This window comes from Protopterus annectens, chromosome 2.part0 (genome assembly GCF_019279795.1).
Source record: "Protopterus annectens isolate FY-2018-M chromosome 2.part0, PAN1.0, whole genome shotgun sequence".
NCBI lineage: Eukaryota > Metazoa > Chordata > Ceratodontiformes > Protopteridae > Protopterus > Protopterus annectens.
In genome coordinates this window covers 890,939,888-891,011,976 of record NC_056728.1, presented here as the reverse complement: position 1 = coordinate 891,011,976, position 72,089 = coordinate 890,939,888, and positions in this window count along the sequence as shown.

Sequence of the window (72,089 nt, the reverse complement as noted above, 5' to 3'; positions counted from 1 at the left end):
CAGCTGGGCATCTGCCCATTTTCAGTGGAGGCCTGGGGAGAAAAGCTCCAAGTAATACATTGACATATACAGAAATCAACAATTCAGACAAGTATTCAATGTGAATCAACAATTCAGACAAGTATTCAATGTGAATTATATCAATAATACATTTTGTGGTGTTACAGCAGTAAAAAAGCTGCATATGTTCATAGATTAGTACTAAGCTAACTGCCCTTGCGAGTGATTTTAAGCCTAACCAATTATCCCTTGTTAGACTCAAACCCTGTACCTTGTGTTTGAAAGGCAAACACCTTAACCATTAGGCCACCCTCCCAATCCCAAAAGCAAAAATAAACAGCCTCTGCAAGGCTACAACCAAGGACTTTGTACACCATAGCCAAAGTGATTTACCACTAAGCCATATCAGAAATACAAGTTGCATTTGCAATACATAATTACATACAGAGAATTTGTTAATTTTTGTTGGCCTGGAGGTACATTTTATTTAATGGCAGTTTAGAGAAAGGCCATATTTAGATATACAGAGGGTTTAGAAAGTGAGTTAGTGTTTAGGGTGAGGTTTATCCTGGGGGAATGCAGGGGCAGAGCCAGGAGTTTGCTAGTTGATTTTTCAGGAATGATTTGAATTGTTTTGATGAGGAAATGGAGACGAGAGTAGTAGGTAGGGTGCTCCATAGGTTGGAGGTGTAGTTGGAGAAAAGGCCTTCTCCAGCCGAGTTTTTTGCTCTAGTAACTTGTAGCAAGTGTTTATTGTCAGAGCGGAGGGATCGAGGAGCAGAGTATGGCTGGATTAGATGACTGAGGGATGGGGTTTTGTTTGGGTGGTGTAGAATTTGGTGGGCTAGGCTTAAATGGTTAAAGTGTAGGAGTTGTGGGACAAATCTGTTTGAGGGATTGTCAGCAATGTGACCTGTATGGTAATTTAGTGGCAAATTTAGCTATTTTATTATAACAGGCTTCTAATTTAAGGTGGATTTACATAGGTTGATAAGGCTAGGGGATGCATATAGAAGTGTAGATAGCAGGTGGGTTCTGGCCATGGTGATTCTTGTAGTAGTTGTTAGAAATTGGGCATTTCTCTATAGGAGGCCTAGCTTCTTGTGGACTTTTTTGATGGTTTGATCTATATGGAGGTCAAATATTAGATTGTTGTCAATTACTATCCCAAGTAGTTTGGTATGGGTAGTTGGAGTTATAATGGTGTTATTTTTAGAGTAAATGTTGAAGGTTGGGGGGGGGGGTGCAGTCCTACTGGGACAGAAAAGTAAGAGGTTAGTTTTATTGGGATTTAGTATCAGGTGGGAGTTGGTTAGCCAGTTTTCCACTGATAAGAAGGCATCTTGGGTAAGGGTTTTGGATGATTGTAAGGGATGGGGCTGCACAGATCAGGGTTGAGTCATCAGCATATTGAATTATGCTGGCATGGGGGGTAGCAGAGTATAGCTGGTTGGTAAAGAGTGAGTATAGGAGGGGTCCAAGGATGGAGCCTTGTGGGACCCCTATAGTGACTGGGAGCGTATGAGAGAAGATTTGTTGCCAACAAACGGCTTGTTGCCTATCTGCTAGGTAGCTCTCTGGAACCAGTTAAGAATTGTGATATTAATGTTGAGGGAGGAAAGGACATTAATGAGTTTGTTGTGGTTGACCATGTCAAAGGTTTTTGACAGGTCGAGGAATAAGGCTGATACAAATTGGGAGTTGTTTTTATGTTGGTTAACTTTGTTGGTAAAGGTCAGTAGGGCAGTTGTTGTACAATGTGCAGGACAAAAGCCATGCTGGGTACTAGATAGCAGGTTTTGTGAGGTAAGGTATTTCATGAGCTGTGTGTGTACTATTCTTTCTAGGATCTTGGATAAGGGTGAAAGAATGGTAATAAGGCAGTAGTTAGTAAGTTCTTATGAGGTCCCACCTTTGTGGAGAAGTAGTATGTGTGATATTTTCCAGATAGAGGGTACATGTGCTTCAGCTATTGATCTGTTAATGAGTATGGCTATAGGATAAGAGATGGCTTCTGCTGCAATTTTAAGATAGTCAGTCGGAAGGTTGTTGGTGGCTAACGTTGTAGGTTTTAGTTTTTTCAGATGCTTATTGATGTAACTGGAGGATACGGGGTGTAATTTAAATTGGGTGGAGGTGTCTTGTGAGGGTGTACTACTGATTGATTCTGGGGGGGTATTGGTGTTAGATTGTTTGTTGGCTAGAATTAGAATGGATTATTTTAAGAAGTTATTGAATTGGGTAGCTATGCCTTCATTGCTGTTAGTTGTTTTTGGAATGGGAGTAGCAATATTACCTGGTTGTAATAGGTTTTTAACTGCGGCCTAGAACTTTTGTGGATTTCTTTGGTGCTTGTTTTGGATATTTAGGTAGTACTTGGATTTGTCTATTTTAATTTGTTGCTTGGCTTTATTTCAAAGTTCATGGAAGTTTTGTTTAGTGGTATTGGATTTGTCGTTATGGTACAGTGACCAGGCTTTATCTTTGGCTTTAAGTAGGGATCTGGTTTCTTTGGTTAGCCAGGGGGCATAGTTGGCTTTGACTCTAACATGTCTTGGTGGTGCATGAATGTTGAGAATATCAAGAAAGGTGTTGCTGAAAGAGTGTACCACTTCATCTAGTGGTATTTGTTTGAGGTGTTCCCAGTGACAGTTTTTTAGGGCAGAGATAAAGTTGTCAGGATAAAAATATTTTTTATTCCTTATTGTACGGTAGGTGGTTTGGTGTGCTGGGTGGATACGATCTCAAAGGAGAAATGTGGGGCTGTGGTCACTCAGGTTATCAGGGAAATGGCCTGAGTGGGATACTAGGTGGGGTGAGTTTACTAGAATCCAATCTAGTATAGACTTTCGTTTGGAGGCCTTGTCAGTTCGAGTGGGAGCTGTGATGGTTTGGGTGAACCCGTAAAGGTTCATGTGAATAGCTGGACTTTGTGAGGAGCATAGGAGCCAATCAAGATTGAAATCTTCTATGATGATGATCTCTTGGGGGAGGTGAATGGAGCATAACTGTAATAGATTTTCAACACTAGACCTGTTGTTACCAGGTTGTATGTATCCTCCTATAATGTTAAGGTTTTTGCTTGAGTTAATATTTAATTTTGCTATGATAATCTTTGCATTATCTATGTCTGGGATAGAGGAGTTGTGAAGTTGTAGTGAGAGGTGATCTTTGTATAAGATTGCTATGCCACTCCTTTTTTGTTTGTTCTGTCTTTATGTAGGATGTTGTAGCCTGGGCGTGTGATCTCATTACTATCAGTGTGGGGTTTCAGCCAGGTTTCTGTTATTGTTACTATATCTGGGGAGTAGTGGGATAGTAAAGCATGTAGATTATGAGTTTTTTTGCAATACTTCTTACATTAATGTTGAGCAGGAGTAGGGATGATTTGTTTATTTGGTGGATGATAGCTAGGTTTGGTTGAGGTGGAAGGGGTAGTGTAGGCTGAGTGTTGGTGGGAAGGTGTAGTGTAGGCTGAGTGTTGGTGGGACCGGGGTTGGGGTGTATGTCTCCTGCTAGACTTAGTTGTTTATATAGGTAATGACAGAGTTTGGAGAGCTTAAATAGGAGCTTGGTGGGATAGTGAATATTACAGGTGACACACTGTTGTGGAGTGTTACACATATGGAGCATGATCTTATAAGTTACTCAACAGACTGTGATGAATAATTTGAACTTGAACCCAAACAATTGTCATATTGGTGTGAACTCTATAAAATACAAGGACATATACTCACAGATCATGGAACACAGCCTGATTTAGACAAATTCACAGCTGCAGTTAAAACCTAACATCAACAAAACAAGTCTATCTTGCAAATGTTCTTAGGAATGGCTCAATAACTTCCAAAATTCTTATCTAATTTGACCAAAGTGTAAATGCTGTTGCAAATATTGTTTTAAAAATGTTGAGTAACCTTGTGTATTTGAAAGAGAACTTGCTTTAGACTCTTGTAAACATTGTTTGCTGGAGATCCTACCTTGAAATAATATGATATTAGAAATAAACACCTGCCCATCTGGTATAGGGGCAGTACTATTGCAGGAGGGACTTCCCATAGAAAATAGGGCTGGAGCATTCAGTGATGCACAAACAGAATGTGCAAACTGAAAAAGGATTACTGATCATTATGTGAAAGTTTGTTTTGGTAGAATCTGATCACAAGCCGCTACTGAGCATCTATAGTAACGATATATGAGGTAATACTAGGGATAAAGAGAATTTACTGAATCTCCAGATGGTTGTTATATCTGATTTATCTGGAAACCGGATGCACAATACTGATGTTCTGCTCTAGACATAACTGAAAGAAACCCTGAAGGCTTATGTAACAGTGAACTGGAAGTGATAATAACAACCGTGCATTCGAAAACATCTGACTGCAAAGAAAACAAAATTCAGAAAACAGGTTGAAACTGATGCTGACATGCAGCAGTTAACCAGAACATACCTAAAAGAATGACCTGAGGAGACGACTCCCTTTAGTTATACAGAGATATTTTCTTCCTTGTAATGAACCTTATTAATAATAAACTAGCCTTCAAAAGTAGCACAATAAATTGTGCCTCCATATCTAAGAAAATAAATGCTGACCATGATTTATGAGCACATTTGTGTATTATAAAATGCAAGGAGTGAGCTTGAGATACCAGATTTTGCCAGAGATGGCTGTTCAGTTAAGAAAGCAGATGGATGAGTGTAGTTGTTTAGAACTGCTTTTGCTCTGCTTTTACATTAAGAAATTTAAAGATCATGCAACTTGTGATAGAACCTAACAAAACAAAAAGTAAAAGAAATACCACTGAAGCAGTCTCAAATGCTGTGTCGAAAAAAGACAAAAATGAATAAATCCAATAAGAAACAGACACAGTTATGACCGCAGTATCCAGTACTAAAAGAATTTACTACAAGTGCACAGAACACAAGTGCTTTCACTACAATAGCTTCATCAGGTGCTTAAAATGCACAGTAAAACACATCTCCTATAAAGCACTAGGGTAACAATCACATAATACATTCCAATCACTATTTAAAAGTATATTACATACAAATATCAGCACATGATTTAATACTACATAAAACATAAATAAAAATATAAATAAAACAAATACATTAGTGAAAGCTTCACTATCTCCTCAAAGGTCTATTTTTAAGTCGGGGTTTCAGGGGCACAGATTCATTAAGACCATGCAGCGAGTTCCCCCTTAACCTAACAATCCATGTAGACTCTAAGTCTTCAGTCTTATTAGCTATATCACCTAACCTGGAATTTTCTGGTATTCTCCCAATGACCAAGAACTTGAATACATTGGTGTCATCTGTGTTCATAACATGTCTAGACAGTGCATTAACCTTATTGCGTTTATTTATATTGTAAACATGTTCTCTTATACATTCTTTAAACGTTCTATTGGTCTTCCCTATATAGAATCCCATATATTTTACACAATAAGCAAGATAAACCACATGTTTAGTAAAACATGTGGCATGTACTTTAAAAGTGTACATTTTCTTCTGGTCAGGATGACATTATTAGGAAGCATTGGAAAGTTCTAGTTACTGATCCCAATGTAGCAAAACTCATAGATGTTGAACCTAGGTTTCAGTTTAGGAATAGTAAGTCCTTAAAAAGGAGACTATAGGAGGTCCTTACAAATGCCTTCTATGAACACCTCCAGGACTGCATGGATCAGGCAATCCCAAATAAAACCAAGACTCTTTCCACAAAGGGCAAACGTCCAGTCTGGTGGACCCCAGCCATTAACAAACTTTACAATAAGAGGAGAAAGCTATTACATGATAGAACAAAATCCATAAAAGGGAAGTCACCCCTGATCATTATTAGTAAAAAAATACGAGCACTCATAAAATCAACTAAGGCCAATTTTGAGAGAAAAATTGCCATGGATTCAAAGGACAATCATAAGGCCTTTTTCAGCTATGTTAGGAACCTGGGTGGAAACTCCCAGATATGCTCAGAATTAGTCCAAAATGATACACAAATCACTGAACCCACAGACATTGCCAACATACTGGCAGACAGGTTCAGTGCAAACTTCACCCCCCTCTCCCCCCCTAAAGGAGAGATAACTATCCCAGCAGAGTGTAGCCTCCCAGACATCTCAAATGCACAGGTGAAAGCTGCTCTCTCTAAAGCTAAAAACACAGCATCAATGGGACCGGATGGTGTCCCCGGCTGTGTGCTACACGAGCTAAATGAGGAATTAAACCCGCACATAAGTCAGCTGTTTAATCTCAGCCTTACCACAGGATACGTGCCCAAGGAGTGGCGTATGGCAACTGTGGTCCCACTCCACAAAGGCGGTGCCTCTACGGACCCTGGTAATTACCACCCCATAAGCTTAACAAGTCTAGTCTGCAAAGCTATGGAGAGGATCATAATGGAGCTCATAAACAAAGATATTGGGGACTTGCAGACAATGGACCCGACCCAGTTTGGCTTCGTCAAGGGCAGATCATGCCTTTTGAACTTGGTCGACTTCTTCAAAACAGTCACCAAGGCCATTGATGAGGGAAAGACAGTCCATACAGCCTACCTTGACCTTGCAAAGGCCTTCGACACAATACCCCACTCGGGCATTGTAGAATAACTTACCAGCTTAAATGTAAACCCATATGTCACAAGATGGGTTGCAAACTGGCTTAAGGACAGAACCCACAGGGTTAGAGTTGCTGGCACTATGTCAGACTCCAAGCCGGTCACAAGTGGTGTCCCACAGGGCTCGGTCCTTGGTCCCCTATTGTTCGGCATCTACTTCTCAGAAGTACAGGCCAACATGGGAGGACTTTGGCTGACAAAGTTTGCAGACGACTGCAAACTGGGCGCCATAGTGGAAAGTGCATCGGACACGGATATTCTTCAGAAGGGACTCACGGAAACAGATAGCTGGTGCCAGAGCCATGGCCTGAAGTTAAACGCCAAAAAATGTATAGTCATACCCTTCGGGAAAAACAAGGTAACCCCAAGCTACCATATAGGTGGCAATCCACTGAGCACAGAAGAGGTTATCAAGGACCTGGGGACCCAGGTTGACAGTGGCCTTTCTTTTGACACTCACGTTGCTAAAGTGGTTAGAAAGACCTTCTACATTGCCCACCTGATCATGAAGGGATTCACATCCAGATCTAGTGAGGTCATTGTTCCCCTGTACTCTTCACTTATCAGACCAATGATCGAGTACAATGCCCCATTCGGGATGTATCGCACCCGACATCTGCAGCAATTGGAGAGACCCCAAAAGTTCCTCACCAAAAGGATAAAGGGACTCCAAAATCTGTCATATGCTGCCAGATTGAAGAAACTCCAGCTCTATTCAGTTGCATACCGTCTGCTCAGAGGTGACATGTGCCTGACATACAAGGCCATGTCCAACCTGGAATTAATGGACATGCTCCACCTCAAAAATCCAAATCCACAAAAACCACTAGTGCAAGCGACTTAAACCTTAGCACGGATATAAATAGGACGTGCTGGAGGGATAGATTTATCACTCAGAGACTCCCTATGCTGTGGAATAAAATCCTGGTCCATGTGAGGCAGAGCACCTTGCTGGCTCTGTTCAAGAGAAATCTTGACCTGTGGATGGGAGATCGTAGGTTTATCCCGGGAATCATCTCTGTGTCACTGCTGGACAGAGGCACAACAAACTAATGGGCACAGTATATTTTCATATAAGGGGTGGCGTAAGCCACAAAAATTTGGGCTAGGCTTATAAATGCCTTAGGGCAGATAGCCTAGTATAAACCTATGAACCCATGAACCTATGAACCTATGTTATCCCAAGGGAACCCCTGCTGAAGACTGTGAATATGGCACCAAGCCATGTGGGCGGTGCAATTTTTGTTCTTATATTGACACCAGTGCTAAATGTTATCATCCCGACCAGAGGAAAATGTACACTTTTAAAGTACATGCCACATGTTTTACTAAACATGTGGTTTATCTTGCTTATTGTGTAAAATGTATGGGATTCTATAAAGAGAAGATCAATAGAATGTTTACAGAACGTATAAGAGAACATGTTTACAATATAAATACACACAATAAGGTTAATGCACTGGCTAGACATGTATGAACACAGATGACACCCATGTATTCAAGTTCTTGGTCATTGGGAGAATATCAGAGAGTTCCAGGTTAGGTGATATAGCTAATAATACTGAAGACTTAGAGTCTACATGGTTTGTTAGGTTGAGGGGGGACTTGGGACATGGTCTTAATGAATCTGTGCCCCTGAGACCCCGACTTAAAAATAGATCTTTGAAGAGATAGTGCAGTTTTCACTAATGTATTTATGTTTTATTTATATTTTTATTTATGTTTTTATGTGGCATTAAATCATGTGCTGATATTTTGTATGAACTATGCTTTTAAATATTGATTGGAATGCATCATGTGATTGTTAGCCTAGTGCTTTATAGGAGATGTGTTTTACTGTGTATTTTAAACACCTGATGAAGCTATTGTAGTGAAAGAGCTTGTGTTGTGTGCATTTGTAGTAAAATCTTTTAGTACTGGGTACTGCGGTCGTAACTGTGTCCATTTCTTATTGTGATAGAACTTGTTTACCTGGGCATTCTGAGTTGGGAGACATTCCAGGGAGCTGAAAATGTGGTTATTTGTTGGCTATAGGGCATTGGAGTTGTTTTTTAAGCTTTTTTTGTCTGCTATAAATCAGGCAAGTTTATGCAGAGCTGCCAGTGAGCAGCAGGAGTTAGCAGTGCCCTGTATAAAAAAAACTGCTAGGCAATAACATTTCCCTGTAAAGTTAGGATTAGGTCTGAAACCTGTTAAATGGTGTGGTATTGCACAGAGTTAAGCTTAGAGCAGCTAGCTTGCACATGGAGTAGAAGTAACATACCCAAATGTTGTATAATACCTTGCTGTTAAGCCCCAAAACTAGTTTGCATATCAAATAGTACTACCATATCTTAGCACTATATGATATCTTGCTCTTAACCTTAGGAACTACCCTAAGAGACCCTTTTTAAAACCCAATCTGACCCTAACCAGCCTAACCTGTTACAGGACTAGACAACATGGATATGCAATTTCCTATTGTCTCTGTGTCCAGCTTGGTAGATTTTGGCATCTTAAGGCAAAGAAACAATTGGCCCATGTTCTTAGACAACCAGTTAATCATTAAAGAAAATAACACAGCATGTGAGAGATGTAAATATACAACTTCCTTGGAGGCAAAAATCTCTGAGACAAATGAGGTTCTCAGAATACCTACACTACATCCCTCACACACACCACTCACCACACACACACACACACACACACACACACACACACACACACACACACACACACACACACACACACACACACTGTAAAGAAACCTTCCTAATACTTGAAGACCTCCAAAGCCACATAGTGGCAACACTGCTCCTCAGCAATTACTAAAATAGATCAAAACAACACCACAAATCTCATATAAGCCTACACCCAATAGTCCCCAAGAGAAAAGCTAATAAGGCAAGCATATTCTTTACCTGATACTTTTATCACTGGGGATTCCATTGTGCAAGACACAGATGTCCTATTTAAAAGGTTAGACAAGAAGAATATAACAGTTAGTTGTCTATCTGGAGTAAGGCTATGTGATATCATGCACACACTTGAATCACTGCACCCCAGTTACCAATATGATTCTATCAAAATCCATGTGGGTGTAAATGATGTGAGATATACATCACTGGACTATATGAAAAGAGACATACTGAATCTCTTACAATGTGTGTTACAGATAGGTACTAGCCTTGCATTAAGCAACATTCTACCTTCATATTAAGGATGTTGTCACAGTATGAACATAAAATGATTGATTTTAATAATTGGCCTAGTTTCTTGTGTCACTCCAGGGGGATCCAATGTCTGTCAGTATGAGAAGACATGATCAACATAACACATTCTTTTGCCAAGGATGGGCTGCACCTTTCCCCCTAGGCTTTTGGATACTGACTAAAATGTTATCTAGTCCCTTAGAGCCTTTTTAGGCAATGCCAAAAATCCAAAACTACAAGCATAGTGAAAAAGTCTCCAAGCAACCTAAGCTTTTACTGCTCAATGCTAGGAGCCTAAACAAAAGCTCCACAACTTTCAAGCCCTTCCCACTCTCTGGAGAAAGTAGATGTGTGTGCTATGACCAAGACATGGTTTAAAGCAATAGAAAGTATTCTGGCAGTGCAAGGCTCCATAGCCATCCACACATTTAGGCAAGCAACAACACAGACTGGGACCAAAGTTGAAGGTGTTTTGATCTATGTAAACAACCAAAATACCTCCAAGTTGGTTAAACAGGATGATACCATGGAGTTCTTCCATGTACAAGGCTAGCTACAGGTCTCTAGCTATGCTTCTAGAGTGTCACTACTTTACCTAAACCTACTAGAGGTGTTCACTATCCAGCAAAATGTATCTGTATGGGTGACCTTAATTACTCCTCTATAGACTGATAAATTTACATAGTCTCAAACTCAGTGGCACAATGCTTCATGGACTTTATTATTAACATAAATATCCTGGAACAGATACTGAATGCTCCAGTAAGTGGATCAAGCATGCTGGATCTTGTATGCACCAACATGGGAGATTGTTGCACCACCCCACTGCTGTATCATGTCCTCACTAATGAGGTCAGACCACAAACTTGTTTCTTTTTATGTAAAAATCAACTTGGAAGACCTAACTAAACCAGAAATGGTTAGGAACTAGTCTAAGGCAAACTACATTTTATTAAGATACAGTTATGTCAAAACTTCAAGGTTCCCCCTATACCAGAGACCACAGCTCTGACACAGAATTATTTGAGTTCAAGGCACCTAGAGAGTGAGACATTTCTCTGTGGTATTTTTGGTTGGGGACACATGACTGAAGGGACATTCAACTGCAAAGAATTATGGCTGTGGCTCATTTCCTGTGGGCAAACAGAAGACTGTTGTATCATGCCCACAACTTCAATAGCTAAATGCACAAGGGGAGAATAATGTCCATTGCTCCCAAGGCAACATGAGACAGCAGGCAGTATGGCAGGCATCAGCAGCAGGCTTGCCACTTGGCATGTCAGTGCACCAAAATGTGGTGCACAACAGGCAGTGTCTTGATAATTGGTGTGTGTGCACCACTACCCCCTTCACAGTGTATAGGGAACATTACCTAAAATGCATATTGGAGCATAGATGTGACTGCAGTAGCATGCAAGATTTCCTCCATGCTGTAGCACACCTCTGCATGTTGTAGTTACATAAGCATGCACTGTACACTGAACACAGCACTCGTTACTTCTTCCAGCCCCCATGCACTTTATTATTAAAGATGTGGGCATGATAGTGTGTGCTTCTCTTTGCCCACAGGGAATTTTCAGCAGCCATATTTTTCTGCAGCTGAATATCATTTCAGCCATGTGTCCCCAATCAAATGTACCACAGGGAAATGTCTCACTGCCTAGGTGCCTGAACCCAGACTGAAGTTCAAACAGTCAAAAAATATTTTCAACATGAAAACCAACTATAGTATGACTTACTTTATTATTTACATAATAATCTAGTAAGATCAACATTTTTTTCATATTATAGGTTCATAGTTGTGTACTAGGCTAATGGCCTTAGGGCCTTTACAAGCCTAGCCATAGGATTACCCTGGCATAGTGCCACCCGACCTTAGTTCCCAGTGCCTCTGTCAAATAGAGCCACTGGTGTTATCCTCAGGGTGAATTTTCTGTTTCCCATCCACTCATCAAGATTTCTCTTGAAGAGGGTCAGCGAGGTGCTCTGCTTGACATATATGGGAAGTCTGTTCCATAGCATGGGCAGTCTCTGGGTTATGAACCTGTCCCTCCAGCATGTTCTGTTAATTGTGGTAATGAGGTTGAGGTCTCTGGAACATGTGGTGTGGAGGGATTGGGATTTCTTTAGATGTAGCATTTCTAACAGAGCTGGATCATTCATGGCTTTGTAAGTGAAGCAGAGATCACCTCTAACTGGGCGATATGAGACAGAGAATAGTTGGAGTTTTTTGAGTCTGTCCATATAGGACACGTGTTTAAGGCCTAGGATCCTCTTTGTGAGATACTTTTGTGGCCTCTCCAGTTGTTGCAGGTGTCTAGTGAGGTACATGTCAAATGGGGCATTGTACTCAATGATTGGCCTAATGAGGGAAGAGTAGAGGGAGACAATGACCTCTTTCTTCCTGGATGCAAAACCCTTAGTAATGAGATGTGCCACATAGAAGGACTTTCTAACCACAGTGGCAATGTGGTGATCAAAAGAGGGGTTGCTGTCAAACTGTGTTCCCAGATCATTTATAACATCTTCTGTATTCAGTGGACTACCATCAATGTGGTAATTCATGGGAACTGTTTTTTTCCCATAGGGAATGACAACACATTTTTCGGCACTGAGCTTAAGGCCATGGTTCTGACACCAGTCGTTGGTCACAGTTAGGCCATTCAGTTGGATGTCAACATCACTTAGGGAGTTAATAATAGCTCCCAACTTGCAATCATCTGTGAACTTTGTCAGCCAAAGTCCCTTTGTGTTGGCCTAGACTTTAGAGAAGTAGATACCAAACAGGAGTGGACCCAGGACCAAACCCTGTGGGACTCCACTCGTGACTAATTGGCAGTCTGATTTGGAGTCAGCTACTTTCACACTGTGGGTTCTATCTGTGACCCAGTTTGCAACCCGTCTAGTGATATAGGGATTGATGCCAAGCTTAGTGAGTTTTTCTATGATTCCTGAGCGGGGAATGGTATCAAAAGCCTTGGTCAGATCAAGGTAGGCTGTATAAACCACATTGCCTTCATCCACAGCTCTGGTGAATGACTCAAAGAAGTCGACCAAGTTGAGCAGGCATGATCTACCCTTCACAAAACTAAACTGTGTGGGATCCAAAGTTTGGAGATTCCCTATATCCTTGTTTATTAGGTCCATGATGATGTATTCCATAGCTTTGCATATCAGACTCGTCAGGCTAATGGGGTGATAGTTCCTAGAATCTGTAGTCACTCCTTTGTGTAGAGGGATAACTGTAGCAGTGCCCCATTCAGCAGGGACAAAGCCAGAAGTGAGGCTGTGATTGAACAGAGCACAAAGGTGAGGTGCCAGGTCACTCTGTAGTTCATGTAGAACACGACTAGTGACGTTGTCAGGTCCCATAGAAGCTGTATTCTTGGCCTTGCACAGTGCTGTTTTAACCTGTGCAGCAGTAATACTGGGTGCCTGGCAATCTACTGGTATTGTGATTGGTCCTTTGGGGGTGGAGGGGTGTAAAGTTGGCACTGAATCTGTTGGCCAGTATACTGGCAATATCTGTTGGCTCAGTATAGGAGGTACCATTGTGCAGTAGCTCAAAGCAAATCTGGGTATTGACGTGGAGATTCTTTACATAACTATAGAAGGCCTTGTAGTTGTCTTTACTATCTGCTGCAATTCTGTTTTCATACCTAGGTTAGGAGGATTTGATGAGGGATCTCAACTTTTTGTTGAGGCAGATAAGGGAGTTTTTTCCATTCTTGGGACTTCACCTTATTCCGCATCAGTTTCCTCCTTCTGTTGTAGAGTTTTTTTATGGCAGGGGACCACCAGATTGGCTTCCTTTTTTTGGAGGAGAGTGTTTTGGTTCTATTGGGTATGGTGAGATCCATGCATTTGTGTACGTGTTCTTGCAGTGCATTGGTGTATGATTCTGCAGTCATGCAGCTATTCTCCATTTGCATGGGTGCTGTGAAGTTAGCCACCTCTGTTTTTAGGATCCCAAAGTTAGCTTTGGAGAAGATTTTCATGGTGGTTACCTTTGCTGAGGGGGTGGGAGAGATGTGGATTTCCAAGGTGATTAGCTTGTGGTCAGATCTAACCAGGGAGGAGTTGACTATTGGTATAAAGCAATGGTCGCCCATGTTAGTAATGACCAGGTCAAGGATGTTGCTACCTCTAGTGGGGGTAAGAACAAGCTGGTCCAGGCATTGGAATTAATGAACTTCAGGAAATATTGGGCAGGTGTATTGGTACATGAGTAGTTTACCCAGTTTATGCAGGGGTAGTTGAAGTCACCCAGTATGAGAGTGTTAGGTTGAACCCTAATATTCTTCAGGGTGCTTTTTTCCACTAAAAATTCTAAGTGACATTAGGAATAACTACTGTACATGTATTGTCTAGAATGAGCATAGAGATTTTGTGATGAATATTTATTAAAATAATGGACTAAGAAGTTTGGACAAAGTAATTGGCTGTTTAATTTTGCGGGTGTTGAAGAGGGATGAAGCCTTGACTATGGCCGGAGCCACCAGAGTTCTATTATTTGCTGAGGTACTTGTCAGCACAGGAAGAGAAAGGAAGGGTTGATACTTCTACCATACTAGAGGATTAAATGTTATTGTGATAGAGGGAATTTCTCTTTGCCTGGCAGAGATCAGGGCATGATGAAATGACTGCTATGCTAGAGGGGACAGGATGGCCTTAGGGTGTGTTTGTCCAAGGAGCCGAGAGCAAATATGTTTCCTAGGCTATGCCTCATTGCTGTGCAGCCTAATCAGATATCACTATGCAAAGGAAATGAGTAGGGATGTAGCTAAAAATAAGCCAACTCATCATGAGCAGCAGTGGAAGCTCTCCTGTTCATTCTACTATCATGTACCAGCACTGACCATGAGCAGGATCAGACATGGTTTTGTAGGGTATAGAAATTCCAGACTAACCAATCTTAGAAAACATGGATAGAGCAGAGGGGCACTTTGGGGGATGACCTGTTGCAATGCCAAACATCCTACATCATCAGAAGTACCTGTAGACAAAAAAAATAATTTCTACTTTGTTTTAAATTAGAAGCACTTCAGATATATTTTCAAGAAACTGGCATAATTTGAGCCTTTAAAATAACATTACGATTCTTAAGTATTAATGAGATTATGTATTAGAAATGTGTATACTTTTGAAAGTATACCATCTATACTAGATGCCTTATGACTATTTACTTTTTAATTGCATCTATGACTCCTATATCAAAACATCTTTAGTTAGACTTCTATATACCTTCCATTAAGATTATTTTTAATATTTTTAAAGGAAGATGCAAGATCCATATTAAGTGATAACCTGTCAAAATTTTAAGCCCCTCCAAACTCAGATAAAACAGCAGGATGCATGGAATTATTCACAAAAGCACTCTGCAACCTTGCCAGTGATTGCATAGAAGCTGTTGTGCCTACCAGAAGTAAACCCAAAACAAACTCATAAAACAAATCACCCTGGTGAAATATAAAATAGGTTGTTCAACAAAAGAAAAAAAGTCATAGCGAAAATTAGAAAGAGTAACACCAAAAATGATAAAAACTCTCTCATGAAACTGAATAGATAACTAAGAGGACAAATTAAGTCCAATAAAGCAAATTTTGTGGTAAAGATAACTCCATAGGCCAAGGACAACCATAAGGCATTCTTTTGCTATGTTCTAAACCTCAAAGGTAGCATACAACAGTGTACCACAGTGTTTCTAAATGGAGCCACAATCTTGGAACCGGGAAATAAATTAAATCTTCTGACTGATAAATTTAGCTCCAACTTTACCCTCTCTCATCCTCAGCTGCCTTCCCAGAAAATACCATCTAACATAACCCCCTCCAATTATCAGTAGGGAGCAGGTTTTAGATGCAGATTTGATGGGTGCCAATAATATCCCAGGATTCCTTTTAAACAACCCCTATCAGAGCCACTGTCATCACTATTCCACCATAGTGTCTGCAAAGGCTTCATGTCATGTAAAATGGAAGACTGCAACAGCCATCCCTCTGCACAAAGGTGGACCCATTTGTCTGACTAGTCTCATATGCAAAGCCATGGAAAGATTTATCATGGAAATGAGTAACAATGATATTGGAAACCTTAAGGCTCTGGAACCAACCCTGCTTGGTTTCACTAAAAGCAGGTCATGCCTACTGAACATGGTGGACTTTCTTGAGAGGGTCACTGAGGCACTGGATGAGGGCAAAATGGTGCATATTGCCTACCTTGACCTAGCTAAGGGATTTAATGCAATATCCTACTCAGGCATTTTCAACAAATTTATGGAATTAGGCATAAACCCCTATGTAACTTGATGAATAGCCAGCAAGCTCATAGACAGGACCCAGGAAGGTAGGATTGCTGAGACCAGCTCTACAAAGGGGATGGTCACCAGTGGAGTCTACAAAATTTGCTTTTATTGCTGACCCACATCTATTTAAATATAATGTCTGAATATCAACCAGATAATGTCCATTCATGGGAAATTAAACTTTCTTCCCATGTCCCTTCGAGCAAGTTTGTGATGGTGATGTGGAGTAAACCATGTTATCTTATCTCTCTGTCGTGAATAATAGAGTACTCTTGTCCATGTCAGCCGTGCAGTCTAACTGACAAATCCTTAGCTTCTTCTGAAGAGTGCATTGCTTACAGAAATTCACATTTGTAAAATAAACTGGTGGAAATCACAAAAGAATGTGATATCTAGCTTTCTAAAAATCCTTAATGTTGGCAGTATCACCTTTCATCAGTTTAGAAAAACTGCACAAGTAATTTGGAATTATTCATATCCATTGCAGAAGTGATCATTGTTTTGCACTACCAGAACCAGAATAAACGCTTTATCCTAATAATCACCTCTTTATATATCAGGTGTCTTGCTTATGCTTCCTTGTTTAGAGTCAGTGTGTATGTTACTGCCCCAAATCACAACAAATGGTGTTACCCACCAAGTCATGAATGAGCTGCTGCAGAAGATTAAATCCAGTCAATAATTTATAACTCACTGTTATCCTGTGGTTGTCCTCTTTATCAAATTTGCCCTCTCAAGATTCAATGTTTCTCGGCATACTCAGAAACCAGTCTCCTTATTTTTTAGAATCTGGTCATCCAGGGACAGTACAAAGGAGTGTACCTGACTCAAAGCTGTGTGTAACTCCATTTTCTTCTTACTTTGAGATGCAGTGACAGGATTTGGCTGTACCAACACTTCTAGACTGGTTAATGCAGATATTACTTCCCTTTCAAAAATGTGCTGTAGTTAATCACCTTCTTCTGCACAAGAAATGAAATAGGACCAACTCTTCCAAAGAAATGGAGCCTTTGAAGTTTTTATGTAATGGCACTTTAATTTATGCCACACATGTCAATACTTATAAAATGGTTCATGCACTCTATAGTATAGCATAACAAAGACTGTGTTTACAATCCCTTTATACCCCATGGTTATTACATATGACTTACACCGTTGCTATATCAAGCAGGAGTGGTGCATTAAGAGACCATGTTGATACACTATCCTCTAGTCACTTCCCCACCCATCACTATACATTTGAATTTCTTAGGTTCATAGGTCCATAGGTAAGTACCAGGCTAGCTGCCCTTGTGGGCCTTTTTAAACATAGACACTTCCCTTTTCAAAGGCAGGAATCAAACCATGCACCTTGCGTCTGTGAAGTAAACACCTTAACCATTGTATCAAACCCCCAAATGTCTTGCAAAGACCATGGTCACCTTACCTAACTCAACACCAAACAGTGATCAGCTGATAGCTCAGTCATTCTCTTAAAGTATCAACAACATGTTGCCTCAGATATGATAACCTGATTACAAAAGTGCATTCTTTTCATTCAGACCAAGGTGCAGCAGTACTATGTACAGTTAATAGCAGCTTTGTATTCAGACATGAGGCATATTAAGGACAAACTATGACTAGCATAATAGGCCAACCGCAGATCACCATTTAGGTTCATGTAAGACAAGCCATTCCTTCGAGGCATGTCTCTGAAGGTATCTACTTCATTTCCAAATCTGAGCTTTGTAATTTCTCGACAAAGCTACGGAGTTGTTTAGCATTATCTTACCAAGCACTGCTCTCATTACCATTAAGAAGGCTGAGTATTCCCAAGCACTGCTCCCATTATCTTTAAGAAGGCTGAGTATTCCCAAGCACTGCTCCCATTACCTTTAAGAAGGCTGAGTATTCCCCAAGCATTGCTCCCATTACCTTTAAGAAGGCTGAGTATTCCCCAAGCACTGCTCCCATTATCTTTAAGAGGGCTGAGTATTCCCCAGGCATTGCTCCTATTACCTTTAAGAAGGCTGAGTATTCCCCAAGCACTGCTCCCATTATCTTTAAGAGGGCTGAATATTCCCCAAGCATTGCTCCCATTACCTTTAAGAAGGCTGAGTATTCCCCAAGCACTGCTCCCATTATCTTTAAGAAGGCGGAGTATTCCCCAAGCATTGCTCCCATTACCTTTAAGAAGGCTGAGTATTCCCCAGGCATTGCTCCCATTACCTTTAAGAAGGCTGAGTATTCCCCAAGCATTGCTCCCATTACCTTTAAGAAGGCTGAGTATTCCCCAGGCATTGCTCCCATTACCTTTAAGAAGGCTGAGTATTCCCCAAGCACTGCTCCCATTATCTTTAAGAGGGCTGGGTATTCCCCAAGCATTGCTCCCATTACCTTTAAGAAGGCAGAGTATTCCCCAGGCATTGCTCCCATTACCTTTAAGAAGGCTGAGTATTCCCCAAGCATTGATCCCATTACCTTTAAGAAGGCAGAGTATTCCCCAGGCATTGCTCCCATTACCTTTAAGAAGGCTGAGTATTCCCCAAGCATTGCTCCCATTATCTTTAAGAAGGCTGAGTATTCCCCAAGCATTGCTCCCATTATCTTTAAGAAGGCTGAATATTCCCCAAGCACTGCTCCCATTATATGTAAGAAGGCTGAGTATTCCCCAAGCACTGCTCCCATTATCTTTAAGAAGGCTGAGTATTCCCCAAGCATTGCTCCCGTTATCTTTAAGAAGGCTGAGTATTCCCCAAGCACTGTTTCCATTATCTTTAAGAAGGCTGAGTATTCCCCAAGCATTGCTCCCATTACCTTTAAGAAGGCTGAATATTCCCCAAGCACTGCTCCCATTATCTTTAAGAAGGCTGAGTATTCCCCAAGCATTGCTCCCATTACCTTTAAGAAGGCTGAATATTCCCCAAGCACTGCTCCCATTATCTTTAAGAAGGCTGGGTATTCTCCAAGCATTGCTCCCATTACCTTTAAGAAGGCTGAGTATTCTCCAAGCACTGATCCCATTATCTTTAAGAAGGCTGGGTATTCCCCAAGCATTGCTCCCATTATCTTTAAGAAGGCTGCATATTCCATGTAGCAGTTAGGTACAGGTAGAAGGGTGGGTCTGTTGGAAGTAGTCCTGCAGGTGGACAGCAGATCATCCTTGATATTATAGAAATGTGGTCCAGTGTCAGGAAGAAGGAATCTAAGCTTGTAATAAGTTGTTTAGGAATGGCAGAAGAGGGAAACGTGTGGGTGAGGTAACATTCTGCTTAAAAATGAGGACCAAATGCAAAGTCACAGTGGAGGAAGAATATTACATCGAGAAAGATGTTCATCTAAGATTAGTATTTAGCTGAGATGACATGGCAATTAATGTGTGGGAAGGAGACTGAGCAGGTGGAAAGATGCAAATGAATCAGCCACCAGACACAACAAGAGATGAAGATGAGAGATTGAAGGAGGTTATAAAAGAGTAGGAGGCAGGAAAATCTGCTAGAAACAGAGATTCCAAGCTTCAGTGCAGACAGATATCAGTATTCACCTGAGGCCTTAGTGTATGAAGAGTTTCAGTAAACTGATGCAGAATGCTAGCAGAAAGGATTCAGTTCTGGACATGCAGGGGCTGTCATCGATGTCCAGGTTAAGGTGCTATTAGCCAAAAATGATCATGCCATTGGTTTACAGTAGGGGAAAGGGTAAGTATAAACTGACAAAAGACATTTATGTGTGGCTTTAGAAAAACATCTTATGCTGTGCTAGCTAGAGGACTAAGAACAAATTGAGTAAACAAGGAGGGGAACAGGTCAGGTGTTGTAATCAAGGCTGTGGCCAAGAGTGTAAGGAAGACACAAAAAGGTAAAAAAAAAATAAGGCTGACATAGCTGCATAGTGATTTGAGACTGGTGATTATGGCAAAACAGAGGGCCTACAATAGATGGAAAATGGTAGGGAGGTGAAGAGTACACTTCAAAAAGGCTAGCCAAAAGGTAACAAAAATTTTAAAAGCAGCAAAGACTAATTTTAGAAGGAAGTCTGCAGAATGGCTCAAGAAAGGTAACAAGAGCTTTTTAGGTACCTGTCAGAAAGGTTTAAGAGAAGGATAACATATTCGAGACTGAGCAAAAATTGAAGTGAAATGACAGAAGAGTGAGAAAAAACATACATCCTTTATGAATGCTTTGTCTTAGCTTCTTAAAGTAAAACAAGGGAAAGGTGCCATACTAGGAAGAAAGCATGACATAATGGGGAACACTGGACAGACAACAGAACAGAGTAAGAGGAGGTTCATAGGGAACTTGTTGCCCTAAGGGAAGATAAAGCAAAGAGATCTAGGTGGTCTGCCTAATGAAGTCTTCAGAAATCTGATGAGTGCGTTGCAGAACCATGATAGAAGTTTTCAACAGTTCCCTGGCTAGTACAGAAGGACTACATGACCAGAAGACAACATATTCATTACCCCTATATAAAATGATAACAGGAAAAAAAGGCTGCTAGCTTATCAAGAATGGCAGAAACATTTGTGGAGATTATTCTGAGGGGAAAGTTGGCAGCATTTATAGAGGACAATCATTTCCAAGACAACGCTGGTTCGCGGGCATAAGGAAAAGTCAGGCAAACCTAATCCAGTTGCTTATCTCTGTAGGGCAAATAGATAAAGCCATCACTATGCCATGGAAGACTGAATTTATATGAAAAGGCAGTCAAGAGAAGGTGGCAGTGAGCAGATTATGTGGATCGCCTGTACTGGGAGAATAGGATTTATGGCCCAGCTCAACTGATTTCTTCCATGTAAGTGGAGGCTTGCATGAAACCAATGGCCACCAGACTAGGGGATATGGACTTGTAGATCACAAGCCACTTACAATAGCCATCATCAGGCATGTATGTGGGAGTACACCCAAGCAATTGGGAGGACATAGGGCACTCATGAAGTGATATGATTGCCTACATCAGACTGCAGTGGTGTGGTTAGGGTCATATTGCAAAGAACCCTCATCGATGCCTGTGTGGCAGCCATGCCACAGATTGCTGTCACTTTGGTGATGGGGAATTAATGATGAGTACCATCTCATAGGCCTTATTCATAGGCCCTTGTGGCCTAATGGATAAGGCATTAGCCTCCTAAGTCATGGATTGTGGGTTTGATTCCCATCTGGGATGATATAATCGTGATATAAGTGGAAATCCCCCCCAGCTAAGATCAAACAAACAAAAAAAAAAACTTCTTCAGAGTTAATTGCAACCTCCTAATGGGAGGTATAAACAGTTTAACAGCCCCCTCTCACTCCATTGGAACTGGCACATATGTCCAAACCTACACCAAAGTACTATACAAACATGTATATAGCTGCATGAAATCAGGAATACCCGACAGGACAAAATCCTCCTCCTCAAGGAAGAGTAAACCAGTCTGGTGGATATCTGCAATAAATAAACTCTGAGTCCAAACTATCCACATCTACTAAAGACAAAAATAAGGCCTTCTTCACATATGTCCACAATATCAAAGGAAGCACTCAGATCTGCTCAGAACTGGTGGACAAGGACACCACATACACAAACACTGTAGATATAGCCAACCTGCTGGCAGACAGGTTCAGTGAAAACTTCATCCCTGTGTCCCCCATCAATAAAGCAGGACATCCCCAGCACCTGAACCCCCCTTACCTCTAGGGAGCTGGTCATCACCGTCCTCTCAAAGGCAAAAAAATACAGCCTCCATGGGACCCGATAACATCCCAGGCAGCATCCTACATGAATTCAGGCAGGAATTTGCAGCACCATTAGGCACCATATGCAGCCAAAGCCTGAGTACCAGCTTCGTCCCAGCTGAGTGGAGGACAGCCATTGTCGTCCCTTTGCACAAAGGTGGAGCGTCCACTGATTCTGGAAATTATAGACCCATCAGCCTAACTAGCCTGATCTGCAAGGCCATGGAATGGATTATCATGGACCTCATTAACAAGGACATTGGCAACCTCCAAACACTCGATCCTACACAGTTTGGTTTTGTCAAGGGGAGGTCATGCCTGTTTCTTTGAGACAGTTACCAAAGCCATGGATGCGGGGAACACAGTGCACACCACCTACATTGACCTGGCTAAAGCCTTTAATACTATTCCCCACTCAGGTATAATAGATAAACTCTCTCAACTAGGCATCAATCCATATGTTACCAGATGGGTAGCAAACTGGCTTACTGATAGGACCCACCTAGTCAAAATAGGGGAAGCCACCTCAAGCAGTAGACCCATAATGAGTGGTGTAACCCAGGGATCAGGCTTGGGGTCTCTGCTGTTTGGGAGATACTTTTTTGAGGTACAGGCCAAAACCAGTGGGCTATGGCTGACCAAGTTTGCAGAAGACTGCAAGCTGGGAGCTGTCACCAATTCCCCCTAGTGATGTGGGCATCCTCAAAGAGGATCTCACCCGAACAAATGACTGGTACCAGAAACATGGCCTCGAATTGAATGCCAAAAACAATACATCATCATCCCCTTTGAGGAGAGTGATAACCCTACAAATTATCACATTAATAACAAGGTTCTAAGCACACAAACAATTATGAGGGACTTGCGCACCCAGGTTGATAACAAACTTACTTTTGACCACCATGTTGCCTCCATTGTATGTAAAGCTTTCTACATGGCCCACCTCATTTATAAGGGTATTTCATCCAAGGACATGGAGGTCATAACATCCCTGTATTCTTCCCTTATAAGACCCATTATTGAGTACAATGCTCTTTTCAGTATGTACCTCATAAAGCACATGCAGCAGCTGGAGAGACCACAGAGGTTCTTCATCAAGAACATACAGGGCCTCAAACATCTACCCTACACAGACAGGCTAAAAACCCTCTCCCTCTACTCAGTGTCATACAGACTCCTCAGAGGTGACTTCTGTCTGGCATACAAAGCAATCTTAGACCCCAACCTTGATGGGACTTCTCATATAAACAAGTCAAGCTTCACTCAAGTAACCTGCACACACAACCATAACCTGATCTGCAACATTAATAGGACCTGTTGGTGAGACAGATTTGTGTCCCAGAGACTCCCCCTTCTGTGGAATAGACTCCCTCTCCACATCAAGCAGAGTACCTCATTAACCCTTTTTAAATGCAACCTGGATAACTGGATGGGGAACAGAAAATACACCCCAGGGATTCCACCTGTGTCCCTTATGGACAGGGGCTTTGGGTACTGACTTGTCGGAACATGGGCTTCTTGGCTAGGCTTGTAAGGGCCTCAGAGCCAATAGCCTAGTAACTTCCTATGATCCTATGATCTCAATGGTCAGCAGACTCAGTGGTAGGACAATGGCCTGTGAAAATGTAATGCTCTTTTTATTCCTGGGTCACTGGTGAACTTAAGAGGGGAGTATAATAGCTAGGCTAAATGGACTTAATTGAAGCAGCTTATGTGAAAACTAGAGGAGCTTGGTTTACAACCAACACTGAGTAACTGGATAACTGCAGCACTGAATGTTGGACACAGAAGTTATTGTGTGAGGAACAATGTCTGAAATAAGGAATGTCAAATAACACCATCCAAGCCAGCACAAGGGTATGGCAAGCTAAAAACTATTTATTGTGGCATGTTACAACAAAAAACAACTGCAAACCGGTTTCGGCTTGGAATCTAGCCTTCTTCAGTGCAGAAAAAAACCCTTTGAAATGGTGCATCCTGGTACTCCTTATATACAAAAAATTTTTAAAGTTGTATACACCTAAAACAAATACAAAAATTACTCAGGAATGAGACCTATATTACAATTGCTTGTATATAAAGAAAAAAAAGAAGAAAAAGAAAAAAGAGAGATAAAGAACCATCTAGTTTAGATATAAGGCTAAAAAATGAAAAACAAAAAACAAAAATACCCAACCCCCCCCCATAAAGTTCGATCATTCAGAATATATAAATTACAAAATCATAAAGTCAAAAGTCAGAAGCCAGCAATGAATAGCTAATTATTTTCATTTAATCCAGGTTTGAATAAAGCACCCAACCTGGTGATCTATAAGGATTCCATATTATTTAATTTATCATGCCAGCCTGCTTTAGATATCCTTGGCATTTGAATCTTATCAATAATGGTAAATTTAAATTGTGCTGTTTTATGGGTAAGGGTATGTTTATACAAAGCATTGGTGTTTTTCTTGGTTCTTATCGCACTAAGATGCTCACTAATTCGATATCTCAGTGGTCTAGAAGTTTGGCCCACATAAAAGGAAAAGCATGTACAGGTGGCTAAATAAGGTTCTTAATTTTGTGCCGACATCTTTTGTTTCTGAACAGACACTTGTCAATGAACTTAATGATTTTTGTCGATTAATTAATCTGAAAATATTTTTTGCAGATTCTGACAACTCTCAAAGATCTTTTGGATTTCAATTTGGGAAGTCCAGTTTTCAACCACCTATGGATAAACATGTGGCCATATTCAAGGAATGTGTGATGAAAGATTTACATTTCTCTCCTGGATATCAACCTATCAAGTATAATCTTACTCCTTCTGAACAACAAGGGCTAATGGAACTTAGTTCTAATCATAATATTGCCATCATACCAGCTGATAAGGGGGGGATGTATTGTAATTATGGATCGGGTCATGTACATATCTGAAGCTAACAAACAATTATCAGATGCAAGGTTTTACATGCACATGGCTGTAGACCCGACACCTAACTTTAAAACACATATTGACTCTTTCTTGGATATGGCCACAGAAGAAGGGATTATAGATCTACTTACTTGTAAACAACTTAAGGTTTCTGATCCTATTCCACAATATCTTTATTTACTTCCTAAAATGCATAAACATCTGACTTGTCCTCCTGGCCGACCAATTGTTTCAGGTAGAGGTTCTCTTACAGAGCCTTTATCTGCATTTCTTACCTACCATCTGAAACCTTTACTTCCAATGGTCAGGTCCAGGTTAAAAGACACCACGGAATTTCTGAACATTATTCAGGATACACAGTTGGAAGCAGATTGGTGGTTATGTACTTTGGATGTTACTTCCCTTTATACCAGTATACCACATGAAGCTGGTATTTCAGCTATAGCATTTTGGTTAGAACAATCCCAACTCTACACCATAGGATTTAACAATTTTCTTATCAACCTGACTCAATATGTGTTGACAAAAAATATCTTTTTCTTTGAAGGTCAGATATATTGGCAAGTAAGAGTTACGGCAATGGGAGCATCTTTTGCTCCAATATATGCGGACCTTTTCATGGGATTTTTTGAACAACTATATATATATGATTCTTAGAATAACATCTTCATGGCAGAATTGGAAATTTGGAGAAGATATTTAGATGATTGTTGGATGGTGTGGCAGGGTGACTCGGTTTTGGCCCAGGAGTTTGTCAAATATCTGAATAATAACGAATGGGGTATCCATTTCACCCTAAATATGCAGTATCAAGAAATTATTTTTTTGGACGTTATGATATCCCGACAAACTGATCATACATTGGCCACCCGAGTACATAGAATGTTTCCACAATACAATACACTTTTACATGCTTCTAGTCATCATCCCCGCCACATCATCAACAACATCCCCAAATCCCAATTCATACACATGAAACGTATTTGTTCATCTAAAAAAACTCATTCTGAATGCGAGCAAGATCTTTGTGACAGACTGATAAACAGAGGATATAACAGATCTCGGATCCATCAAACCATCAGTGAGGTTAAATACATGCCACGATCACAGTTTTTACAATATAAACATGCACAAGGGGTTTCCAAAACTACTACAGCCCAACCCATTAGATTTGTAACTACATTTGGTAGTAATTCATCCTCATTTAAGGATATTATTAACAATCATTGGGGAATCTTGCGGGCACACGAATATCTGAATGAGATTTTACCTGAAAGATGTGCCTTTTCTTACCGCAGGGACTATTAATTCTTATTGTACACACTATAAAAGATTCTATCCAACCGTATCGAAACAGACTACTTTATTTGGTGACCCATTGATTGGTTCTTTCCCTTGTGGTCACTGTAGTGCATGTAGTGCATGTAGTGCATGCAGGTATATGGTCAAGACAAAGGAATTTTCCAGTTCCAATACCTCACGAATATTACAGATTAGGATTTTTGGCAATTGTAGTACAGATTGGGTGGTATATTTAGCCACCTGTACATGCTTTTCCTTTTATGTAGGCCAAACTTCTAGACCACTGAGATATCCAATTAGTGAGCATCTTAGTGTGATAAGAACCAAGAAAAATACCAATGATTTATATAAACATACCCTTACCCATAAAACAGCACAATTCAAATTTACCATTATTGATAAGATTCAAATGCCAAGGATATCTAAAGCAGGCTGGCATGATAAATTAAATAATATGGAATCCTTATGGATAACCAGGTTGGGTGCTTTATTCAAACCTGGATTAAATGAAAATAATTAGCTATTCATTGCTGGCTTCTGACTTTTGACTTTATGATTTTGTAATTTATATATTCTGAATGATCGAACTTTATGGGGGGTTTTGGGTATTTTTGTTTTTTGTTTTTCATTTTTTAGCCTTATATCTAAACTAGATGGTTCTTTATCTCTCTTTTTTTCTTTTTCTTCTTTTTTTCTTTATATATAAGCAATTGTAATATAGGTCTCATTCCTGAGCAATTTTTGTATTGGTTTTAGGTGTATGCAACTTTAAATTTTTTTTGTATACAAGGAGTACCAGGATGCACCATTTCAAAGGTTTTTTTTCTGCACTGAAGAAGGCTAGATTCCAAGCTGAAACCGGTTTGCAGTTGTTTTTTGTTTTAACATGCCACAATAAATAGTTTTTAGCTTGCCATACCCTTGAGCTGGCTTGGATGGTGTTATTTGTTAATCTTTGATTGAGCCGTGCACTGGATCCGATGTGCGTGACTTTGGTTTGCTCTGAAATTAGGAATGTGACTATTGAATTATTATTGGGTTCTGCGGTGGGTCTAGTAATCTTCAATGTGTTTGCCTCAAGTATATCTGAATGAAGATAAAACAGGAAAAAAACTCTGCCAATGCCGCTAAGATATATGCAGCAATCAAGTATGAAGGAAGAATCTGGTGGATAATTTGAAAGTATGAACAAGTGGGAAGAAAGGTAGCAGCTGAGGTTCAGTGCAAATAAAGCCAAAGCACTACACTTGTGTATAAACTAGCAGCTGTGACGAGATGATGAACGGATGGCAACAGAGAAGAATTATTTACTACAAATGGATTGGGCCATTGGTGGCAAACAGAATATTAGGATGTATCTTTGGGAGGATTGCTTCCAAAATCAAGAAATAATGCTCCACTGTTCAATGCCATCATCATACACAGAGTACTGCATCTAGTTTTAAAAGTTATGTAAGGAGAAAGACACTAGGCTGGTATAAAGAATGTAAGGAATCCAGAGGAAAGCTACCAGAAAAGTCTATGGGATGGTGGGAAAGAAATGGGATCAGGTTCTAGAGGTGCGACACAAGTCCTCTCACCATAGACCCTCACTGACATTGTGGACATGATACTGAATGCACACAAGGCCATGCCACAGAGATAAGAAATTGGTTCTTCTATACAGGAAGAACAGAGTAGGGAGGATACAGGCAGCAGACTGTATATGCTAATTATTCCATGGATATATGAAAGCAGTTTTTCACAGAGGCAGTTATGGATTCATGTAACAGACTGACATTAGAGTGGTGGAGAGGGAATTCAATGAGACATATAAAAGGATGTGGGGCAACTAGAAAAATAATAGAGAAGCAGCATGTGATAGAGGGACTGAAGGGAGGTAGAATGTTAAGCCACTTAAAATGCATACTAAATTAGCTTATTTTTCCTTCTTCTAATAAGCATATGTAATCTAATGTAGTGTAATACACAAACAGTATACAAAGTTTTGCTTTTTGTGTCTCACTGTTGCATTGAGGTGACCATCTTATCAACTGGCATAAACTTCAGCTATACATCTCCTGGGACTTGTGAGCAGGGTAGATTACATTGGAGGGTAACTGAGCTGCAACTCTAGGCTGCAGTGCCAGAAACAGGCCTTGTTTCTGCCACTCCCAGTTTTGCCTGAAATACTGTGCTGCTGCCAAGCAGATAAAGAGATCCCTCGTAACTTGTAGGTCTAACCCTCTGAGGCCTATTATACAGCACTCCTTATGAGTATCATCACATACCTATCCTTGGCCTTTCTCAATGGACAATACCAGATCTAGAGAGAGTAAGAGAGAAAGATAGAACACCCTTGACTGATAATACTGGTTCTAGGAACAGTGTTGCTCAGAAATAAGATATGCTGACTGGTACTTCAAATTCACACTTTCCTCAGCAGTCAATTGATATTTTACATCCCAAGATCCAGTTTATGCTGTCACAGTGTAGTCTTACCTAATCTGTCACAGTCCTCTCTGTTATTTGACTGGAATAATGCCTGCTCACCCTCCTAACCCCAACTGTTCCCCCTAAGACGTGTGAGCTCACCTAATGTCTCCATGTAACATTTTGTCTTGTCTGCCCAGGCTATTTTGTTCTGAGCCAGGAGGAACCCATCAGTGAAAAATGCCATCAGGCCAATTACTGCTTCTGATCAACAGTGTCCATATTTTAAATTTAATGTTATTGATTTGTTAACTGGGTAAGTGAACTGCTAGCCTTAGCCCTGGTTTAGGAAATACCTGGGTAAGGAAAGGAAAGGCAGTGTGTATAGACAATTTACAGTAATTAATCAACCTGTATATTTTTGGGAGGTGAGAATAAACCAGAGTACATAGAAAAAAAGAAACAAAAAAACTAGCAGAGATGATAATGTTAATGGGTTATTATAATTTCTGTGTAATTATAAGTGATGAGAGAATGGCTTTGTTTACATGTCCAGTGTGGTGACAGACTGGAGAAATGTCATTTTTTTATTTATAAAGTAAAATGTATTTTGTCATAGGATTTAGTTATGCTGTACTACCCATATACATAAAGTATAGATTTCTTTAAAACTCTCCACTCACACGCAAAGCACACCGTCTTGGCTTGAAAGACATCTCACACATTTTCAGCTGACAATGCCGTAGTTTTACCATACTGTTCTAAATACTTGCCTTTGACCTGATCATGTATGATGGATTCAATGAAGCTATTACAAAATAATAATAACTCCAATTCTAAAAGACTTGCTCTCAGTGTAAGTGGTCACTTACACCGAGAGCAGGTTAATATCAGATGTTTTGGAATCTGGCTCCCATAATAAGCATGTTAATAGATAGGCCTTCCACTGAAGTAAGTCAATTACACTGAGAGCAGTTCATTCAGAATGAGGGCAGACTTACCCCGAGAGCAACTCTTATGGGTTCAAACAGTCACAGCCATTACAACAGGCTGCTGAAAAATCTTACATATTATTTTCTTGTATAAATCGGTATTATTTAACATATGAAATACCCCATTAAATTCACAGGAAAGTTACCAATGAACTCCTTTAAAACTGTTAACTTAAAATTTTTAAATACTGAAAATGTCAGACTTCCTTTATATCACTGACTAGTTCACTATGCAGATTAACTGAATACATGTCAATATGCCTTTCCTTTCATCCAAGAACACCTAGGTATTTGGAGATTTCACATAAGTAGATATATATATATATATATATATATATATATATATATATATATATTTAAAAAAAATCCCCTAGATTAAATAAAATCCAGTGTAGAGCCTACATGGAATGTTACCATGTCAGTATACACGGTTCCCCCTCAGCAGCGTGCCATTGCCGAGGGGGGAGACATGGAACAAAGTTATTGAATCAGTGTAGGGACTGTGGTGCTAACTGTGTCCACAGATGAGTAACACACTCCCTGCATTGTCCAATTGTATTGTAACAATGTAACATATTTTTTTTATTTCTTTCAAAAAGACTGTTTGTGCAGAATGCAACAGTGCTAAGCAGTGCCAATTCGCCTGCCAGACATCTAAAAATAGAAACCGGATGCATTTAAAGGTCATGTTTAAGCATAGCTGAGCAAGTTTGCATGGTGCTCAGTGGTGCTCAGCACTGCTTAAAAGAAGCTCAGAGGTATATGCAAAGGTAGAGCAAAATTCCAGTTATCCATGCAGCTAAATGGGTAGATTTACGGCCTCATGTGCAGTAAGTGCAGAGTTTGAATACATGAAAGGGCAAATGATTTATGAAATACAAATCATGCAAATTATTTCTAAATCCTGACCTGCTGCTTTCAGCTAAGCTCTGCTAAGACCTGCTAAAACATGCTAAGCATTGCATAAAACAAAATAACAGCTGATAATGTTTATGCACTGCTTGGCACTTCTTGGCTTGTTTTCACACCGCTAAGCACTGCTAAGCATATGGGTCTTTGGGTTTTTGCACTGCTCAGCTGAGCTGTGCTGGATTGCGAGCTGCTAAGTCATGTGTCCCATTTTTATATTTTGCTCAATGGCATGTAAAGGTGTTTAAACAGGCTATATATTAAACCCAATAGGCAGGAATACAACATAAATCACTGGAGTTCTTTCTCTGAAGGATACATTATGGCAGGTGTTGGTGAGGTTTCGCACTTTTGAGTGCAGCGTTGGGGCATCCACGTGTCTAGCATCATGGCTGGACTCCTTATTAAAAACCATGAAGGCTGGCTTCTGCAGGGAGGTTACCAGGGCTCAGAGTGTAAGGTATAGGCCTGGGATCAGCTGGCAAGGGACCTCACCAGTGCGACTGCCATCCCTCACACAGGTGAGCAGTGTCATCACCAGTAAAATGACCTGAAGAGATGTAAGGGGAATCTCTTGGACACTTGGGTCCAAGAATTTCAGACGGGGATGTCTTTACCTGTGCACCACTAATATCTAATCTGAATGTCTGCTAAACTGGTATGCATAATGATATTCTTCTCTCCCAACAGCTGCAAAGGAGAGGGAGTGCAACATCAAGGCACATGCCAAGCACTTGGCCAGGTTGTGCCATGAGCATAGAGAGTACAGATGTAGTTTGCTATCTATAGTCAAATAAGCAAGAAAGAGTAAAGCATTAACTGCGATTAGGAATATACAATAGTGTATTGCAATGAATGTGAACTTAAAGCTGTACTGAAATAAGTGCATACTGCCAACTGTAGTGCCATAAGCAGAGAAGAGTAAAGCATTAATCATAATAAAGTATATGCAAGAAAGTTTCTAGTGCAATAACTGTGGACTTACAGCTGCATTGCAGCACCTGCATAATGGCAACTGTTGTGCAATAAAATACTCAAAACTATACCAGTAACTGTATGAAGGTATCTCTAATAAAGTATGTTGTGCAGTAGGTGTGGAATTAGGGCTGTTTTGCAAGAAATCAATTATGACAACTGTTCTGCAATAAACACATGACATAATATCAGTACCTGCATGAAGGTATATCTAATAAAGTCTGTTGTGCAGTAAGTGTAGATTCAGAGCTGTTTTGTAAGAAATGAATTATGACAACTGTTCTGCAACTACACATGAATCAAAAGCAATAACACCAAGTTAAATGGTGTACATCAACATTGTCTAGTTTTCACCATTGCATGTCAGCTGTATGCATTCAGGCTGTGAGGTATGGTGCTACAGTCAGGTATAATAGTGTAATAGTTGTAGACTGCAAATAATAACCCAAAATCAGATCATGTTTGTTGACTTCACAGATATTGCAACACACTAGCAATATATTGTGTACCTCTGCATTCTATGTAGTAAGGTATAGGTTACCTACTATTTCTGTCATGCTTGAAATTCATACATGTGTATTCAACTGTCACTGCAGTCTAGTATAAAACTGTACTACTATTACCAGGTCATATTGTGGTGCCAGGTGAGCTCTAGGCAACTGTCAGTCAGTAATCAGCAGTAACTCAGTATCTCGGTTTGCTAAATGCTGTTTATGAAGTACATTGTGCCACACACAGACCACGGTTCAAAACCAGTGCTATGTAGCACTAAATATTACAATATCAGTCATGTAAAGTTAACAGATATTCTTTCCACAGGAACTACAGGTAAATGGGTGAGGTAGCCCATATTATGAGCAAATAATTTTGTGTTTAGATGTCACGGACTGTTACAATCATTGCCAGGAATGTGAAAATACAGCATAAAATAAAGGAAATAAGTATAATAATGATAAAATAAAATAAATTAAATAAAATGCATTATGGCTGTATAACTTGAGTGTCTGTTAAAGGTTGCTGCAGTCAATTTATTTTATTTTATTTACTTTATTTTATTTCTCATTTGTTAACCCGGCTAGTTCAATTGAGTTTGCAAACAAGCCCATTTTCAGTGGAAACCCAAGGGGAAAAGCCCCAGCAAACATAATGCAGTCAATGCAGATGTCCTCTGCAGTCATCTTGGGTTCTATCCCCATGCCTGCCAAGCAAAGCATGATAGTTGTTTACTCTCTGTACTGAATGCATGCATGTCTCTCAAGTGTCATGCTGTCATGTAATTTAATTAATATGGCTTAATCTGTCACAGATTTATCATTGACATGATTATGCAAATAGCAAAGAATCACTGCATCAGCTAACAGTACCCCTTGGTAGTTATATAGGTCCACCTGATGTGCAAGTGTTCTGTGTAGTTGTGTACCTGCAGCTGTTAACTGCTTGGTCCATACTGTCCCATGCAGATATCTTGACAGGTATGTGCTACAGCAGATGTAGGGCACTTTTACACATAAAGAAAGGACAGACCTGTAGAGTAGATAGCAGTTTTGTTGTCAACTATAAAGCCTATAATGGTATTAATGGACAGTATTTCTCTCTCTCCCCAACCCTTATCTTCATATATGTATTATTGTTATTTATTGGTTATGGTTTACTATTAGCGTATGATGTTACATGAAACTGTATTGTGCGGCATGTGTTTTATTATTGTATATATTAAAATGGTTGCATATTAACATATCCTGCTGAATTATCTTTTCTGTTGGCCTTATGCTGTAACTGTTACTGGCATGTTGTTAATATACTGACTGTTCTCTTATTTATTGTTATCTTTCACATAATATGCATGAAAATGTAATGGGGTTATTTTCAATGTTCTGGCATACTGTTATTACTAACAATGGTTTTGTTCATAACTAACCTATACTTATTGCTATACCTCCATCACCACAGCATGTCAGGGTAGGCTGGTTTTTGGTGATCTGTCTACCCTACCTCAACTGGCCAATGCACCGGGTCCTAGCAGTTCTTGGACCCAGGCCAATGGTGTCCCCTTTGCTGGCCATGCACCATCTTTGGGTGGAACCACCTCAGGGGATGGGGCCCATCCCTCCAGGAGTGGTGGCAGAGGGCCGGTAGTCACCCAAAATCATCTACCGGCCATATGTGCAGGATTGTTCATAGAAGCTATGAACATCACCTGCGCCAGACTGAGGGCAGACTGGACAACTCAGTGGGGCCAGCTAGCCCTGGCACCCAGCTCAAGCACAGCCACCTTCAGGGCAGTGAAGGGGCAGTGTTGACTTCCCATGGGTGGGGATCTTAATCATGCTGCTGCCATCTGGAGGCACATGGATCTTAGATTCCACAACATCCTCCCCATCCAAGGTGTTTACCCCCTCATGTGTCACACACCACCCATGTCTGCTGTCTTGTCTGTCTTGTCTGTCTGCAATTGCATCCTCTCCTACCCAACTTACCTCCCCACACATAACTATATCCCTTCCCCAACATTCCACTCTCTCCTTATAAAAAGAAAATGGACACTTGTCCCACAGCATAATATCGCCCCATACATAGCTCGTCACTGCCCACACATGTCCACTGGACACAACTAATTTGGTACAATTGGCTTGACAACACATTTATGTTGTCCTCACCCTCTCTTTGGGGTTTGAGAGTTCAAATTTATCCACAAAATCTGTCAAAATGCACAGCTGTTGCTGTACAAGAAATGGAAAACAATGTTCTTTCCTACACCCGTCCTGCACATCCCTACCTGCCTTTCACTATGTTTTCCCCCTGTTTGCCCCCATTTCACCACTGTCCTATCACCCCTTTTTTTTCTTTTTAATTTTTTAGCTTGGGTTTGTATGGAGCTAAGTGAAGCGCCGTGATGCAGTGTATCATGCCACACCATACAAATCTGCTTAAATGTGGTTTAATATGCCTTAATGATCCTGTGTGTTTCTCACAGTGTTAGGGACATGCACAAAATAATCACCCCTAATACATTTTGAACCTGGGCCCCTGTCAACTACAGATACTGCACTCACCCACTACCCCACACCGATCTTAATTAAATCAGGTGTTTCCTGCAAAACATACTGATTGCCACTGACAGACTAAAATTAAACCAAATGGGAAAAAAATGGGAGTGTACCTGGAACTCTGATGCAAAAATACACCAATAGACAGCCAAATAAATAATAATGGCAGTACATGAGGCCTGAGATAGCAGGTAAATGTTCCCTTTTATCTGCAACATCTGTAAACACACCTGCTAATGCATCAATGACATAGTACATATATGTTCAACTGGGACCTTGCTGCCGAACAACTGCCTCAATTACATTGTTGGGAAGACAGCAAATAATGACTGAATAATGCAATTTTAACTCACAAAGGTTACTGCTACTGAAGTATCTGTTACCCAGTTTTGCAAGTCAAAGGCCTGCAGGTAGGGACACACTGCCCCATTTGTATAGCTTAACTATATGTCATCTATTACTCTGCTATTGGCACTGTTGCATAACAGATGTACCTTAAGCACATGCCTGGATTGGACTGTAATGGATACTCTTACTCTGGCTTTGCAGCAATAATAGGGCTGACACTGCTACCGCAGTTACACATACAGCTTGCTGGTCTCCAAAGTGTTCACATTCCCCCCATGTGTCCTAGGCTGCAGCAGGAGCTGCAGTCTGGAGCATACACAACTGTATGTTAAGGTAGCTGCTACAGATTGACCATACCTGCTAAACCCCTATAGCAAGGGATCTAGACACAACTATACATAAAGGGGGCAAAGGCCCAGAAATAGGGACATGTTTCACAGTTTGCCCCTACAAAGATAGTCAACTGATAGAATAGCAGCTACTTTATTAGCACGCATATTATGATGGGTATGCAGTGTGACACTCATATGTCTCTCTCCCCTTACTGACCTCAACCCACAATGTTGGACAGTGAACTGCCAGATAACCACACTGTCATGGGGCACTGACCAAAAACACGAGACAAAACTGTGGACACAATTCATACCATGTCTACAGTGGACAGTATTTGTACTTATCCTCTGTGATGCTGTACTCTCCACACCTCAGTAATGTTCATCTCAAAAACTAAGAAAGAGGCTAAGGCCTACATAAAGGCCTTACACATTGCAATGTGTTGCCAAGTCATTGGCTAATGATAGTGCAATTCAGCTGTTTTGGATGCAATTAGAAAATCTGAGCCACAAAGTGGTGCATTGGCAATTATCTGTTAATGAGTATTACCTACAAAAGGCAAGAAGCTGCATATGGGAAACAGGTCTGTATGTGGTTTTACTCACACAGACAGTATATGTGCAAAACATTTGCAGGAGAACCCTTTAAAAAAGGATGACATCATTCTACCAGATATGTACTAGATTTCCCCATAAAAAGGAATGTGGGTGAGAGGATGGAGGTATGCTGAATAGGAATTAAAACCATAGGCTTGTATTAGAGCTATGATATTGACATGTCAGTGATATTCTGTTGTCCAACATCTACAGGCATGCTTCTCAGCTGTCCCTGCTTTGAATCACATCTCTGCTCCATCACTGTCAATGCATCCTACAACGGTCAGCTGTTGTAGTCCAGATAGTGGATTACACATAAGACATAGTGACACTAAACAAGGATGTACACTCCTGTAACATCAAACTATGTACTGTAATTCACCTCCTTTCAGTCTGACAGTGCCACACATAAATAGTACTAACATTGTAAAAGTATCCCTGAATGTCCCTGATGTACTCTGGCTAAGTCCCTGATTCATGGAAATTCATCCCTGTCTGGTTGAGAGGTATGCCTAACATACTTCTCAAACTCATACAGTAAGAAATCAGGACAAAGTCATAATTAATGGAGGACAAAGGCCTAAACTCAGCAACAGAGTATACATATTGGCCATACAAAGTAAGAATGTGAATAGATTAACATATATTACTTAGCTTAAGTGTTTTGTGAGGAGTTTGATGTGTGACAGTCAGATTCTGTTTTAATATACTGACAGCAATCATCAATGATTGGATAACCATTTTTCAGACATCCACAAGTTTGTGCAAAAAAGACCACATCTATGAGGCAAACATATTGACATTCTGCAAACATCTGTATAGTTGAGAGGTATGATGCCTACAGGGAACATATACTACAGCAGGTTTGCATTGCTTTCTGTCATTGTGGCACACTGGTGTTGCTGGACTGTCCCCATATAGTTGTTGTCATAGCACACTGCTATTTGTCCGACAGTGGCCATATGACATACAGGTGAGGATTTGCCATAGGGGGCACCCCACTCTAGACTGCAGTGATGGATGTAGAGACATATAGCAGAATCTGTCATGGTACACAGGGACATTACCCAGTATTGCTACTATCTTGGTGATAGCCACACATGTAGTGTATTGCCAGACTGAGGGATATGACATGTGAGGGAGCAGTGGATAGTGCATGACATTATGGGTGTGTAGAGTCTGTACATAGTAGACATCCACATATCTGGTCCTGTAATGTGTTCCCATCTTGTTGTCTTGCAGGAATGATGTACAGATGGAGACATCCACCATTTTCTTCTGCAGAGAATGGTACTATACTGGATGCCCTCAAACTTCACCATCACATCCTGATTTCCAGGGGTCACCACAATCATGAACAGTGTGCAGCACTGTGGGGTGACCTTGTCAGGGCTGCTAATCAGACTGGTCAACAGGACAGGACCTACGAGCAGGTCCAACAGCAAGCCATGGATATGGTCAATGCTGCACATCAAAGGGCAGCTGCTGTTGTCAGGGATCATACTGCCACCCCACCGGTGGACGGCCTGTGACACAACAACCACTCTCAGGCACAGAGGAATTCCTGCTGAACCTAGGATCAACCAACAGCTCCCAGGCATCCATCACACCATATCTCCTGAAGGTGGGTGCCACAGCATCCGCATCAGAGGAGCGTCCAGGTAAGCTTACTGTGTTCACCAGTATAATATTGTATTAGTCATTATGACAGGCTCTACAGACCAGTACATGGGTATCAAGTCTATCTGCATTGTGGGGGGGGGGTGGAATTTACCCACAGTTGTGCACACATACTCAGAATGTCAGCAATATAGCCAGTATCACATTAGCTACTTTACATGTGGATATACGAACATATTATCTTGTAACAGTGCAACATTTGGTGTTGCTGGCAGCACCTGTCCCTCAGTTTTTCATATGTCCATGAGGTTTGGCCAGAGTCTATGGTCCTATACCTGATAAGTGGGATATGGTTATTTTACAGATCATATGTACCCTATGAAAGATAACGGATGCCATATTGCCTTATGCACAACTGTTGTGCTAACCTAGAGTAGAATAGTTGCATGTTTCACTTTGGAACAGTTAACTACAGTGCATAGCCTAGATAATGAGAGGTGTGTATTTGTATAAACATCAGCACGTTTGTGCTTATAGTTATGAGCAGCTATGCAGCCTGCTATACAGGAAGCAATTACTCCAAAATGCCTGTTCAAACACAATAGGGAGGTGGTATCTACCTGAGACAGTGATACTGCAACTAGCATATCATTCTCAAGATAGGTGTACTGAGTTTTATGTGTAGTTCTTTTACATACACTGTAATATTGCATACCTCACAAGTGTATTGTAGGTTTACCTTTGAAAGGTTGAAAATCAACCTACCGAACCACCCTTTGTGGGAACCGGAATGATGAAAATCCTCAGTCTGATAGGCACCGAAGTTTGAAAATCAGCAAACCGAAAACCAGATTTGCTAATTTTCGAACTTCAATTCGAAAGACATAGTGTAATGTAGGGGGGCACCCCCCCCCATATGGGAGGCTGTGCCCCCCACACCCTCCTACTTTATTATTGTAACTCTGAGGTCGCACTACAATGGGGAAAGGGTCCACTTCCCGATCCCCACTATAGTGCACCTTGCACCAAAAATGCCGAATCTGCAATGAGCAAATGTTACTGTGCATTCTCCTATTGCACATTCAATGCATTTTGTTTTCGGCCTTCCGAGAGCTTGAAAATGTTCTTTCAGACTTTTGAATTTCACACATGTGCATTATGCACATGTAAAGGTAAACTGTATTGTACTGGCAATGTTAACTGGATATAGGTGACATGCATGTTATACAGGGCCTGACTTTTCTGTGTATGTTGTTGTGTGTTTGTGTACTGTGCATCAGATCAGAGATGAGAAGATGTGGAATGTAATGCAGTTGTGGATTCTCATCTGTATGAGTCTGTGTGGATTACCATACGCAATAGTGCAGGTGATAATGTATTGCTTTTGTCTTGCTTCTCAGAGGTGAACAGGGGAGTTGGAGTCTGTCCCCCTTACAACCTGATGTCAGTGTCTCATCGGACTCTGATGATGTTGGTGGCCTTAGTGAGGCATGGATGATTCCCTGGAATGTTTCACTGATGTAGTGGACAGATGGTGGGCTGAGACAGTGTCTGCCTTTGACTGCACTTTGTTTGTGCTGGAACATCTGGTTGGGGTTGGGCATTGGACATGTGGAAGTAGGCCAGCAACACCGTCTGCTGAGAGTCCACGTTGCTGTGCAGATTCATGCTCCCATAGTGGCAGTACCTCCAGCAATACAGAAGAAAGTGTGCTGTCCACACCACAATGTGGAAGGCCATAGGCACATGGTCCTGGGCAGTCTTGTCGGGGACACAGTACCAGCAGACATCAGTCACTCTCAGGTACTAGCACCACATCTGACCTTTGCATGATGGTGCCTGTGCTACTCCTGGTGAAACCAGTTCCAGTGTTTGTGGCCAGACATGGTGAACTGTCCACTCTCCCATGTATGGTCCACAGCTGTCCACCATACACACATGTAGGGCTAGCACTGGGCTTAGCTGTGTACATGCACACACTTTAACACCACTGTCACATGCAGGTCACCAACAGACACAGATGGCACATCTCCATGTCCCACCTAATCATCACCCCTTCCAGACTCACACACATGCTGTCAACTGTTTGGTACAGCCTAGGCCTCTGGCACCCCCACACCACACCCTGTCCATGTGATAATACCTGTGCCCCATCCCTGGCATCCATGCCATTGATGCAGGAACCTGTGAATATGTCTGATGCACAGGGTGACTATATTACTTTACATGTGTTTGTGTAGTGCAATAATGTTATGCCATGGCAGCTGTTTTGGGCCATGACAGGTACTGTATGCTGGCATCTGTCTTGAGTACACATCATACTTTGTGTATCTTTATTGCCTGATGGTACACTGGCAGTAATGTTAGAGACTGACAGGTGTCTGAGCAGTTCAACACATGGGGGCAATAAAACGGCAAAGGATGGCAAGGCAGCACAGCAGAAATATGACATCAGCAAGGTATGCCAGCATATGTGCATGGCACCCTAGGTGCATATGTGTACAACAGTTTGTCAGGGACAATGGGCACAATGGGGACAGTGAGCATCATCATGCTTTCATACTCTGTGACAAGGTATGCTACCTTTGATATGTGTCACCTGGGTATTCTGCTCGTACAAATCTAGATGGTGGCAGACATCAATTATGCTTATATAGATGAGGGCAATTTAGGGTCAGTAGTTAATCACAGGACCATAAAATGCATAACCAATGCACCAAAAAAGGCCAGATGGCCATGTCTCTAGTGCTGCAAAGTTATATATTTACACATGCACACAAACACAAGTTTGATGTTGTGAGATTAGAATCCCTGCCTATCTAAGAAATGCACACTATAGATTGCAGTACTACTCACATGCACCACAGAGTTTATCAGATATTACACTGTCAGGCCCACACTCTTAAGGTGGATGACATCAGCAGGACTTGTAAAGAAGGCCAGTGTTGAGGCCAGCAGCTAGTCACTGGGCATAAAATGCATAACCATTGCACATAGATAGCTTATACAGCCTTGTTTGAAGTGCTGCATGGGGATATATTTACACACACACAGACACACATAAGTTGGATGATGTGAGATTAGAATCCCTATCTATCTAGGAGTACACACTATAATGTGCTGCAGAGTGTATCTGCCGTTACACTGACAGCCAGTGCTCTTAAGATGGATGACATCAGCAAGCCTTGTAGAGGTGAGAATTTATTGGCCTGCAGCCAGTCACAGGGCCATAAAATATATACCATTGCACGGAGATAGCCCATATAGGCATGTTCATACTACTGTCAGGGGATATATCGATACATACACACACACACACACACACACACACACACACACACACACACACACACACACACATACACACACACAAAGTTGGATGATATGCGATTAGAACTCCTACCTATCTAGAATTACACACTACAGTTCAAAGTACTTATTGCAGGTGCCACAGGTTATGTCTGTTGTATATGTCGATCCAGGTACAGTACTTGTGGAGTATGGAAAGAGGCTTTGTGTTAGACAGCATGTGCAGCCTGCAGGGTGATACTGCTTGGTGCTGTTATTGTATCTAGTGTCCTGAGGGTGGGGTACCTAGTAATATCCCTGCTATGCGTGTACACTTACCATTCTGGCCATATGTGGCTGTTTGCAGTTTGATAGGTGGACATGTGACCAGGACAATATGGCCTGCCCAAGGCATGCATTGCACCTATTAAACATTACACCACCTGTGTACCTGTGTCTGTCTACAGGGTGACAGACACATGCACAGGGGACTGTGAGTAAGTGGATTATGTACTGTTGCGGCCTTGGTCTGGTCCCATCAGACAACTGTTGTGATGTGCAAGTGCAGATAACCCCAGCATTTTGGGGTATGTGAGGACATTCGTACATCCTCACTCATACCTATATAAATATGTATAACAGGGATGTCTCCTTAAATGTTGCTGTGTGTGTACGGTATGTAAATGGGTTATGTAGCTATATGTGGTGAGTCTATGTATCATTTACTTTATATAGCTATATAAACCTGTTGTTATTATTTATATATATATATATATATATATATATATATATATATATATATATATATACATACACACACATATATATATATATATATATATATATATATATATATATATATATATATATATATATATATATATATATATGTATACCACATACTGATAGAGACACTAATCAAGTGTGGGGGGATAGGGAGAGACAGATACATATACATAGCTGTATGTATGTATGTATGTACAGACATATTTCCACATAGCAGGTCTTTGGGTGGTAGAAGCAACAGACTTGGGCTCAAGTTAGCTAAGTGAAGGAGCATGCCCAGTGTTATTGACAGTACTTACAAGGTGACTCCAAGCCAGAGCTATCTGTACTCCAATCAAAGATTATGTGTGCTGCAGACCATTGACTGCTGCACATGTTAACACTGTACTGCAATTCCCTGAAATTGTCCAAGGCATTCCCTGGCTGTTTGTTGACCTTCATATGTGACTCATACCTCACAACTGTACAGAGGTTCACAGACAGTCCAAAAGTTTGCCTCATGTTTGTGGTCCATTTCACATAACACTGGTTTTCTGGCACATTACTGGCAAATCAGTGAAGGTTGAAGTCAATAAATAATGACAGACATTTGAGTTTTAGACTCCATATACTTCAGAAAATGCATGCTAATGCAAGACCTGTTATTCTATCAATATTCTACTTTTGTAGGAGCAAATATTTACAACCTGCCCCTATTTGCGGCCCTTGGTCTCACTTTTATTCATGACTTTGGCCAGCTCTCCTGCTCTAAGAGGTTGAGAGCTATAACGTGACTGGGGTACATGATGTAACATCACACACAGGGTGACAGTCTGCATACTCTCCCTGAACATGTTTTTGCAGACTGTCCAGCATTTTGCCCCATATGTCTGCGTGTTCTTCATACAGTTGTGGTTTTCCTGTATTATACTGTCAACAGAGGTCACTGACTTGTTGTAACTACTGACACATTTAAGTGGTGGCCTTTACATCCTGCAGCTAATCTGATCTGTTGCAGCCTGCTGTTATACTAGCCACTTGTTAGGTTACTCAGAGCATGTGTAGTGTCTGTCTGTCTGTAGGTATGGCACTTTGTGCACCCATTCAGTCTGGCTTTGTCCAGCTTTCTTGCAGTAATGGATTGAGGGTTTATGACAGTCTGTGGGAATACCATCATATGAGTACCTGACATGCAAAAAATGTTGGATTCTGCCAGGTCCGAACTGTCAGCACCATTGGCCATGTTACTATCCCTAGCCCAGTGAGCCACAGAAACTGCCAGACAGGGAGGTTTCATTCCTTACACTATGGACAACAAACAATCATTGTCTGATCTGCTAGTATATCATTGCAAACTTACTTTTAAAGCAGTAGTATGGGAATACGTCTGAGTTTGGAGTGGGTGACAATCAGCCAATGCTCTGCTGGCATAGACAGTCATGTGACTGTCCTGTTACTCCATTGTTTGGCTTCTCCCTGGAATAATAACTTGGAGTTTCCAGCCATGAGGCCTAGTGGATATTATGGGAAACATACTAGTGTACAGAGTACCTGTTGTCCCAAGTGGCTGTTAGATCTGTACAAGTAGCCCAGTAGCCACTATGGATCTCTGTAAGTAGCCCAGAAGCACACTATATATAGCCCACTATATTCCCTTGTATACATGAGCAGCTGGTCCTTACATATGCTATCATATTGTAGTAGCCCTTACAAGTGGTGTATAGGAAAGTGACTTACCTAGTGAATGCAACAGTAGACAGACCTGTAGATCAGGGCTAACTCTGTCTGATGCATGCAGTTCACAGCCAAAACATGGTGAGGTACAGGTTGTGTGGTCTGGCTGGCATCATTTTACTAATATGTATGCAAGTCAGAGTAAGGTGGCAGTCCCTAGGGCCCTAGGTTGTCAGTGCATGTGCTATGCATCATCTCATGGCCAAGGCTGGGGCATATTGGGCACACCTACATCTGCCTACAGGGACGCCTCAGGGGGTTCCACCTCCAAGTTCTCCTGTGGGTACAGCTGTGATGACCTAGGTGGGGGGCTGTGTATCCCTTACCTTTGCTGATCCTGCTACAGTTGTTTCTACAGGATCATATTGTGTAGCCTGGCACATACTGTGAACATCTATGCACATATGGCTGGATAGTAGTGCAGGGCTCCACCAGATATATCGATGCACTGAAACTGTGACTTCGACAGCCCAGACACATGCTCTATGATGTTCCTAGTTTGTGCATGTGCCTCATTATGGCATTCTTCGGTGGGTGTGTGTGCATTTCTGATGGGTGTCATCATCCACAGTTCCAGGGCATATCCAGCATCCCCAGATAAATGGTCATGTGTGATGTCCCCCCTAGCAAACACCTAATACAGCTGTGATGCGTGTCAGATATGGGAGTTGTGATAACTGCCAGGGCTGCCAGCACACACATTCATGATAATCCCCTAGGCATTGTACATGACCTGGCAGTTGATGGAGTGGTACCCCTTGTGGTTGACCTAGACTCTACCCTCTTCATCAGGTGGTGCCTTGATGTGTACATGAGTGCAATCTATGGCACCCAGTACCTTAGGGTAGTGTGCTACATGGTAGAAGAGTCACATACTGCTGGTCCTCTCCTCAGAGGTGTGGGGAAAATAAATGTGCTCACTGGCATGTGGTAACATTGCATCCAGGAAGTGGTGGAGTACCCTGGAAACAGATGCCTGTGAGACCCTCATTATGTCCCTAGTTAGTCTTTGGAAAGCATCTGTAGCTAGTATCATAAAAGCTACTCATATTGTTTTTTCCCGTGGGATGGGTTCCCCTCTGTTAGCTCTAGGTTCGAGTTGAGGTTGGCAGAGCACAATCAGTTATTGCAGTATGTCCCTGTCAACCCTGTAGTGCTTTACAATCTCCAGCTCATGTAGCTCCTGGTAGGTTACCCTGGGACTGAATACTCTTTTCCTTTTCAGTCTAGGCCTATGGTCAGCATCAGCAGCAGCTGCATTGACCTCAGCATCTAACACATACATATGTAGCAGACCTGCTGCAGCCCCTAGCATTCTCTCAGTTAAAATTCCCAAGTCTGTACTCCAATGGTGCAGAGTATGGGGGGAAAATCAGATTGTAGGGTGTATGCAACCTTTATAGTGCTCTGCTGTAGGTGTAGCCTGTGTGATTGGCTACCTATGAAGCATTCCACCTGCCAACCACATAACTAAGGTGTTTAATGGTCCTAGTTTAAGTGAAATAGGCCTCATCAGTAATTAATAGATCATTGGCTTTCTCAGCCACTTTTTTTTTTGTGCAAACCCATGCTGCAAAGATAAACAAAGCCTAGCAGTCAGTAGACTCACCCCCATGGAAGGTCATGCTCAGCAAGGTGGTGTGCCATGCAAATATGCCCAGACATGATAAAACACGTCTTAGATGTAAACACAGTTTAGCAGTCAGTGTACATACCCCCCTGCTCAGCTCAGTGGTACAGCGCATAAACAGGTGCTGCTGAGCTCCAATGAGCTTATAGTTTTGTGGACACACACCCTTTTGATGTCAGCTACCTCTTCTGTGGACATCAACATGGTTCTATGCCTACACAGATGGGATCTGCGGACACAGAGACCCATTTGTGCTATTCAGTAACCCCAGGTCATTTGCATACAGATCCGTACACAGTGAAACTACACAGTTTCTGGCCCTGCCTTGTTAGCAATCACAGCAGTCTAACATTGTACATACTCCACACATGGTCCTATAATGCATTACTGTTACATACTCACACATTTTGTTTTTTACAATATTTTTATATTTTTTCTATAATGGCATTTTTGCGCACTGCGGTGATCTGTGCAAACATACCCAGGGTATTAAAATAATTGTTTTACTTTATTTTACATACAATTTTGGACACACTGTCATTAGTTTTGCCCATATCTGTGCCCCTATGCTATTTCTGCTACTGTCAATATACTTTTATAGCCCCTGGTGTTATTTTTGCATCCTGTATATGGAATTTGTTTTGTGTATGTTATGAACATAAACACGGGGTATGCACGGCTGCCAGTCTGCTTACTGGATTGCTCTACCAGCCTCATTTGCATGCATTTCACCTGCTTATGAGGTGATATGCATGCCACAGGCACTTCTGTGTTTGCACATCATGCACTCCCCCCAACTCCATTTACTAGATTGCACATCTGCTTATTTCCATGTAAGCACCATATAACTATGCCTACACAGCAAATAAGTCCATGTAGGCTTTATTAAATTCTCCCCAATGTGTCTTTTATTTGTCTTTTATTTCTAGACTGGATCACAAAAGGATTCTCATCCAGAAAAAAAGAGGTCATTGTTCCCCTCTACTCATCACTCATTAGACCCATTATAGAGTACAACGCCCCTTTTGGTATGCACCTCACAAGACATCGACAACAACTGGAAAGACCACAGAAATACCTCACAAAGAGGATTACTGGCCTCAAACAGATGCCCTATGCAGACCATCTCAAAAAGCTACAGCTTTACTCCATCACATATCGCCTACTCAGGGGCGATCTCTGCCTAACATACAAAGCTATGTCAAACCCAGAGCTGTTGGACATGCTCCACTTAAAGAAATCCCAATTCCTCTGAGCTACACGCTCTAGGGACCTTAACCTTGTCACCACAATAAACAGAACATGCTGGAGGGATAGATTCCTGTCCCAGAGACTTCCCATACTCTGGAACAGACTACCTATCTATGTCAAACAGAGCTCCTCATTAGCACTCTTCAAGAAAAATCTTGATGATTGGATGGGAAATGGGAAATTCACCCGGGGATCACTTCTGTGGCTCTGCTCGACAGGGGCACAGGAAAATAATTTTCTTGGGTGGCGAAAGCCAGGGTACATTTTTTGGCTAGGCTTGTATGGGCCCTAGGGCCGATAGCCTAGTACCTACCTATGAACCTATGAACATGACAAATTGTCAGGATTTACTACCACATCAGATGTAGTCCAGCTGCTTCTGGGTCTGTGTACTGAACTGATAACACCTGGTTGTCCTTCATTTGCCTTCCCCTTCTGTTATGTATTTCAAAATCACATCTGAGTTATTAAAAGTCCAACAGAGCTTCTCTAAAGATAATACTTTGTTGATACAACATTCCACAAGTTTGTGCTCGTTTTGCTTTAAGAAGGAAGATGGAAAATAAACTTAGTCATAATCCAAGAGCTAGTGAGTAGTTGTTACATGATTGCTTGCTCCATGCACTGTAATATAATACAGCACTATATTATCACTTCCCTATTCCCATACTGATTCTTGAAGTTAGAAATCATGCAAAAACTGCTTTTTAGCTTGTGTGTAAGTGAAATCATTAAACCGTATTATTACTTAGGCATAATTTTATTTTTTGGATCTACTGTAAGGAGTTGCCAGCAGTTTCTCATAAATGGTGACCTCTCTATAGGAAACATTCCTTTATTTGCTGAAGTTAGTCTTCTAATGTACCAGGTAAAGTTGTCATTTGAAATTTTTATGTCACGTTTTTACTTTTTATTAGAGAATGTCATAACTGTACATATTCAGTTCTTAAAAATATCTTTGAGCTTTAACAATCTCTTCTCAAATTAAACTGAGGTTTTACAGATACCTGTGTTGTTACGACCAATATGATTCTTTTGTCTCATCTCCTTTTTTCAAATCCCTCTCTTAGTCACACTTTTTTCTGCCACATTTAAGATGCTTTCCCTATCTGTCATATTTCCCCTTTGTATGATTGTCTCAATGCACCTCTCTATCTATCCTTTCTTTATATGTGCAGTGGTGCTTATAGTCATCTCTTATTTTGCTTCCAGCTTTAGTTCATATTTTTTGCTAACATTGTTTCATTCCATTATCCTTTTTTCAGTATCTTGATAGTTTTCTTATTAGATCTAATGTGTTGTTCCCATACATTGGCACCTGCTTTATGAGACTAAGGTTCAAAGCCTGGAAGATATGGGTTCAAACAAGAACCACACTCCAAGAAACCCATCATAAGAACTCAGAGCTGTTCTGGCCTTACATACAGCCCAAGCTACACAGGTCCATTGCCATACAATATAACTCCTGTTTTATCCAATCTACCTCTCCCACAACTTTTCACCTATCAAACATCCTTGCCCATCCCACTAAGAATCCACTGCTTAGGCTGTTTTCCATCTTTATTAGTGTCAGTGGCACAACAGGTTAGCCCACTCAACTATTGTTCAGAAGGCTGTTGGTTCTATTTCCACACCAGATAGATCAATTGTTGACACTGAAATGCAGCAAAGGGGGGGGGGTGGTCCTGAGTGTGCCATCCTTCTGATGAGATGTTAACCTGAGGCCCCATCTGCTTGATTTAGTCAGAGCTTAGGATGATGTAAAATATCCCATGGTGCCTATTGAAAAGGGTAATGGAAGTTCCCCAGTGCTCTGGCCACATTTTCCTTAGAAGTATAAATATCAACTCAGGTCTATTCTGAAAAGAGACTACCAGATAAGTGGCACTGACCCAATCAACAAAAGATAGATAGATAGATGGACAGATAGATAGATAGATAGATAGATAGATAGATAGATAGATAGATAGATAGATAGATAGATAGATAGATAGATAGATGGATGGATAATCCTGCTATTACTTTTGATCATTAAAATTACTCATTAGGCTTAAACCCACTCATTCCTGCCACAAATAATCTACATACTGAATACATATGAATGGCTTCTGATCCTCTAGCTTACTCATTCTCAGCCTTGATAAACAGGCCTATTTAGGAAAACTGAAAACCTAATAATATGGAAAATAGACACTTGTATCTCTTAACAAGGAAGGTAACTCCACTCCATCCATCATCCTCAACCCTTTTTTCCCATTTTGCACATGGAGTTGGGGTGTCACTTCAACAGTGATAATCATCTTGTACCAAGGTTTACACCACTGGGTGGCTAGCCGTACCATGGTAGTTCATCCATAGAACTCATTTGCACATACACTCATGCCTACTGCCAATTTATAGTGTCCAATCCACTTACTGCATGTCTTTGGAAAGTGGGAGGAAACCGGACTACCTGGAGGAAACCCACATAACCACAAGGAGGACATGTAGACTCCATAGAGAAGGCATCCCAGCAGAGAATTTAACACAAGGACCTCTTGCTGTGAAGTGACAATGCTGACTGTTGCACCACTGCGGCCACCCTAAAGAAGTCTTAAGGAAGGCAACTCCACTGATTACTGTAATTATTGGCAAATTACCAGATTATCTTCTTTATCAATAATTCTCATAAAATGTATCTAAATTTGGCTCCTCAAGTATCTCATTAACAACAGCCTTCTATCCCAGCTAACTACAGTTTGAAAGCTTACCACAATGCTACTTGCTGCTCTTCATAGTGACTCATGTAGTCTACTTTCCTCATTAATTCTGGATCTGTCTTAGCCATTTATGTTGTATCACACCATATTTATCTGGACAGACTGTTCTTACTGTGTCATGATCACTCCACCCTCTCTTTATAACATCTCTCTCTCAAATAGACATTAGGCAAATAAATGGATCACTGATTTCCCCTCATTAGTACCCTTCTGAGATGGAGTTTCATAAGTGCTCCATATTAAGTCCCACACTCTTCAATACTTTTATAAATGACTTAGACACAGCAACCAAAGAAGTCACAAGTGTTCAATCAATACAAAGAGCAATACAAAGAGGATGCTAGACTCATCTGCTTTGCTGGTACCCTATCTCAGCATTAGGAAAAACAAAACACACCTTCCTCCATTGAGTCCTAGATAAAAAAATAATATGGATACAAATACTTTCATTCTATGCGCAGTAGCTCTGGGGAACAATTATGCTTCTGATGAAATATCAAAGAATAAGGAATTTGTATATTTTAAAGCATATCAAAAACATGCAATTATATTTCCCTATGAATAATCTGCATATACGGCTTGTAAAACTACCTGATTATACCTGATGAAGATCACACTACTCTGACTGCCAGTTACAAACACTGAAAGGGATACTCGCTATTAAAGCACACTACAGTCTTAATCCTTCAGTGCTAGTATGTAACCTTCAGTGTACAATGAATCCCAAACTTCAAGCAGTTATTGTTAGGCAGTTAGAAACTGATCAATTTTCCATGATCACATGTAAGGAAAATCAAAAGTTGAACCTTATTTTATGTAATTTTGTCAGAATTCTGAATATGAATTTAGATTGCTGAAACCACATTTTAACTATGAGCAATGGGTGATGACCTCTCTTAACTTATTAATTTAAATTTTGTTGATTACTACAAATGTGGATTTTATTATGCTTTGTAACATTAGCCATGCTATTATCCATTTTATTCACATTATTTGATTTTTAATGAAACCTAGGCGTTATGCTTGATGTGATTTTTGTTCACCTCTAAAAGTTGCTACTGCTTTCCTTTGAACATGCATTACTACCACAACATTAAGGATTTCAATATATCTTGTAGTTTCCTGACAAGCTTCTTTATCTTGTAAACAAGTCTGACTTGTCTTAGAGGATTTTATTGACTATGGTTGTGCAGTGTGTCCTTGATGTTTCTACTGCTGTGACTGTGTCTGCTTTCATTTGCTCTTTCATCTCATATCATGAATTTGTTTTATGATTCCTTGCTTTTTTATAAGTCAGATAATCCAAAATATTAAGAAAATTAACTTCTTTAAATGTTATGTTTTAAAACTAAGGGCTGGATTCACGAAGGCTTGCACGGAGTCTAAGAGTAGAGTAAGACTCCATGCAGCCAACATGTCCGCCGAGCGATCCAGGAACAGCCGGTAGGGATGTGCAACAGAGCTCCTTAAACAAGTCCTACATGGACAGGGCTTGGATATGCAAATTACCTCAATTGCAGGCGAAAGCTATGCAAATGAGGTAAATTTGCGATCCAGGAAACCCAAACCTGTCCGAGTAGGAGTAGTGTTATTTGCAGAAATGTACTCAGTTGACAACTGAGTATGGTTCTGCAAATAGCAAAACCGAGCCGTGACAGCTCCAAAAAAAGGATGCATTCACATGAGTAAGCATGCCAATGGCCAAAAATATGGCCATTGGCAACGTTAAGTGATGCAAAATAAAAATAAAATAACTTTTTTTTTCATCTCGATCTCCGGGGTTTAAGCATAGTGCAGCGCCTCTCAAATGCGATGCGCTCTAAAAAACAGAAAATCAGTAATGAAGATCCACAGATGTGGATTTTGATGCTAATATGAATTGACAATGCAAGTGAATGGCAGGCTGAAGACAACATGGCCATCGAGTAGAGGTTGCTAAGGGGAGAAGCTCAGTCTAAGAGATGTAACCAAGCATTAGTAGGCAATCCTATGTAAATGATGGTTGGGATAGTGAATCGCAAGTTTACATAGCAAATGAGCACAGTCAGTGGAGTGTAGGAGTAGGACAAGGGGAGTGACAGAGTAGAAGATAGGTGACATCACGAGGGGGGTATGTATGAAAGAAGTGAAGCTCAGTGGAGCAGAGTGGCATGTGTCAGCTGTCATTTACACATCATTGAAAGAGGTGTGTCAACAGGTAGGTTAGGTGCAGGCAAGAAATTGAAGGCGTATGCCGTGGATAACACTAAATTTTCTTGCTGAGTGGGTATGCGCGTGTGTGCACGCCTACAAACCCGAGTAAGACAGTGTGTGTGCGTGTAAGCGTGAGTGCGCGCGTTTAAGCTGGAGTAAGCATGTATAAGACTGTTTAAGGAGTTGTAAGTGCGTTTGCGCTGGTGTGCAGTGTTTTAACAAGAATAAGCAAGTTTTAGTCCATGTAAGAATGTGTGCGTGCATGTCAGCTGGTGTGCACGTGTTTGTGCTTGTGTGCGACGCTGCCCCCCCAAGGAAACAGATAGGAAAAAGGAAGCACAACAAATAGTAGGAAGCTACCAGGGAGTACTAGCAGAGCTAGGAGGTGAAAACAATCAGAATCAGGCAATTAAACAGGCAGTACATTAGCCCAGCCCAGCCCAGCACTTAAAACTCTGCAAACAACAGTCCATTATGTTTCTCTCCAGAGACACTGCAACACTGCAGTAAGCTAATAAAAGTGAAAACTGAAAAAGCTTTAGTGAGAAAAAGAAATGTTAGGGGCCACCATTGCTGTTATAAGGCGACATATGCAACATGCTGAGGGTGGTGACAATGTGAATGCTGCTGGACAACCCACAGTGAGGAGTCAGAGAAGAGGGTACAGGCACAGGGTAACCTACCAGGGGCTACATGAGCTGGAGATAGTGGAGCGCTATAGAGTGGACAGAGACCTCTGGCAGCAAATTGTTGAGCTGTGCAGGCCACAGCTCACACACAGAACCAACAGAGGGGAACCCATCTCAGTGGAAACCAAGGTATGTGTTGGCCTAAGAATATTAGCAACAGGTACCTTCCAGAGACCAACTGGTGATATGATGGGGATATCACAGGCATCAGCATCCAGGATACTGCACCAGTTTCTGGATGCCACGTTATATGTATATTTCCCCAATTCCCGTGAGGTATTGGCCAGCAATATGTGTCTCTTCCAGCAAATAGCGGAATACCCTGAGGTAGTGGGTGCAATAGACTGCACGCACATATGCATCAAAGCACCAGCTGGTGAGCGGGGTAGGGTCTACTTCAACCACAAGGGCTTCCCCTCCATCAACTGCCAGGTCATGTGTGATGCCTAGGGCATAATACTGAATGTGTGTGCTGGCTGCCCTGGAAGCTACCATGATTCCCATATCTGGCATCTGATGCAGCTGTACCAGACATTTGCCAATGGGGACATCCCACATGGTCACCTAGTGGGGGATGCTGGCTATGCACTGAAGCCGTGGCTGATGACACCCATCAGAAATGCACACACACCTGAACAGGAATGCCATAATGAGGCACACGCACAAACACGAAATGTAATCGAGCGTGTGTTTGGGTTGCTCAAGTCACAGTTCCAGTGCCTGGACACATCTGGTGGAGCCTTGCAGTACTCACCAACTACATGTACCCAAATTGTCATGGTATGTGCTATGCTACATAGCATGATCCTGTGAAAACAGCTGCAGCAGGACCAGCATAGGCCTGGGCCAAACAGCCCCCCACCATTGCCAAGGCCATCACAGACAGAGCGTGACTCGGAGGAGGAACAACCTGAGCCTGCCCCAGTAGGCAGAAGGAGGCGTGCCCAGTATGCTTTGGCGTTGGCAAAGAGGCAATGCATAGCACATACACTGGCTCAGTAGGAACTCTGGAAATGATACCTCTCTCTGACTCGCACATATAGTAAAAGGGATGCCTAAGTTGACACTACCTGCTTTCAAACATGTATAGGGAGTGTAGTATGTGCATCTGACATAGGCAGCCCTGCAACACCTCCTGAGGCATGATTGCCATGTGTTAAGCAATATAAAGCAGTGCTAAACAGCATTTACCACCATGTAGTATATGTAAACAAAATCGCAAACACCAACTAGCACAACTGTGGTCAATGTTGAGTAATATTGGGCAACGTCCAGCAATGTTGGTTAATACTGAGCAATGTCGGACAAGCCTGGTCTAAGTAGGGCATAGCTGAACAAAAGCCAACATGATCATATTTGCTCTACTGGCCCTTAAGCAGTCTGGTCTGCTCAATATGAAAATATCAAGCAGTGATGGGCCTCGAACCCAGAATACTGTGCACTACAGTCATAGTACTGAACCACTAAACCATAACAGTATTGTGGTGGTCAGCCTGTATGAAGAAATGTTGATAGGTCTATGCAAAGTATCTCATGGAAACCCTGCAGGCACAGCATAATCCCTGTCGAGTTATGACACAAAGGTGAGTCCTGCAGTAAGAATAGAACCTGACTTCCAACACACACAGTATAAATGTTAATATTGGTCATGTTCACACACATCAACAAATGTAGTGGACCTCAGACAGCAACATACTGAAAGGTCACACTGGGCATGCTCACACACTTGAATAAATGAGACAAATGTCAGGCAACAAAACACGGAAAGCCTGAACTGGGCATGCTCACACATTTAGGCCATGTCTGAGTACAGCAGTGGGCCACACATATCTGGCAGTTGCATGTGTTAACCCAAGAACCTCTCACTATCCAGCAATCCACCCTGTGCACACAGTTATATGACAACAGACACATATATAATATGGTGGAACCCTGTCATAATCAAATATGCTCTGCAGATACCTAAGTTGTTCATAGAAACTGGGAAAGCAAAGATGATAAAAACCTGCAAACAGTATCAGCAATAAACATTGTGCATCCCGAATATTATCATAGGTTCAGAGGTCGATACTAGGCTATCTGCCCTAGGGCATGTACAAGCCTAGCCAGAGTGTGTTTGGCTTTCGCAACCCTGTCAGATTACTACACTGTGCCTGTGAATAGTAGGTCACACAAGATAGCCCATGTACATTTAGTCTAGTGTGCCTCTGTCTAGCAGGGACCCAGAAGATACCCCAGGGGTAAACATACGATCACCCATCCAGTTGTCAAGATGTCTCCTGTAGTTGGTCAGTGGGTGGCTCTGCCTATGCAAAACCAGGATTACAATCCGGAGTGAGTGGAGCCTCTGGGATAATAATCTGTCCCTCCAGCATGTCCTATTAACATCTGTGCTGAGGTATATGTCCCTGGAATCTGTAGCTCCAAGGGAGTCGGATATCCTGAGGTGGAGCATGTCCAGTAATTCTGGGTTGGGTATTTCCGTAAACATTAGGCACACATCATATCCGAGTAGGCGGTAAGCAACTGAGTAGAGCTGGAGTTACTGTATCCAAACTGTGCAGGGCATCCATGTGAGTCCCTACATCTGCTTGGTGAGGAACTTTTGTGGCCATTACAGTTGCTGCAGGTGTCGGGTAAGGTACATCCCAAATGTGGCATTGTAACCAAGCATGGTCGTGATGAGTATAGGGGCACAATGACCTCACTCGATCTAGATGTGAAACCATATGGGATAAGGTGAGCTATATAGAAGGTCTGTCTAACCACTTTGGCAATGTGATTGTCAAGGGTGACAGTACGAAAAAGTCATGTCCCCAAACCCCTAACAACTCCTACCATATGTAATGGATTACTACCTATGTGGTAATGTGTGGGCATGTTGTTAATCCCAAAGGGGATGACTATGCAACTAATGGCATTTAGCTGTAGGCCATGGCTCAGGCACCAGTCATCCATCTCTGTGAGACCCTGTTTGAGTATGCATGTGCCAGCTGGAGAGTTGATTATGGCACCCAGTTTGCAGTCATCTGCGAACATGGTCAGCCATATTCCTCCTGTGTTAGCCTGTACATCAGACAAATATATACTGAACAAGAGAGGTCCCAGGACTGAGCCTTGTGGGATGCTACATGTAACTGGTGTATAGTCAGACATGACACCTGCAATACTGACCATGTGGATGCTATCCCTGATCCAGGTAGCAATCCATTGTGTGAGATATGTGTCCATATTGACACTGGTGAACCTATGCATAATGGCTGAGTGAGGTATTGTGTTGAAGGGTTTTGCAAGGTCCAGGTAGGCTGTGTGGACAACCATCCCTGCATCGATGGACCTGGTAACCATTTAAAGAATACAAACAGGTTCAAGAGGCAAGATCTGCCCACAACAATGCTGAAATGTGTAGGACACAGTGTCTGTAGGTTCCCAATGTCTATGTGTATGAGTCCCATGACAATACGCTCCATAGCTTTGCAGAACAGGCTAGTTAGGCTTATAGGGCGATATTGTCTGTGGTCCGTTGTTGCACCAACTCTGTGGAGTGGGACCACTGTTGCTGTATGCCATTCCTTGGGTACATATCCTGTAGTAACTCCGATATTGAACAGTGACTTAATGTGAGGGTTACGTCTGTCAAGAAGCTTGTGTAAGATGCAGGCCAGGACACCGTCTGGTCCCATTGATGCTGTGTTGTCCGCTTTGGGGAGGGCAGAACTAACCTGTTAATTTGTGATGTCAGGGAGGTTATACTCTGTTGGGATGGATAGTTGTTCCTTAGGGGGGATGGGGGGGAGACATCTGCACTGAACCTGTTTACCAGGATGTTGGCAATGTCAGTGGGTTCAGGGTATGTTTAGTCAGTATGCTGTAACTCACAGCATATCAGTGAGTGTCCACCCAGGTTCCTGACATAACTGAAGAAGGCCTTGTGATTGTCCTACTTGTCTGGTGCAATTGTCTGTTAGAAGTAGGCCTTAGATAAATTCATGAGTGATCGTAACTGTCTGCTAGTACAGACCACAGATGTCTTCCCTGTATGTGATCATGCTCTATCATGTAGTAGCTTCCTCCTTTTGTTGCATAGCTTATTAATGGCCGGGGTCTACCAGACAGGTCCACTGCCATTGGAAGAGTGAGTCTTGTTGTTATTTGGGATAGCACAATCCATGCAGTCCACTAGGTGTCCATAGAATGTGTATGTAAAGGATTCAGCAGTCTGAGCCATATTTACCATTGTCCCAGGGTCTCTGAAGGATACCACCTTGCTTTGGTGAAGTGAGATGTTTGCTTATGAGACGTTCACCAAGATTAGCCTGGATGGGTGTGGGGACGGGATATGGATGTCCAGTGAGATAAATGTATGTTCTGACCTTACCAATGAGGGGTATATTGCTGGTGTGGAACATAGAGTCCCCATGTTGGTGATGATCAGGTCCAATATGTTTTCCTCTCTTGTGGGTGTGGTGACTGGTTGTGCCATAGCATATGAGTTTACAAATAGTAGCGACTGTTGGGTGAGGGTGTTGGGGCTTGAGTAGTATCCCCAGTCAATGTTTGGGTATTTAAAGTCACCCAATATAATGGTGTTTGGGTAGACCTTCATATTCTCCATTGTTCCCAAGAAAGCCGAGTGTGGTTCCTGAGTTTGGGAGGGTGATCTGTAGCAGGCAACAAACTGAAAGGCAGTTGTGCACAATGTTAGTTGCATATGTATGGTCTGTGATGCTTTGTGCAGTGCTACTAACCCGGAGGTGTGTGTATCTGTGATGTATATGGATACTCCCCCTATTTGGGTTGTCTGTTCCAAGTCTTGTGGTCAGAAAGCATGGTATGAAACATAACCTGGTAGTGCTGGTGTGCATTTGTGAGCCTGAACCAGGCATCTGTTAGTGCACAGATATCGCTCTTCTCCATACTGAGGAGAGTCCTGAGTGGGCGCTATTTGAGGGTAACACATCTGGTGTTGAGCAGCATTACCCTTAGTTTCATTTACTCTGTAATGTCTTGGAGGTGGGTTTGTCTTTTGAGCCCTGCTTAAAAAAGGCACTATGGTGGTAGCAAGACCCTTAGCCAGTATTCGAAAGTCCAAGAGTGACAGGTGCAAGCTGTCCATAGCGAAGCTATGTGGCATGTCGAGCATGTCACCCCAGGCTGACAGACACTGGATTCCCTTTGAATGACACCAATATGTTAGCCAACTGTTAAACGTGATAAGTTTGTCTGTATACTGTGACATCTTACTTGGTGAGTGTAAGATGCTACACAAGGCCAGGGTCATACTGGCCTGGCCTACATGATCAGAGAGTTCCTCTATGTATCATGTCATGTGGTACAGGGAGTAATTTCTGAGGTTTTATGCACCAGCATGGACAATGATGGAGCCATTTCTGTACTTGCTGTGGAGTGACCTGAGTGCATGTGTTATGTGGTGGATCCTGGCACCCGACAGATAGCTCAAAGTGACCATCCCCTTGTTCAGCCTGGTGAGTGGGACATCAGTGTGTCTGACAATAAGTGTCACCTATTACAAGTGTATTAGGTGTGTTGCTTAGCCCGAAGGGCAGTGACTGCGTGGCACACTGACATTGTGAACTATGTGATATGTGGGTATTGTAGTGGGGTAGCAGTTGTTTGTGTGTCTGCTTTGGATGTCTCTTCTGCTTAGGCAGAGTTTATTGAGAGCCTCTGAGTATGTTTATGTGTGATAATGTGGTTTGATTGCTGTCGCTAAAGGTTTATGTGAGACTGATATGTGGTGTGTGTGGTTACCTTCACCACCTGATAGACTGTGCCAGTTATGGGTCGAGAGAGCTCAGCCTCCCTCCTGTATGTCTATATAGTTGCATCTCTCACATATATCTGAGTTTGTTGGGAGGAGGAGAGGGTTTTCTGTGTACATGAGGCAGTTGTGACATTGTGTCAAAATCACAATATTCACCAGCTGGACTGGAGAGTACACATGAAACCGACTCCTGGACATGCCAGGATATTATGATGACATACTCTGTAGACTGATCACAAAGGATCAGTAGGGTGATAAGTCTGTAAAAGAGTATAACAGGGATTAGTGCTCAGGTTTGTCGGTGTTTTGTAAAAAGTAGCTGCGAAAGAGTCCAGATGGAATCATGACACCTCCTTCAGCTATGTCATAAATAGTAATGTACACTCATATATGTCCTGAGTCAGGGCCAACTGTACCTGACTGACAATGCCGACATCCTGTCAGACAGGCCCATATATACATACCTACCTTCCACTGCCGAAAGTCACTATCATCATACCTGGAGATATCACATGTAGAATTGGTGAACAGATCCCCCCAAAGTCAAAAGCATGGCAGCAATTGGATTACATTGATTCCCTATATGTGTCATGAATGAACTACAGAACAAACAGACCCTGCACCTGAACAGTCTGTTGAGCCTCACCCTCTCCACAGGACCTGGAACCATTGAATGTGTTACAGCAGCATATGGCTTTCCTCACAAGTGTTGGTGCACAACACACCATGGGAAGTATAGTCCAGTAAGCCTATGAAGTCTGATTTACAAGGCCATGGAGTCCATCATGGTTGAAGTCATAAACAGAGCTATTGGAAGCTGACAAACACACAACCCTACCAACTGTGGTATGTTCATGTGCAGATCATGGTTCCCAAACATGCTAGACTGTTTGCAAGGCAGCCACCCAGGACACACATCACTGAACGGAGCTATACATGTCTCACATAGACTTTGAATAGCCCTTTATCAACATCCCAGATACATGTCGTATCTACAAAACCAACAATCTGTGCATAAATATGCGTTGACATATGAAGGAATGTCAATTTGTCCACAGATAGATAGATAGATAACACAAGCTAAGAATTATGTGGTCCTGTTCAAGCTGTTGACATCGACCAACCCACATGGCTCATTCCTGGGATTGCATAAAACAAAGTGTACACACATTACCATGTCCAGTCTGATGATGTCAGCATCCTACAAATATAGCAGGAGGAAGTAAAACACCCAGGAAGGTGTATAGCGTGCCATGCTAATGCGTATTTCTTTTGCAACATAATTAGGTAGGGGTTTGAATCCTGCAATTGCTGACTGTGTGTGGGGAGGGGGGGTATGTGTGCGATTTTCTTTGAGAGGAGTTCCTTTTTGGAGACTGGGAAAACACATTAAAAGAGGTACATTCCTCTTTGGAAAGTCTGATAATGTCAGCATCCTACAAATATAGCAGGAGGAAATACAATACCTAATAAGGCATATAGCGTGTCGTGTTAATGCTTTTTTTCTCTCATGTCATAACATAGTTAAGTAGGGGTTTGAATCCTGCAATTGCTGACTGTGGGGGGGGGGTGATTTCCTTTGAGAGGAGTGTCCTTTTTGGAGACTGGGAAAACACATTAAAAGAGGTACATTCCTCTTTGGAAAGTCTGATGATGTCAGCATCCTACAAATATAGCAGGAGGAAACAAAACACCCAATAAGACATATAGCACGTCATATTAATGCTTATGTCTTTAGTGTCATAACAAAGTTAGATAAGGGTTTGAATTCTGCAATTGCTGACTGTGCGGGGGGGGGGATGTATGTGTGTGTTTTCCTTTGAGAAGAGTTCCCATTTTGGAGACTGGGAAAACACATTAAAAGAGGTACATTCCTCTTTGGAAAGTCTGATGATGTCAGTATCCTACAAATATAGCAGGAGGAAACAAAACAATCTATAAGACATATAGCACATCGTATTAATGCTTATCTCTCTAGTTTCATAACATAATTAGATAGGGGTTTGAATCCTGCAATTAGTGACTGTGTGTGGGGGGTGTATGTGTGTGCATTCCTTTGAGAAGAGTACCCCTTTTGGAGACTGGGAAAACACATTAAAAGAGGTACATTTCTCTTTGGAAAGTCTGATGATGTCAGTATCCTACAAATATAGCAGGAGAAAAAAATCACCCAGTAAAACATATAGCATGCTGTGTTAATGCATATCTCTCTAGTATAATAACATAATTAGGTAGGGGTTGGAAACCTGCAATTAGTGTGTGTGTGTGTGTGTGTGTGTGTGTGTGTGTGTGTGTGTGTGTGTGTGTGTGTGTGACACTGTTGGTCAAAGGGTTTTGCTTTTACTATGCTATGACATATCAGGATTAAAACAGTATGTGCATTGCACACATCAGGTATCTATGTGGCAAATAAATATATGTACATGTAACCTCAATTAGTACATAGGTGTGAAGCCTGCATACTACATGAATAAATTTTTTTCCTTTGACAGATTGTGCCGCTGCTTCTCAGACCGTAGGTCACATATGTATGTATGTGACAAGGCCGGCCACTGTAGTGATCTGTGACCAAGGTCATCTGTGCCACACACACCCATGGCAGTTACTATAGAGTAGTGTGAGTGAGGGTACATGCCTGAGGTATATGTCAGACATGTTCATACACAATGACTGGCAATAATGGACAGTCATTATAGGTGTACAACAGCCTTGTGGATATGCATTCAGGCCCCTAATGTCTTATGTGATACACTAAGGGACTCCACAATACCTCTGGATATGTGGATACCAAGGGACAGATGACATAACACGTGGCTGTAGGTACACATTGGTACCCAACATACATGTTGGGGGCTACCACCTATGTGGTACTGTCGGGATAGTATGTATAGTAAATGTGGATGACTATGCCATAGTCGGCCTAGTGCAATGCAGCATGTGTCGGACAACAAGTATCTGTCTGTATGATACCCTTGTGTAGGATATTTGTCCCATCCATAGAATGCATTGTAGGCCAATTCATGCATTTCCAGATATGGATGGACATATCCCTAGTGTGTTTGCATGTACCTAAGAGGTCTATATGCCAAACAGGTGTGGTCCCAGGAATGGGAGGTGGTCAATACCACTGGTTACTGTTATAGTATAGTACCGGAAGGATCCCACTGTTAATGAGTTCTCTACAACTGTGTGTCTGTTGTCAGGACATCATCTAATGATTGGTTTTAGTCATGCTGTTGAGGTTGTGTATACTACCAGAATGTAAAACATTGACAGATATTAACAGTATCACCCACAGCATAGTGTCAACCCATGTCATATACACATGTGCACCCATGTTAGTACATATCTGTCATAGAATGCATACTGGCCATTGAGAGATACTATGAGATGTTAACAATGTGTAAAACAGGTTATGTCACACGTCCCATGTGTCCACTATGCACGTACATGCAGATAGTGCCCACCCACCATGTTCACAGATGTACACCTGCTAATCTGTACTGCACACATCACAGACATACTGTCCACTCACTAACACATGCTGGCAACACTCTACACTTCAGCCAAGTTGCACATAGCTGGACAATACATACTCAGACCTAACGCTGGTGTAAACAATGTTACATTGACAATCAGAGTTTTGATTCATCACACCTGCTCAGATATACCTACAAGGATATCATTACACTTTCCTGTTGACAACTTGCTAATATTGCTAAACTGCTATATCACCCTGTGCATCAGCACCATGTTAGCCTATTTCTGCATCAATGTTACAGATGACAGGAGGTGGCACAGGTGTCATCATATGCACAGGGTGTGTTGTTGGTTTGCCAAAGCCTGACATTGACCATTCCAAACATGTCTGTGTCTGCATGTGTGTGAGGGGCAACAGTATAGCATGGGCCAATGTTGATGTAATGTATGTGTGTATGTGTGAGCCCTAGTTGTTTGGTTAATGTGTGTGTGTGTCTGCATGCACACAGTTCCACCATGTGGCTGCCATATATGGGAGGTTGTGGGACAGCCACAGACTGTACCTGCCAGGCTGTACAGATCACTGTCTCCGGCCATGGACACAGTACCTGTGCCTGGCAGGGGTGCTAGGGAAAGTATCGGGTACCAACCCTGACTGGGTACTATCATCAGAGGCAGAGGTATGTCGAGTGGACCCATGTCTCTGCTGGGACTGGCCAGAGCCACGTGCACGTGGTCTACTAGGATGGTCAATCAACAGGTCAGCCCCAGCATTGCTGGGGCTGGTACTGCCACTACGGGATCGGCTGTGATCTGTGGGCTGTCCGCGACGACTGCCAACTGTTGATGTTCCTGGCATGAGTCTGCATCGATGTCTCACCTGTCCCACACAGTCCTGGCTCATGGAAAACACATTGTGGAGGGCATCTAATGTCTCTCCCCAATGTCTATCAATGACCTCGGTGTAATTCCGGATGGCACCGGCAAAGTCACGGATACTGTCATTGATAGCGGTGTAATGGGCCCTCTGTGCCCTTAGTCCCATGCCTGAATTACAGCCCAGGAACATAGTCGTGGTTGTAAGACCGGTGAGGGCATGTCTGCCAGGGGCAATACGACCAGCGGTGCTCCCCCGAGAACTCCTGGACATCCACCTATGTGGTACTCTTCCAGGAATCCAGGTATGGCTGCTGTGAGGGGGATGTAAGTGCCATAGGTACTACAGTATCCTGGTCAATGCCAACTGTATGCTGTCCCTCGGCTAAGGCCATTAGTGATGAGGGATGTACTGGCAGTATGAGTGTGCGCATAGATGGGGTTGAACGTTGTGTATTGTCGATTGGCGGACCAACAACATACCTTGTCAAACCTGCCTGTGCCACAATACATGTCTCATCATCTTCACTATTTGTGGCAGTGACTTCAGGTTCCCTGCTGCATTCAGCCACCCCAAACTCAGCACTTGTGAGAGGAAGACAGGAAACACACTTTACAATCTGTACATGATGTTAGCACACATGCACACATGCACACATGAACACATGCACACATGCACACATGCACACATGCACACATGAACACATGAACACATGCACACATGCACACATGCGCACGTGAACACATGCACACAAATACACTCCTCACTACAGCAGATACACACACACACACACCAGCAATCCAACACACACTCAATAGTGGGTGAAGGTGAGTGACAGTATCACAAGGCAAACAGTCACCTCACACGTGTCAGCATGCAGACTATGTGTTGCTCAAGACCATGCAGTGCGAGTGTAGATGGCCCTATTTCATGACAGTATATATGGCTTTGATGCATGTGTGTAGTTGTTCAGTGATTGGCTACACCATGGAACACAATGTGTACATGGACACAACATTGCTGTGCAAGTATTATCAGCTCTGCAATGTCCTGTGCACCATCACTCACAGATATACTTACCATGGCTGCATGCATCTGTGTGACACATAGATTTACATGTCTGATTACAGTGTCTGTGTCCATAGCAGATAATACTGGGCACTAGTGTAGCACATGCATGCTGTGTACACACACGGGATGAGTGGTGCATGTAGACGTGAAGGAATCCAAATGCTCAACATGCCCATTGTACAGTGGTTATGGTGAGTGTAGGACATATTGCAGATATGTCGGTGCCAGCCATGGCATGGAATGCTACACGACTGCAACATTATACACCACACATACCCAATGTGTGTCATGTGACCTATACACCCAATAGCATTCCAGGACATATATGTGTCACTTTGTACAGATGGCGACTGCTATGCATATTGTGTGTACTGGCATATGTAAGCACACACACAACATGCTATGCATATTGTGTATAGGTGCATATGTTTGCACACACACAACATCGAGGTGCAAAGCAATGACTGCTATGTGTAGTACTGTGGTCACTGTAACTGGATGGGGTGTAGTACCATGAGGCATCATCATCATGCATCATGTGGTCACTCACGGCTACTAATGTGTGACAGACCACCACTTAGCATACTGTACTTGTACTGCAGTGCCGTGGCTATGTTCACAATTACACAGCCACTTTGTACATGGGTGTGTGGGTACCCACTAGGGAGCATTGTCTAACATGACTGTGTTATGTGTTGAAGAGTGTTGCACAGCCCCATGATAAGCCTCTACCCCTGAGGTTTATCATGTGTGTGTGGATGACATGTGGGATACTGAAGTGTGACCTTACAACAGGTGTGTGGTAATGCCATATGTAGCATGTTGGGGTGTACTGCGTATGATAAACATGTTATGTTGTGTACAGCTGTAGCAACTATGCCTATCCAATGTGCAGTATGGCGATGCCACAACTGTGTCTGAAGCTCTGTGTATTGCATGTCATTGAGGCAGCTACTGACATTACTGAGCTGTGCAATGTCTTACAACAAACATGCATGGCATGCATTATGAGTAGGTGTGTTACGTGTACATGGCCTACACCTCACCTATGACATGCACATTTCATTACCAACATTGCAGTTATACCACACTCACCAGCATGGATCATCTTCCCTGCTGTCACACCAGAGGGACCTATGAGAATATGAGAGAGTTCATCAGTGGCCACAACTGTGGCATTGCTACTGTGGGTTTGCTAAACTACAGTAGAACAACAGTCGACAGTCACAGGTGCACAGATAATATTCCAAATATCAGTATTGCACAACAATAGGCAGCACAACTGCTAAACACACAGTACACATCTCACGTAGATATAATCTAACAATACAGGTAACTGTAGTCTACAGATAGGCCATGTTACCTGCATGCTCCATGTGAACATGCTGGGTGGCTCCGGCCTCCATGACGACACATGTGTGTGGGAGTTGCTGTTGTTGTCCAGGAGCCACCACGCTTAGGAGCAGCTCCTCCACTCTGGTGAGGGGGGGGTAAAGGGCCACCCCACCACCTGTGGCAAGCTGTTGTCTCTGGATATCAGACGCACACCACCGGACATGTCTAATTAAATCACTGCAGTGATGGCGTACCTGCTCATTTGTCTGGTTATGCATGCCTATGTCATTTACCCGATGGACAAGATCTTGCCACAGTGCAGCCCGCTCATGCCGGTGCTGGCTGCTTCTGGAAAACAACAGTGTGTAGTGCTGCACCAGGCTTTGCTGGATCACCTCTCCCTCCTCTGCTATGTAAGATGGGTTACGTTGGTGAGCCATCAGGCTGAAAGAGAAATGAACAATATGTGTGAGCGAGTCCTGTGGCACACTTTACACCCTTAACCACAGATATCACTTCACTGCCACATATACCATCCGTTTGTCTGTCAGAGGATACACACGTTCAATACCATATATTGGTTCTCAGGCCACAACTGACTAACACTGCCTGGCACACTCTATATATCAAACCACTATACAACAGTATCCGGCACACTGTTTGTGACACAATGTCCAACCTCGCCACAGGGATATATATCACGCTAATGCACGAATAAAGATGTCATCCATTGCAATGAATGTAAAGTACAGTTACAGTAGTACCAGTAAACCACCCTAGTCATTGATGCCATAGCCCTGCCTAACATATGTGCACAATTGTTAATATAGGTGGCATACTGCTGTAACAGAGTATATATGTTGCTAGATACACACGTATACCCTGTAACACACGTATGATTGCGGCCATGGAACAGGCATAATTACACACACATCAGACAAACATGCAACACACCACTGTATGCCAACACAGATGAGCTTTACCTGTGTACCATACAGTACTGTGTGGCACTACTTACAAACCCTTATGCCTGAGTTATGTCCTCTGTGCAGACTACAGGAATCACACATGACAGTGTTTCCAAGCAAGGTGAACACACACCATACTGTGCTGTTTAGGCCTACAGCTTCAGGTCATACTACAGTTCATATGGGAGTCGGATTCACCAGAAGTACCACTCACTAAGCATACATGCATTGCTTTAGCTTACAATGGGACACCACAGTTGTCAACAAGGAACTACATCACATCATATGCCATAGTACTATGTCTGCCTAACAATAACATACACATCTTTTGCTAGCCTCACAGCTAGGATAGACACTACCATGTCAGATACAACTTCACACTATGCTATCACACCTTTACAGACCTTGCACACATTCAGCATTACACTTATTCAACCTCACATAGCAGGTATTGCACTGAGTACATGTGTGAGTGCATAGCATCATAGGTAGGTGAGATGCTGTTGGCCCTAGGGACTACAGCAGCCTAGCCATATGCTACCCTGGACTTTGCCACACATGTACTTTGATTTCACCTGCCCCTGTCAACCAGAACCACAGAGGGGATTCCTGGGGTGTATTACCAATCTCCCAAACAATCATCAGGGGTATTTATGACAACTGCTAATGAGGAGCCTAGTTTGCTATTGCTAGGTGGTCTATTCCAGAGTATGGCATATCTCTGAGATAGGAGCCTATCCCTCCAGCATGTGCTGTTTAGTGAGCTGACGAGGTTTAGGGCCCTAGAGCATGTAGCCCGGAGGGATTGTGATATGTTGCCATGGTGGTTGTCACACAGCTATGGGTCTGACATACCTCTGTATGTCTGGCAGAGGTCACCTCTGTGTGGGCAGTATGCAATACAGTCTAGCTGTGGTTTTGTGAGTCAGTCTGCATAGGGCATATGTTTGAGGCCAGTATTACCCTTTGTGAGGTATGTCTGTGGCATTTCCACATGCTGTAGTTGTCATGTGAGGTACATACCACATGGGACATTGTGATGAGAAGAGGAGAACACTGACCTATATATCCCTACGTGACACACCTGTTGTCATGACACATACCACATAGACAGATTACAAGTCTAGTGTGGCACTGTCTTTATCAAAGGGGAGGCTACTGTCCACTTGTGTCCCATGTTCCCTTATCACACCTTCAGTGTTAGGTAGATTTCTACCTATGTGGTAGTTAATGGGTACATTGTTTTGGAAAGGAGGAATGGCACTGCAGTATCGGCACTTGTCTACAGTCCATGCCTTGGTCACCACACACCTGTTGCAGTACATATGACCCCGTCTCTCTCTCTCTCTCTCTCTCTATATATATATATATATATATATATATATATATATATATATATATATATATATATATATATATACATATACATACACATACATGTACACATCCATTGCTGTACATATGGATGTACATATAGGCACATGTACAGTCCACCTTTCATGGTGGGGATATCACTTATGCGATAGTTGTGGGATGTACAGTTATGTGATTATATTGCACAGTGTTGTGCAGAATGCATGTTGGTGTCCTCAGCCCATGTAGTTTTAGCAGGCCTCACTGGCTGTAACACAGCAGATCTGACAAATAAGCCCCACAGAGTTTAACCACCACATGACATATATCAGCACTGCATGCTGTTTTCTATGCCTCACACTACGACCTACATAGATATATGCACATAACAACCTTCAATGACATATATGTGTCCACCCTTCACTAACAGTTGCAGTATGTCCCTTGCCCTATGCACATGTGCAGATACAGATGGATACATACTGCTGCCACATATGGATGATTTGCAGTATGTAGAGTACTCTTCAGGAACATCTATACATGCCGGCACATATATATGACTTACATACCTTACCTTTGTTTTCCCGTGCGCCGTCTGTTGTTACTGTTTTGTTGTTGTTTTTTTTTTTATTTTGGTTGTTTGTTTTGGGATTTCTCTGTTTCTGTGTCTATTTCTGTCTCTTTTCTCTGTGTCTTTGTCTGTGTCTCTGTTTCTCTCTCACTTTCGCTCTCTATCTCTCAGTTTCTGCAATTATATTATTGCATGTGTGGACAGCAGGTACAGCCTGCTTTTCTAAGTATCTGCACATGTGCATGTGACATCCTCTGCACCAATTGCTGCCCACCATTCAGTAATTGCATGCAGCCTGCTGTATGGTGATTGCAGTACTCACTGTGATTGCAGCCCACTGCTATAAAATGCTAGGTTAGGTAGGTGTAGCCCTTTCAGCTTTCCAATGTGGGGCCCATGCTTGTTTGCTCTGGACACCGTTGTGTCAGTCACAAGGTTGGTATTTGTCTCTTATCTGAAGCTAGGGTTGTAGCCAGTGATATGCATGTTGTACTCAAGCCTGAATGTTTCTGCTTCCAGTGCACTCTTCTCAGTGTAGACATGTACTCACCCCTCCAAATGCTAACACAGGATACATGGGAGTATGTACTTTCTTTCTGAATTAGACAATTAACTGCCATACAAATGTGGTTATTGTAATGCATTCCTGTGGCACATGCACTGTTTGTGTACTGCTATACTGTAATTATTAAGTTACTCACTTCTGAACAGTTTGTGGTTTGTTTGTGTGGAGATTAGCACAGGCTGCTCAACACAGAACAGCAGAACAGAACAGAACAGGATTTGTGTTATGCCATTCCTAATTTCCATTTACATTGTAATGCATGATATATTTATTTCAGCATCAAGTTATTTGGATATCTGCGGTGGCTTAGTGGTAATTGATGCAGTCTATTGTGTCATGGTCTGGGGTCCGAAACTGGCAGAGGTTTTTTGTTTTGCTGCTGAGCAGAACAAGGGCCCTGACATAGAGAGACTAAGGCACTTTTAAGCAGTTGTAAGCGGGTTTGCATGGGTTTACGTGATGCTTAGCGATGCTTAGTTAAGCGCACACATGCGCACACTTGCTTAAACCTGCTTACTACTGCTTAAAAGTGCTTACTCCCGCTAACCCCTGCGCTAATTTATTTTAAAGAAAAGAAAATGGAGAGATAGGAAAGTGGTGAAAAAGGGGACACAAAGAGGGACAGACAGTAGGTAAACAAGCTCGGGATGTGCAGGATGGGTGTAAGGAAGGTCCATAGCTGCCCATTTCTTTACCAGCAACAGCTGTGCATATGCAATAAATTTGGAGTGATATTTGAAACCTTCCACCCCTGGGAGAGGGGTGATGACAACAAAGTTTGTTGTACTGCCAATTATAATTATCAGTTTACATGTCCAGCGGACATGTGTGCGAAATAGGCACCTATGTATGGGGTGTAATTTTTTGTGGGTTCAGATTGCCTTTTTTTTTTCAGGTGAGAGTGGAAAGTGAGGTAGAGGAAGTCGGTATGTTTGGGGAGGTAGGTTGGGGAGGTTAACAGACAAGACAAACAAGACACATACCGGGGCAGTGTATGACACATGGGGTGGGTGAACACAATTGATGGGGATGGATGTTTGGAAATCGCAAGCCCATGAGCCCACAGATGGTAACAGTGGAACTGAGATCCCCACCCATGGACAGTCACCACTGCACCTTCACAGCCTCAAGGGTGGCTGTGCTGGGGGCTGTGTAGGATGGGCAGGCTCACCTGTGAGACGTGCCACTTTCACCTCGAGCTGGAATAGTGGATCAGCGACTGAATGCTGGATCTCCCTACGCACCACAGCCTGAACCCTTTGAAGGGTGACAGGTGGCCTTTCTCCACCCACACTTGCACGGGGGGGGTAAGCCCCATCCCCTGCAGCGCTTCCACCTGAAGGGGGCACAGGACCAACAGAGGAGGGGAACCCGGGCTGGGCACCGGACCTGCTGGTGCCAGGTGCACTCGCTAGCTGAGGAGGGACAGGTGGGTCCGCTGGGACCGGCCTTCCCATATGTTCTGTGATTAGGTGTATTTAATTACAACATAAACAACAGCATTCCAGATTAGTTGTAACAGCATACAGTAATATTCCCATTAACACACCACACCAAGGTTCCAACAGTTGAACAGCAAGCATAACACATGCATATATTGAACAACAGTGGATATTCCAACAGCATGCAGGGATGATTGATAACAACAGGCCACCATGATTGTGGTGTTTGAACAAAGCACATGCATCAAAGTGAATGCAAATATATGTCCCAACAAATATTTGAGATTACACATACCCATTGAGGTGTGGAATTGCATGGTTTATGCACATACAGTAGGGTGTAGAAATAAACCTCAATTAACATCTTATAAGTACTTTTAGTCTACACTACATTCCTAGTGACTGCAAGTGTATATCCCCTACATGTATTATTACTCTTGCCAACATGCATTAGGTTGTGTAATGGGTTTGGCTAGTTCAATATATACCTGACCTATATCTGACATACTAACTGTCCATGATGCAGATGTTACTGCTACATATTTCTTGATTTCATTTATATTTCTTTATCTACATATCTGGATGTTTTCACATGACATTTTCACTTCAATTTGTACAGAACCCTGCATTTCTTGAAGCACACTCACATTTCTGGGGAACAAATTAACATGCTAGACATGTGCCAGATTTACTTATGCATCCCAGCCAGTAAGTGACTGTTGAGGACTGTATATATGCTTCACAGCTACTAGCACTTCCATCACCCACTTTAGATGGGACTGCACAACTCTGGGTTGCCAGCACTTATTAAAACAGTACTATTTGTATAATGCAAGGGTACAACAACATTTCAAAGTAAGTGACACAGACACTCCGGGTTTTATACCTTTATTAATTACATTACACAGTTTTCCACATGCTCACTCCTTTGTTTGATATAACAGTGCATATGAAAGACATATTCAAGACATATTATACCTTTATTAATAGGTTAGAATACTCTTTTTCAGGCTCGCTGACTTATTTTATATGACAGTACCTGCAGAGATTTTATTCCAGACATATTTTACCTTTCTTAATGGGTTACTACAGTCTTTTTTTCTGGCTCGCTGACTTTTTTATATGACAGTACATGCAGAGGACTTATTCAGGGCATTTTATGGCTGTATTATTGGACTACAACACTTTCTTTAATGCTCTCTCCCCTATTTTATATAACAATACATGCAGAATAATCACTAACCTGCCTGGTGGCGCAGCCTTAGCAGCCTATCTGTGTAGGCTTGCTGATTCATAGCACGGTCATCTGCAGCTGTGAAGTAAATGAAGGGATATTGAGACATACCTATCCATTATACAGAATCAATTATCAATTCTTACATATTACATTCCATGGCTACCTACTCAGTTGTGGTGTATCTTGCATCCCACGGGCCTACTGTATCCATTGGTTCAGGCAGTTCTGCTTCCATCTCTTCAGGTCTGCATGGTGGTGATGGATCTGCTCCCCAGTCCGAGGAACGCCTGTGGCACTGTTGAGGTCATGAGCTAACCGGTTCCAAGCTTCTGCCTTGTACTCCATCCCTTGGAACTGGCCCTGCAGGAGTCTTGACTCATGATGGTGGACAAGGAGCCAAACCATGTATTTTTGACTCCTTGATGCCCCAACGTTGCACTCGAAAGCATGTACCCTCTCCAGCACCAGCCAGTCTAACTGCAGATGTGAGCTACAATCAGTTATGGCAAGTATTCCCGCCTATGGGGCTTATATATGCGCATTTACCACACTTTTCTGTGATTGGCCATTTTTGAAGATTCTCGGCTGACTGCAGACCTGCTTAGTAATGGTTAATCTACCATTTCTAAGTATATGTATGTTAACAATGGCTGTTTCTCCTAAGCTGCCATGGCTTAGTGGTACAGTACTTTGATTATGGTGCACAAAGTCCTGGGTTCGAACCTTGTCATTCATTTTATTTTAATACTGTCCAGACAGGCTAGGGGGTGTGGCTATGTTTAAGCAACTTTGCTCTATGTTGCCCTACTGTGCCCTGGTTGGCATGGCGCGCATGGCCGCGCAAACAGATTGCGCTGGTTAAAGCACAATTTAACTATGGGCAACTCTATTATGCTGGGTAAAGTGCTATTTAACTCTGGGCAACTCTATTGCGCTGGTTAAAGTGCAATTTAACTCTGGGTAACTGTATTGTGCTGGGTAAAGCGCTGCTTAACTGCGGGCAATTATATATCAGGATCCTTTAAAATATATATTTTCTTCACTGATACATAAGCCATTTCACTGCTTTTTACTAATATTTTAATCATATACATCAGGTATTATTTCATATACTGATTTAAAACATAAATAAGAAGGGGAGGGGTGGGACGCGAACCATGAATGCCTCCTCTCTGTGTGAATGCTCTACCATTACGCTATTGCATGTGATTTGCATAAACATTCTTTCTTATGCTCTTCCATGTCTGAATTGCTAACTGCAGCTAAGCAATGGGTACACCCGCGCATACATGCGCAAATATAGGCAGCTATTTCGGGAATTTAAAACAAATAAAATTAATGTTTTACTTTTTATAACTGTGATGGGGGTTTACAATGTCAGGGAGTGTGGTGTTGGGTGTAAGGACATTTGAGCGGACTCGCTCTTGTGTGTTTTCATTTTACTTTTCCAACCCTTGCAGGGGCGTGGACATTTAGACTGCTCGGCAGTCAGACATGCCCCCTGCTTTCCTACACGGTCCGTGTAAGACTTACGGTTGAGTCAGCGTGCCCGCATGAATATTCATGGCATGCTGACGTCATACCATTCAACTGCAGCCTCCGAGTAAGACTTATTAAGACTTACACGGAGGATTCGTGAATCCGGGGGTAAGTTTTGTAGTTCTTATGTTATATTTACAATTTGGTACCAATTTGCCTAATGGAATTATTTCAACTTCAGTTTATATTTATTAAAATGCTTGAGCCCTAGACTATATAGTACAACTAGGAAGAGAGAATAATAAAACATATATAGTAAAAGTAAAATAAGACCAAACAAATGTTTTGCAATAAAACAGCA